This window comes from Ranitomeya imitator, chromosome 2 (assembly GCF_032444005.1).
Source record: "Ranitomeya imitator isolate aRanImi1 chromosome 2, aRanImi1.pri, whole genome shotgun sequence".
In the NCBI taxonomy this organism is placed as follows: Eukaryota; Metazoa; Chordata; class Amphibia; order Anura; family Dendrobatidae; genus Ranitomeya; species Ranitomeya imitator.
In genome coordinates, this window is record NC_091283.1 from 304,081,006 (window position 1) to 304,153,094 (window position 72,089).

A 72,089-nucleotide genomic window follows, 5' to 3' on the forward strand; every position below is an offset into this window, starting at 1 on the left:
GATGACCAGCCAACACCGAACAATGAAGTTCAGAGATAAGTTTATTAGTCCACCTATCAGGGACGAACAGTTTCTCCGCTGGACAACGATCAGGTTTATTCGCCTGAAATTTTTGCAGCACCCGCCGCAAATCAGGGGAGATGGCAGACACAATGACTCCTTCCTTGAGGATACCCGCTGGCTCAGATAAACCCGGAGAGTCGGGCACAAAACTCCTAGACAGAGCATCCGCCTTCACATTTTTAGAGCCCGGAAGGTACGAAATCACAAAGTCGAAGCGGGCAAAAAATAACGACCAACGGGCCTGTCTAGGATTCAAGCGCTTGGCAGACTCGAGATAAGTCAAGTTCTTATGATCAGTCAATACCACCACGCGATGCTTGGCTCCTTCAAGCCAATGGCGCCATTCCTCGAATGCCCACTTCATGGCCAGCAACTCTCGGTTGCCCACATCATAATTACGCTCAGCGGGCGAAAACTTCCTTGAAAAGAAAGCACATGGTTTCATCACTGAGCAATCAGAACCTCTCTGTGACAAAACCGCCCCTGCTCCAATCTCAGAAGCATCAACCTCGACCTGGAACGGAAGAGAAACATCTGGCTGACACAACACAGGGGCAGAACAAAAACGACGCTTCAACTCCTGAAAAGCTTCCACAGCAGCAGAAGACCAATTAACCAAATCAGCACCCTTCTTGGTCAAATCGGTCAATGGTTTGGCAATGCTAGAAAAATTACAGATGAAGCGACGATAAAAATTAGCAAAGCCCAGGAACTTTTGCAGACTTTTCAGAGATGTCGGCTGAATCCAATCCTGGATGGCTTGGACCTTAACTGGATCCATCTCGATAGTAGAAGGGGTAAAGATGAACCCCAAAAATGAAACTTTCTGCACACCGAAGAGACACTTTGATCCCTTCACAAACAAAGAATTAGCACGCAGGACCTGAAAAACCATTCTGACCTGCTTCACATGAGACTCCCAATCATCTGAGAAGATCAAAATGTCATCCAAGTAAACAATCAGGAATTTATCCAGATACTCACGAAAGATGTCATGCATAAAAGACTGAAACACAGATGGAGCATTGGCAAGTCCGAACGGCATCACTAGATACTCAAAATGACCCTCGGGCGTATTGAATGCAGTTTTCCATTCATCTCCTTGCCTGATTCTCACCAGATTATACGCACCACGAAGATCTATCTTAGTGAACCAACTAGCCCCCTTAATCCGAGCAAACAAGTCAGATAACAATGGCAAGGGATACTGAAATTTAACAGTGATCTTATTAAGAAGGCGGTAATCAATACACGGTCTCAGCGAACCATCCTTCTTGGCTACAAAGAATAACCCTGCTCCCAGTGGTGATGATGATGGGCGAATATGTCCCTTCTCCAGGGATTCCTTCACATAACTGCGCATAGCGGCGTGTTCGGGCACGGATAAATTAAATAATCGACCTTTAGGGAATTTACTACCAGGAATCAAATTGATAGCACAATCACAATCCCTATGCGGAGGTAGGGCATCGGACTTGGGCTCTTCAAATACATCCTGATAATCAGACAAGAACTCTGGGACCTCAGAAGGGGTGGATGACGAAATCGACAAAAATGGAACATCACCATGTACCCCCTGACAACCCCAGCTGGACACCGACATGGAATTCCAATCCAATACTGGATTATGGGTTTGTAGCCATGGCAACCCCAACACGACCACATCATGCAGATTATGCAACACCAGAAAGCGAATAACTTCCTGATGTGCAGGAGCCATGCACATGGTCAGCTGGGCCCAGTACTGAGGTTTATTCTTGGCCAAAGGTGTAGCATCAATTCCTCTCAATGGAATAGGACACCGCAAAGGCTCCAAGAAAAACCCACAACGTTTAGCATAATCCAAATCCATCAGATTCAGGGCAGCGCCTGAATCCACAAACGCCATGACAGAAAACGACGACAAAGAGCATATCAGGGTAATGGACAGAAGGAATTTGGACTGTACAGTACCAATGACGGCAGACCTAGCGGACCGCTTAGTGCGCTTAGGACAATCAGAAATAGCATGAGTGGAATCACCACAGTAGAAACACAGCCCATTCAGACGTCTGTATTCTTGCCGTTCAACTCTGGTCATAGTCCTATTGCACTGCATAGGCTCAGGTTTAACCTCAGGCAATACCGCCAAATGGTGCACAGATTTACGCTCGCGCAAGCGTCGACCGATCTGAATGGCCAAAGACAAAGACTCATTCAAACCAGCAGGCATAGGAAATCCCACCATGACATCCTTAAGAGCCTCAGAGAGACCCTTTCTGAACAAAGCTGCCAGCGCAGATTCATTCCACTGAGTGAGTACTGACCATTTCCTAAATTTCTGACAATATACTTCTATATCATCCTGACCCTGGCACAAAGCCAGCAAATTTTTCTCAGCCTGATCCACTGAATTAGGCTCATCGTACAGTAATCCGAGCGCCAGGAAAAACGCATCGACACTACTCAATGCAGGGTCTCCTGGCGCAAGAGAAAATGCCCAGTCTTGAGGGTCGCCGCGCAAAAAAGAAATAATAATCAAAACCTGTTGAATAGGATTACCAGAAGAATGAGGTTTCAAGGCCAGAAATAGCTTACAATTATTTTTAAAACTTAGAAACTTAGTTCTATCTCCAAAAAACAAATCACGAATAGGAATTCTTGGTTCTAACATAGATTTCTGATCAATAGTATCTTGAATCTTTTGTACATTTATAACGAGATTATCCATTGAAGAGCACAGACTCTGAATATCCATGTCCACACCTGTGTCCAGAATCACCCAAATGTCTAGGGGAAAAAAAAAAAAGTGAACACAGAGCAGAGAAAAAAAAATGGTGTCAGAACTTTTTCTTTCCCTCTATTGAGAATCATTAGTTAGGCTCCTTGTACTGTTATGTCTGCTAATGAAAGGTGTAATGAAGGCAATCCAGAAACACAGTGTGCCTAGCGATCCGAGCGCACACAGTGATCTGACAAATACCAAAAAACAAAAGAACGAGCTCTGAGACGTGGAAACTCTGTAGACTGCACACCTGATCCTATCCTAAACACAACTAATAGCGGCTGTGGATTGCGCCTAGCAACTACCTATGCAACTCGGCACAGCCTAAGAAACTAGCTAGCCTGAAGATAGAAAAATAGGCCTGACTTGCCCCCAGAGAAATACCCCAAAGGAAAAGGCAGCCCCCCACATATAATGACTGTGAGTAAGATGAAAAGACAAAACGTAGGGATGAAATAGATTCAGCAAAGTGGGGCCCGATAATCTTAGACAGAGCGAGGATAGTAAAGCGAACTTTGCAGTCTACAAAAAACCCTAAAGCAAAAACCACGCAAAGGGGGCAAAAAAGACCCACCGTGCCGAACTAACGGCACGGCGGTACACCCTTTGCTTCTCAGAGCTACCAGCAAAACAAAAGACAAGCTGGACAGAAAAAAAGCAACAAAATAGCAAAAAAGCACTTAGCTATACAGAGCAGCAGGTCACAGGAACAATCAGGAGAAGCTCAGATCCAACACTGGAACATTGACAAGGAGCAGGGATAGCAGCATCAGGCGGAGTTAAGTAACGAAGCAGTTAACGAGCTCACCAGAACACCTGAGGAAGGAAGCTCAGAAGCTGCAGTACCACTTGTGACCACAGGAGTGAATTCAGCCACAGAATTCACAACAGTAATGCTGCATTTGTACAAGGTGGCTAACTTTTTCTCTTTGCCCACGTGGAATGCAACACTTACAAAATGTGTATCATTACAGACCATTACATTGTCCCTGAGGTGTGACTTTCCTTTTTAATGACACGCAGCACCCCACTTGGTAGCGGTGCCAGTCTTCTGACATCATTGGTTGGCTGGCTGTGCCTGTGCGTCCGCCCTGCCCGACACAACGACCCTCGTTGTCTGATATATTTTGACTGCGAGGGTGTGATTGATGGGCATGTGCAGTGCATATGTTCACCTGACTTGACTCATCTCCTTGCGCTTTCTTCAGACTGTGCGGCCTCATGGCCGCGGCATGCAATAAGGGATCAGCGGAGGCCACCCAGTCTGAAGCAGGTGTAAGGACATGTGCGAGCGGCGAACATATTTACTGCACAAGGCCATGAATCCAAGGCCCGCAGTGTGACTTTATGAAAAGACACTGCGGGTCTGGGATTCATGGCCATCGCTAACCGCACTGGCCGACATGAAATGAGGTGAGAAGACAGGCAGCACTCACAGCGCATGGCCAAGGGATAACAAGAGCGCAGACTCCTGTACAGCAAATAACAACGCTCAGGAGGCTGCACCCAGCACCAAGGCGTTATTTTTGGACACTTGTGCTGCGTCTCCTTAAAAAGACAAGTCACGCCTCCAATACAGTTTTACTATATAATGGGCAAAATTGTGTACGTCTTTCATTCAGCGTGTGCAATGAGCAAAATTTAAAGAGCAACCTTTCACTTGTGGAGCATTACTGCTGCACAAGGTGTGGCTCTTCTACATTGCAACACCTGAGGGTGGGTTAAAGGTTACCTTTGAAATTGGTTCAATTAGGCTTCGGCCTACACTCTGCTCCTCTCCTCCTCCTGCTGACCCTGGGCTCTAACACTGCCAGTTTTTCCCCGGAAGTGCTAGCTGCACAGAGAAAAACACCAGCCAATGTGTCAGTGGGGTTCAGCAACACCAGCTGTTCCCCTGCTGTGTAGTCGGCAACGTGTCCAGCACAAGCCACGCTGGCACAACAGAACAAAAGCTGCCACCAGTGAAGGCTTCGGCCTACACTCTGCTCCTCTCCTCCTCCTGCTGACCCTGGGCTCTAACACCGCCAGTTTTTGCCCGGAAGTGCTAGCTGCACAGAGAAAAACACCAGCCAATGTGTCAGTGGGGTTCAGCACCGCCAGCTGTTCCTCTGCTGTGTAGCCGGCAACGTGTCCTGCAAACGCCACGCAGGCACCTGAACTGACATTAAAGGGACCCTGCCCCCCCCCAGGTGTTTCTATGTATAACAGCCACCTTGTACAGCAGTAATGCTGCATTTGTACAAGGTGGCTAACTTTTTCTCCTTGCCCACGTGGAACGCAACACTTACAAAATGTAGACAAAAAGAGAAATGATCCAGCTGGAGGTGGAGGCAGTTCAGACTTTGTGAAACTTTATTAGACAACTAAAGTGATAAAAAGTTCTTCAACAAGAAAAATCTTTACATAGCAAACACCTGGCATACCAGTGAGGAGGATCAACGCGTTTCAACTATGAAGTCTTACTCATGATCTACCTAATAGTGCAATAAGAGCATATATATATATATAGTGTGCACAAGGCATTGATTGGACAAACAATTAAAAATGCAAAAAAAAAAAAAAAAAAAAAGGGGAAAGAAAAAGGGGAATCACCAGTTAAAATAATCATAAAAATAACAGATTGATATATGAAATACCCTAGAGAGACATTGCTAGAACATTACTTGAACATTAATTAATATTGCTTTATTAAATCATGTCTAGCGTTGAGGCCATAGGGAATACGTGTATCTAACATAAACATCCAATACGTTTCCCGATTAAAAAGTTTCTGCTGTAAATTCCCTCCTCTCGGAGGTTTGTAAACCTTTTCTATTCCACAGAATCTGAGACTAGTTAAGTTACCTTTGTGCACGTTGTAAAAGTGTCTGGACACAGCTGAGGCAGAGAGGGCTTTAGAATTCACTGCATCTGATAGATGCCGTCTCACTCGTACTTTAAGTGGACATGTAGTGCAGCCTATGTACTGAACTTTACATGTAATACATTCCACTACATACACTACATTTTCGGTGTTACAATTAATGTAGTCATGTATATCAAATTGTTTATGGTTGTGAAAAGATGAGAATTTGTTAGTTTTATGCACATAGTTACATGTTTTGCAACGAGTGGCTCCACATCTAAAAAACCCTGTGGCGTTGAGCCATGTAGCTCTGTTAGTGTCCCGTAGAGAGCTGGAGAATAGGCTTGGAGATAGGATCGAGCCCAAGGTGGGAGCTCGTTTAGCAACGAATTTGATATCGCTCTGTATTAAAATTCGTTTTAATTTGTCATCTTGTTTTAGCATGGGTAAATGATTCTTGACAATATCCACGATCTGCCTGTATTGTGAGCTATATGGAGTACTGAATACTACATTATTGTTGTTTTTCTGGGGATTATTATAAGTAGATTTATAATTTTTCGTTGTTAATAAATTTTTGCGATCTACTTTAGAGATTTTTCTACGTGCTTTGTCCAGATTCCATTTAGGATACCCTCTATGAGAAAGACGCTCACAGGTTTTCTCTGTCTCTGCCAAAAAGATCGAAACGCGTAGCTCATTTCCTATTGTGCTGTGGAGAGTTATTCAGCTTACGCTTTTATCATGTATCAATAAAGGACTTAATTTTAAACTTTGGAGCTGGAACAAACCCCCTTTTTTCGTCTTCCTAACTTAACTAGTCTCAGATTCTGTGGAATAGAAAAGGTTTACAAACCTTCGAGAGGAGGGAATTTACAGCAGAAACTTTTTAATCGGGAAACGTATTGGATGTTTATGTTAGATACACGTATTCCCTATGGCCTCAATGCTAGACATGATTTAACAAAGCAATATTAATTAATGTTCAAGTAATGTTCTAGCAATGTCACTCTAGGGTATTTCATATATCAATCTGTTATTTTTATGATTATTTTAACTGGTGATTCCCCTTTTTCTTTCCCCTTTTTTTTTTTTTTTTGCATTTTTAATTGTTTGTCCAATCAATGCCTTGTGCACACTATGTATATATGCTCTTATTGCACTATTAGGTAGATCATGAGTAAGACTTCATAGTTGAAACGCGTTGATCCTCCTCACTGGTGTGCCAGGTGTTTGCTATGTAAAGATTTTTCTTGTTGAAGAACTTTTTATCGCTTTAGTTGTCTAATAAAGTCTCACAAAGTCTGAACTGCCTCCACCTCCAGCTGGATCATTTCTCTTTTTGTCTTCATTTGCTGTGGGCGCTCACCCCGAACCGTGCTAGGCGTTGGCAGGTCTGGGGATTTCGTCTAAGACCGGTAAGCTGACTACATTCCTTTTTTCTTTACTTACAAAATGTGTCTCATTACAGACCATTACATTGTCCCTGAGGTGTGACTTTCCTTTTTAATGACACGCAGCACCCCCATTGGTAACGCTGGCCGTCTTCTGACATCGTTGGTTGTCTGCCTGTGCCTGTGCGTCCGCCCTGCCCGACACAACGCCCCTCGTTGTCTTACTTATTTTGACGGCGAGGGTGTGATTGATGGGCACGAGCAGTGCATATCTTCGCCTGTCTTCACTCCCCTCCTTCCGCCTTCTTCAGACTGTGCGGCCTCATGGCCGTGGCATGCGATAAGGGATAAGCCTATTCCGCCCAGTCTGAAGCAGGTGTAAGGACATGAGTGAGCGGCAAACATATTTACTGCGCAAGGCCATGAATCCCAGCCCTGCAGTGTGACTTTATGAAAAGACACTGCGGGTCTGGGATTCATGGCCATCGCTAACCGCACCGGCCGACATGAAATGAGGTGAGAAGACAGGCAGCGCTCACAGCGCATGGCCAAGGGATAACAAGAGCACAGACTCCTGTACAGCAAATAACAACGCTCAGGAGGTTGCACCCAGCACCAAGGCGTTATTTTTGGACACCTGTGCTGCGTCTCCTTAAAAAGACAAGTCATGCCTCCAATACAGTTTTACTATATAATGGGCAAAATTGTGTACGTCTTTCATTCAGCGTGTGCAATGAGCAAAATTTAAAGAGCAACCTTTCACTTGTGGAGCATTACTGCTGCACAAGGTGTGGCTCTTCTACATTTTAACACCTGAGAGAGGGTTAAAGGTTACCTTTGAAATTGGTTCTACTAGGCTTCAGCCTACACTCTGCTCCTCCTGCAGACCCTGGGCTCTAACACCACCAGTTGGTGCCTGGAAGTGCAGGCTGCACAGAGAAAAACACCCTCCATTGTGTCAGTGGGGTTCAGCAACGCCAGCTGTTCCCCCGCTGTGTAGCCGGCAACGTGTCCTGCAAACGCAACGCAGACACAAAGCTGCCTCCAGTGCAGGCTTCGGCCTACACTCTGCTCCCCTTGCTTACCCTTTACTCCAACACCGCTGGTTGGGGCTCTAGGAAGACAATCTTGAATAGGCAACGCATCCGGGTTCCAGCACCGTCAGCTGGTTCTCGGCAGTGTCTTTGTCACGGGTACTCCCTCGTGCCCAGCCTGGTTGCAGCACCGTCAGCTGGTTCCGGGTAGTGTCAAGGTCACTTAGACGCCTATACGTTGCCCCGTCGTGTTGCGGTCGGGTTAGCCAACTCCATGGTGCCTCCAGTTTAGGAGCGTCCTATGTGGGCTGCGGGAATTGGCAATCAAGGCTGGTTCTGTAGTGCCAGTAGGCCAAGCTCCCCCTGTAGGACTGTTGGTGTTTGGTAACTGCGGCAGCCTCGCGGCCTAGCTGTTCTCTCCTCTCCTGTGGACCTTCTGGTCCACATCCTGGTTCCAGCACCGTCAGCTGGTTCCGGGCCGAGCCTTTGGCTTAGGTGCCTCCTTCTGGGTATCCGAGTTCCGCCAACGCCAGGCGGTCCTTGGTAGTGCTTTTAAGCGCGGGTACCTACAGCTTTGTAACCGGGTTCCAGCACTGTCAGCTGGTCCTCGGTCGTGCCATTGGCTCTTGCACACTTGGGCAAAGCATCCGGGTTCCAGCACCATCAGCTGGTTCTCGGCAGTGTCTTTGTCACGGGTACTCCCTCGTGCCCAGCCTGGGTCCAGCACCGTCAGCTGGTTCCGGGTAGTGTCAAGGTCACTTAGACGCCTATACGTTGCCCCGTCGTGTTGCGGTCGGGTTAGCCAACTCCATGGTGCCTCCAGTTTAGGAGCTTCTTATGTGGGCTGCGGGAATTGGCAATCATCAAGGCTGGTTCTGTAGTGCCAGTAGGCAAAGCTCCCCCTGTAGGACTGTTGGTGTTCGGTAACTGCGGCAGCCTCGTGGCCTAGCTGTTCTCTCCTCTCCTGTGGACCTTCTGGTCCACATCCTGGTTCCAGCACCGTCAGCTGGTTCCGGGCCGAGCCTTTGGCTTAGGTGCCTCCTTCTGGGTATCCGGGTTCCGCCAACGCCAGGCGGTCCTTGGTAGTGCTTTTAAGCGCGGGTACCTACAGCTTTGTAACCGGGTTCCAGCACCATCAGCTGGTCCTTGGTCGTGCCATTGGCTCTTGCACACTTGGGCAACGCATCCGGGTTCCAGTACCGTCAGCTGGTTCTCGGCAGTGTCTTTGTCACGGGTACTCCCTCGTGCCCAGCCTGGTTGCAGCACCGTCAGCTGGTTCCGGGTAGTGTCAAGGTCACTTAGACGCCTATACGTTGCCCCGTCGTGTTGCGGTCGGGTTAGCCAACTCCATGGTGCCTCCAGTTTAGGAGCGTCCTATGTGGGCTGCGGGAATTGGCAATCAAGGCTGGTTCTGTAGTGCCAGTAGGCCAAGCTCCCCCTGTAGGACTGTTGGTGTTCGGTAACTGCGGCAGCCTCGCGGCCTAGCTGTTCTCTCCTCTCCTGTGGACCTTCTGGTCCACATCCTGGTTCCAGCACCGTCAGCTGGTTCCGGGCCGAGCCTTTGGCTTAGGTGCCTCCTTCTGGGTATCCGAGTTCCGCCAACGCCAGGCGGTCCTTGGTAGTGCTTTTAAGCGCGGGTACCTACAGCTTTGTAACCGGGTTCCAGCACCGTCAGCTGGTCCTCGGTCGTGCCATTGGCTCCTGCACAGTTGGCCAACGCATCCGGGTTCCAGTACCGTCAGCTGGTTCTCGGCAGTGTCTTTTGCTCTTGTACCTTCTGCTCCCCATCCTGGTTCCAGTACCGTCAGCTGGTTCCGGGCAGAGCCTTTGGCTTAGGTGCCTCCTTCTGGGTATCCGAGTTCCACCAACGTCAAGTGGTCCTTGGTAGTGCTTTCAGGCACGGGTACCTCCTGCTTAGTAACCGGGTTCCAGTAACGTCAGCTGGTCCTCGGTAGTTCCATTGGCTCTTGGACCTTCGGCTACCCATCCGGGTTCCAGTACCGTCAGCTGGTTCTCGGCAGTGTCTTTTGCTCTTGTACCTTCTGCTCCCCATCCTGGTTCCAGTAACGTCAGCTGGTTCCGGGCAGAGCCTTTGGCTTAGGTGCCTCCTTCTGGGTATCCAAGTTCCGCCAACGTCAGGCGGTCCTTGGTAGTGCTTTTTAGCACGGGTACCTCCTGCTTAGTAACCGGGTTCCAGTAACGTCAGCTGGTCCTCGGTAGTTCCATTGGCTCTTTGACCTTCGGGTAGCCATCCGAGTTCCAGTTCCATCAGCTGGTTCTCGGCATTTTCTCAGCCTTCTTGTACCTTCTGCTACATTTCCAAGTTCAAGACCCTAAAGACGACGACCCGGAAGACCACCCCTAAGATGATGACGACACCAGAGACGACAACCACTGAGATGACGACGACCCTGGAGATGACGACCCTGAAGACCACCCCGATGACGATGACGGCGGAGACAACAACGGCGGAGACGGCGACGACCCTGGAGACGACGACCCTGGAGACGACGACCCTGGAGACGACGACATTGAAGACCGAGAAGCAGAAGAACAAGAGGCTGCAGAACAAAGAGCAGAAGAACATTAAGCATAACACTTAATATCAGAGCAAAATATATTATCTAAATTATATGCAGAAGAAGACTAAGCAGTGTATGGGGGTGAGTCCGTTCCTCCTCGTGGTGCCCCTGGATAAAGCCTGATGCTGCAGGCCAAACTGAACGTGGACAAATGTAACTTTTGTGACAGGCAGAACGGAAGGTGTAATCTTCAAACTTTTATAGATAACAACTACGGTAATGCCTGTCACAAATGAGAATATGATGAAAAAGTAGAATAGGAAGAATTATAATAGTTGAAGAAAATGAATATGAAAAATGTAATAAAAAAAAATGTAGAAGATGAAGAAGAAGATGAATAAGAAGAAGTTGATGTCAAAGATGCTGATGATGATGAAGATGAAAGTGTGGGAAAAGTAAAAAAAAAGAAGGGGAAGGGCGTGGAATAGTGAAACATCAATATCTGACAAAATAAAAAAAATCTTAACATAGTCAATATCTTTGTAACTCCGAACGTCTTTAAAAAAAATTAAAATTCCTGCTATTCTATTTGATTGGACTAAACCTCTATGCCTTTAATGTCTCCGCCACCTCCCCAAATACATCCTGCATTATTCTTAGTTGTTTTCCTTCATGTAGAATGAACCTACAAGGAAAGAAAGGGTTTATTTTAATTCCGATATTTTGGTCCCATTGACTTGTATTGGGATCGGATATCGGTATCGGCGATAGCCGATATTTTTTGAATATCGGCCGATCCAAACCGATACCGATACTTTCCGATATCGGAAGGTATCGCTCAACACTAGGTGTAACTAATTATGAATGGGTGTGGTCTGGGGAGTGGCCTAAAATTTGTATGGAGCATCATGTGCAGTCATTATACAGTATGGAGCATCATGTGCGGCCATTATACAGTATGGAGCTTCATGTGCGGTCATTATACAGTATGGAGCATCATGTGCGGTCATTATACAGTATGGAGCATCATGTGTGGCCATTATACAGTATGGAGCATCATGTGTGGCCATTATACAGTATTGAGCATCATGTGGGGTTATTATACAGTATGGAGCTTCATGTGCGGTCATTATACACTATGGAGCATCATGTGCGGTCATTATACAGTATGGAGCATCATGTGCGGCCATTATACAGTATGGAGCATCATGTGCGGCCATTATACAGTATGGAGCATCATGTGGGGTTATTATACAGTATGGAGCTTCATGTGCGGTCATTATACAGTATGGAACATCATGTGCGGTCATTATACAGTATGGAGCATCATGTGCGGCCATTATACAGTATGGAGCATCATTTGTGGCCATTATACAGTATGGAGCACTGTGTGGCCATATTTTTTTGTTTATAATTATTGTATATGAAACAGTGTGATCAGCAGTGCTAAATGGGTGTGGTTGGGTCGTGGATATGGGTGTGACTAATTATGAATGGGTGTGGCCTGGGGCGTGGCCTAAAACTTGCTGCGGCGCGCGTTGCGCGCCACAAACTTTGTCCCTCTTTCGCATCTTCAAAAGTTGGGAGGTATGACTAGATGTGATTAAGAGTAGAGGGTAAATCTGCAGTAACCACTGATTCTGGCAGGTCCCTGATGGGTAGATTGTTTCAACTTCCGTGGTTCTCAAAGTCATCCAGTTGAGATTGATGATATGGGTAGAGTGGACGTGTATTGTGTCTTGGAGATCTGTAAAGGTGGCAGAGGTATTAGATATATTCTGCTCTGTAGTGTCCTTTCTCTTTGTCAGGGTAACCACATCAGATTGCAGTTTAGCGAATTCCTGCTTGCTGAATGTTGGCTAGAGTCACTGGACATGAGCTGGCGGCCCATGACAGTGCTGGTTGTGATGCAACTGAGGGTCCTGTGGAGGAAGGTTAGTGGTATCAACCGTGGATTGTTCAGTTTGTGTTCTTAGAAGCTGTGGAAACCCTGTGAGAGGTACTGAAGAGAGATCCATGAGTTTCTAATCAGGCTCCAAAGGGGTTAATATATGATCCTGAATGCCCTGTGAGCAGTGAATAAATGTTTTTGTAAGCCAGCTGTGTTTCCCTGTGTGGGTAGCTGACTCAAAGGGGCCCCTGTGGAGATATGTTGTCAGGAGGGTAATTAAGGTTAAGGGTTAATTAGTCTCCTTGGCCATGGAGCTGCCAGGTCCTGTGTTTGCTCTGTTTCAGATCCACTTTCATTTTCATTTTCCAGTGTGTCTTTGTGCAATGGCTGTGAGGGCTGGTTTGTACTCAATCCTCTGACTCCCTGAGCTTGCCTGCCTCCATGGTTGAACCTAGAGTGTATGGGCTCCTTCCAGGTCCTGACTTCAGCCCATACAGTGTAGCCGGCTCACTACTGAAGACACTAGACTGTATGGGCTCCTTCCAGGTATATATTCTTGAAGATAGCAGACTTTATGGGCTGCTGCCTGGCCCTGACTGCAGCCTATACATGACACTAGAATGTATGGGCTCCTTCAAGGTATAAATTATTAAAGCCAGCAGAATATATGGGCTCCTGCCAGGTCCTGACTGCAGCCCATACAGTCTAGTCAGCTCACTGGTGAAGACACTAAACTCTATGGGCTCCTGTAAGGTATATAGTATTGTAGATATAGACTGTACGGGCTCCTGTCAGGTACATATTATTGTAGATAGACTGTACGGGCTCCTGTCAGGTATATATTATTGTAGATACAGACTGTACGGGCTTCTGTCAGGTATATATTATTGTAGATATAGACTGCACGGGCTCCTGTCAGGTATATATTATTGTAGATACAGACTGTACGGGCTCCTGTCAGGTATATATTATTGTAGATACAGGCTGTACGGGCTCCTGTCAGGTGTATAGTATTGTAGATATAGACTGTACGGGCTCCTGTCAGGTATATATTATTGTAGATACAGACTGTACGGACTCCTGTCAGGTATATATTATTGTAGATATAAACTGTACGGGCTCCTGTCAGGTATATATTATTGTAGATATAAACTGTACGGGCTCCTGTCAGGTATATATTATTGTAGATATAGACTGTACGGGCTCCTGTCAGGTATATATAATTGTAGATACAGACTGTACAGGCTCCTGTCAGGTATATATTATTGTAGATACAGACTGTAAGGGCTCCTGTCAGGTATATATTATTGTAGATACAGACTGTACGGGCTCCTGTCAGGTATATAGTATGGTAGATACAGACTGTACGGGCTCCTGTCAGGTATATATTATTGTAGATATAGACTGTACGGGCTCCTGTCAGGTATATATTATTGTAGATATAGACTGTACGGGCACCTGTCAGGTATATATTATTGTAGATACAGACTGTAGGGGCTCCTGTCAGGTATATATTATTGTAGATACAGACTGTACGGGCTCCTGTCAGGTGTATAGTATTGTAGATATAGACTGTACGGGCTCCTGTCAGGTATATATTATTGTAGATACAGACTGTACGGGCTCCTGTCAGGTATATATTATTGTAGATACAGACTGTACGGGCTCCTGTCAGGTGTATATTATTGTAGATATAGACTGTATGGGCTCCTGTCAGGTGTATATTATTGTAGATATAGACTGTACGGGCTCCTGTCAGGTATATATTATTGTAGATATAGACTGTACGGGCTCCTGTCAGGTATATATTATTGTAGATACAGACTGTACGGGCTCCTGTCAGGTATATAGTATGGTAGATACAGACTGTACGGGCTCCTGTCAGGTATATATTATTGTAGATATAGACTGTACGGGCACCTGTCAGGTATATATTATTGTAGATACAGACTGTAGGGGCTCCTGTCAGGTATATATTATTGTAGATACAGACTGTACGGGCTCCTGTCAGGTGTATAGTATTGTAGATATAGACTGTACGGGCTCCTGTCAGGTATATATAATTGTAGATACAGACTGTACGGGCTCCTGTCAGTTATATAGTATGGTAGATACAGACTGTACGGGCTCCTGTCAGGTATATATAATTGTAGATACAGACTGTACGGGCTCCTGTCAGGTATATAGTATGGTAGATACAGACTGTACGGACTCCTGTCAGGTATATATTATTGTAGATACAGACTGTACGGGCTCCTGTCAGGTATATATTATTGTAGATACAGACTGTACAGGCTCGTGTCAGGTATAATTGTAGATACAGACTGTACGGTCTCCTGTCAGGTATATATAATTGTAAATACAGACTGTATGGGCCCCTGTCAGGTATATATTACTGCAGTGATGATATCAGAATGTACGGGCTCCTGTCAGGTATATATTAGTGATGATATCAGCATGTACGGGCCTCTGTCAGGTATATATTAGTGATAATATCAGAATGTACGGGCCTCTGTCAGGTATATATTAGTGATGATATCAGAATGTATGGGCCTCTGTCAGGTGTATATTAGTGATGATATCAGATTGTATGGGCCTCTGTCAGGTATATATATTAGTGATGATATCAGAATGTATGGGCCCCTGTCAGGTATATATTAGTGATAATATCAGAATGTACGGGCCCCTGTCAGGTGTATATTAGTGATAATATCAGAATGTATGGGCCCCTGTCAGGTATATATTAGTGATGATATCAGAATGTATGGGCCCCTGTCAGGTATATATTAGTGATAATATCAGAATGTATGGGCCCCTGTCAGGTGTATATTAGTGATAATATCAGAATGTATGGGCTCCTGTCAGGTATATACAGTGGGGCAAAAAAGTATTTAGTCAGTCAGCAATAGTGCAAGTTCCACCACTTAAAAAGATGAGAGGCGTCTGTAATTTACATCATAGGTAGACCTCAACTATGGGAGACAAACTGAGAAAAAAAAATCCAGAAAATCACATTGTCTGTTTTTTTATCATTTTATTTGCATATTATCGTGGAAAATAAGTATTTGGTCAGAAACAAAATTTCATCTCAATACTTTGTAATATATCCTTTGTTGGCAATGACAGAGGTCAAACGTTTTCTGTAAGTCTTCACAAGGTTGCCACACACTGTTGTTGGTACAGTTAGGGCCAGAAATATTTGGACAGTGACACAAGTTTTGTTATTTTAGCTGTTTACAAAAACATGTTCAGAAATACAATTATATATATAATATGGGCTGAAAGTGCACACTCCCAGCTGCAATATGATAGTTTACACATCCAAATCGGAGAAAGGGTTTAGGAATCATAGCTCTGTAATGCATAGCGTCCTCTTTTTCAAGGGACCGAAAGTAATTGGACAATGGACTCTAAGGGCTGCAATTAACTCTGAAGGCGTCTCCCTCGTTAACCTGTAATCAATGAAGTAGTTAAAAGGTCAGGGGTGGATTCCAGGTGTGTGGTTTTGCATTTGGAAGCTGTTGCTGTGAGCAGACAACATGCGGTCAAAGGAACTCTCAATTGAGGTGAAGCAGAACATCCTGAGGCTGAAAAAAAAGAAAAAATCCATCAGAGAGATAGCAGACATGCTTGGAGTAGCAAAATCAACAGTTGGGTACATTCTGAGAAAAAAGGAATTGACTGGTGAGCTTGGGAACTCAAAAAGGCCTGGGCGTCCACGGATGACAACAGTGGTGGATGATCGCCGCATACTTAATTTGGTGAAGAAGAACCCGTTCACAACATCAACTGAAGTCCAGAACACTCTCAGTGAAGTAGGTGTATCTGTCTCTAAGTCAACAGTAAGGGTATGTGCACACGTCCGGATTTTTAGCGTTTTTTTTGCAGAATTTCGCTATAAAAACGCTATAATTCCGCATCAAAAACGCTAAAAATATGCATCCTATCATTTAGAATGCATTCCGGATTTTTTGTTCAGATGGATGCGTTTTTTACCGCAAAAAAAACGCATTCCGCAAAAAAAATGGACATGCTCATTCTTTTTGCGGATTTCTAAGCCAAAATGACTTTCAGGAAATAAAAAAAAAAATGGCCGAAATTCCGCAAAAAATCAGCGCAAAAACCGCGAAAAATCCACGCGGAAAAAAACGCAAATTTCTGCCAGAAATCTCCGGATTTTGTCAGGAAAAAAACCTGACGTGTGCACATAGCCTGAAGAGAAGACTCCATGACAGTAAATACAAAGGGTTCACATCTAGATGCAAACCATTCATCAATACCAAAAATAGACAGGCCAGAGTTAAATTTGCAGAAAAATACCTCAAGAAGCCAGCTCAGTTCTGGAAAAGTATTCTATGGACAGATGAGACAAAGATCAACCTGTACCTGAATGATGGGAAGAAAAAAGTTTGGAGAAGAAAGGGAACGGCACATGATCCAAGGCACACCACATCCTCTGTAAAACATGGTGGAGGCAACGTGATGGCATGGGCATGCATGGCTTTCAATGGCACTGGGTCACTTGTGTTTATTGATGACATAAGAGCAGACAAGAGTAGCCGGATGAATTCTGAAGTGTACCGGGATATACTTTCAGCCCAGATTCAGCCAAATGCTGCAAAGTTGATTGGACGGCGCTTCATAGTACAGATGGACAATGACCCCAAGCATACAGCCAAAGCTACCCAGGAGTTCATGAGTGCCAAAAAGTGGAACATTCTGCAATGGCCAAGTCAATCTCCAGATCTAAACCCAATTGAGCATGCATTTCACTTGCTCAAATCCAGACTTAAGACGGAAAGACCCACAAACAAGCAAGACCTGAAGGCTGCGGCTGTAAAGGCCTGGCAAAGCATCAAGAAGGAGGAAACCCAGCGTTTGGTGATGTCCATGGGTTCCAGACTTAAGGCAGTGATTGCCTCCAAAGAATTTGCAACAAAATATTGAAAATAAAAATATTTTGTTTGGGTTATGTTTATTTGTCCAATTACTTTTGACCTCCTAAAATGTGGAGTGTTTGTAAAGAAATGTGTACAATTCCTACATTTTCTATCAGATATTTTTGTTCAACCCTTCAAATTAAACGTTACAATCTGCACTTGAATTCTGTTGTAGAGGTTTCATTTCAAATCCAATGTGGTGGCATGCAGAGCCCAAATCGCGAAAATTGTGTCACTGTCCAAATATTTCTGGCCCTAACTGTATGTTAGCCCATTCCTCCATGCAGATCTCCTCTAGAGCAGTGATGTTTTTGGCTTTTCGCTTGGCAACACGGACTTTCAACTCCCTCCAAAGGTTTTCTATAGGGTTGAGATCTGGAGACTGGCTAGGCCACTCCAGGACCTTGAAATGCTTCTTACAAAGCCACTCCTTCGTTGCCCTGGCGGTGTGCTTTGGATCATTGTCATGTTGAAAGACCCAGCCACGTTTCATCTTCAATGCCCTTGCTGATGGAAGGAGGTTTGCACTCAAAATCTCACGATACATGGCCCCATTCATTCTTTCATGTACCCGGATCAGTCGTCCTGGCCCCTTTGCAGAGAAACAGCCCCAAAGCATGATGTTTCCACCACCATGCTTTACAGTAGGTATGGTGTTTGATGGATGCAACTCAGTATTCTTTTTCCTCCAAACTTGACAAGTTGTGTTTCTACCAAACAGTTCCAGTTTGGTTTCATCAGACCATAGGACATTCTCCCAAAACTCCTCTGGATCATCCAAATGCTCTCTAGCAAACTTCAGACGGGCCCGGACATGTACTGGCTTAAGCAGTGGGACACGTCTGGCACTGCAGGATCTGAGTCCATGGTGGCGTAGTGTGTTACTTATGGTAGGCCTTGTTACATTGGTCCCAGCTCTCTGCAGTTCATTCACTAGGTCCCCCCGCGTGGTTCTGGGATTTTTGCTCACCGATCTTGTGATCATTCTGACCCCACGGGGTGGGATTTTGCGTGGAGCCCCAGATCGAGGGAGATTATCAGTGGTCTTGTATGTCTTCCATTTTCTAATTATTGCTCCCACTGTTGATTTCTTCACTCCAAGCTATTGGCTATTGCAGATTCAGTCTTCCCAGCCTGGTGCAGGGCTACAATTTTGTTTCTGGTGTCCTTTGACAGCTCTTTGGTCTTCACCATAGTGGAGTTTGGAGTCAGACTGTTTGAGGGTGTGCACAGGTGTCTTTTTATACTGATAACAAGTTTAAACAGGTGCAATTACTACAGGTAATGAGTGGAGGAAAGAGGAGACTCTTAAGAAGTTACAGGTCTGTGAGAGCCAGAAATCTTGATTGTTTGTTTCTGACCAAATACTTATTTTCCACGATAATATGCAAATAAAATGATAAAAAAACAGACAATGTGATTTTCTGGATTTTTTTTTCTCAGTTTGTCTCCCATAGTTGAGGTCTACCTATGATGTAAATTACAGACGCCTCTCATCTTTTTAAGTGGTGGAACTTGCACTATTGCTGACTGACTAAATACTTTTTTGCCCCACTGTATAGTAGTGATGATATCAGAATGTATGGGCCCCTGTCAGGTATATATTAGTGATGATATCAGAATGTATGGGCCCCTGTCAGGTATATATGCTGCGATTGTTCTCGTATGGGTCCCTGTCAGGTATATATTACTGTAGATATAGAATGTATGGGCCCCTGTCAGGTATATATTACTGATGATATCAGAATGTACAGGCTCCTGTCAGGTGTATATTAGTGATAATATCAGAATATACGGGCCCTGTCAGGTATATATTAGTGATGATATCAGAATTTATGAACCCCTGTCAGGTATATATTATTGATGGTATCAGAATGTATGGGCTTCTGTCAGGTGTATATTAGTGATAATATTAGAGTATATGGGCCCCTGTCAGGTATATATTACTGATGATATCAGAATGTATGGGCTCCTGTCAGGTATATATATTAGTGATGATATCAGAATGTATGGGCCCCTGTCAGGTATATATTAGTGATGATATCAGAATGTATGGGCCCCTGTCAGGTATATATTACTGTAGATATAGAATGTATGGGCCCCTGTCAGGTATATATTATTGATGGTATCAGAATGTATGGGCTTCTGTCAGGTGTATATTAGTGATAATATCAGAATGTATGGGCCCCTGTCAGGTATATATTACTGATGATATCAGAATGTATGGGCCCCTGTCAGGTATATATGCTGCGATTGTTCTCGTATGCCGATTCAGCATGAAAAAATAATCACAGATGTGATCTGCCCCATAGATTAACACTGGTCCGAGTGCCATGCGATGTTTTCTCACATAGCGCTTGTCCGTATTCTACGCTAGTGTGACCCCGGCCTTAAACTTATGAAGAGACACAGACCACCTGCAGTTCAGCCTTCATCAATATTTAATTTACAAGTTTTTCACCATCCAAAAAATGCTATTTTTTTACCTAGTTCCATAGGTTTCTTAAAGGGAACCTGTCACCAGGTTTTCCCCATATATAGTACCACCAGAACCTAGATGCCCTTATACACACCCTTCTAGAGTGCTGTACCGTACATACTCGAGTAGGCTTGACCGACTTTCACTTTTTTAGGGTCGAGTCGGGTTTCGCGAAACCCGACTATCTCAAAAGTCGAGTCGAGTGAAATCGGCCGATTATGGCGAAAAGTTGGGAATCGACCGAAACACGAAACCCAATGCAAAGTCAATGGGAAATCTTTCTTTTTTTTTTTTCCTCTCTCTCTCTCTCTATCTCTCTCTCAGTGGTGTTACACATTGCAAATCGCTACAGCGCACAAGCGAGAAGATGGCGAATGGGAAGAGAGTGGCCAAGTGCCAGAATAGGCGCATCTTCCAGATGTGCCTTTTCTGGGGTGGCTGGGGGCAGATGTTTTTAGCCAGGGGGGCCAATAACCACGGACCCTCTCCAGGCTATTAATATCTGCCCTCAGTCACTGGCTTTACTACTCTGGCGGAGAAAATTGTGCGGGAGCCCACGCCAATTTTTTCCGCCATTTAACCCTTTAATTTAATAGCTAGAACGGCCAAATTTTGCATATACAGACTACTAACATTAGTAGTGTGGAATATGCAAAAAAAATGGGGATATGAGATGGTTTACTGTATGCAAACCATGTCTCATATCATGTCGGGTTTTGGAAGGAGATAGCAAAAGACGGTAATTGAATTACCGGCTTTAAAGCTATCTAGCGCTGTATGAAGTAATAATATATATATACATATGTCTCACTGACATAGAATAGGTATATATATATATATATATATATATATGTACACATTTATTCTATCTATTCTATTGTAAGCTGTCAGTGTGATTTTACTGTACACCGCACTGAATTGCCGGCTTTTCTCTCTAACACCGCTGCGTATTTCTCGCAAGTCACACTGCTGGTCCGTGTGTAATCCGTATTTTTGGGGCTTCTATACACTTTCATTGGCGTTTGTTTTGCGCAATACGGTGACAAACGCAGCATGCTGCGATTTTCTACAGCCGTAGAAAGCCGTGTAATACTGATCAGTAAAATACGGTAGATAGGTGCAGGGCCTTAGAGAATAATTGGGACGTTTGTTAGGCGTGTTTTCCGGACGTATTTTATGCGCTCATACGTCCGTAAAACTCGCTAGTGTGACGCCGGCCTTATACTCAAGTCATTGTCGGCGCGGGAGGGGGAGCGGCGGCTGTCACATACTCACCTGCTCCCGGCGCGGTCCCTGCATGGCCGATGGTCTCCGGGCAGCTCTTCCTTTGTTCAGCGGTCACGTGGAACCGCTCATTAAAGTAATGAATATGGATGCATATTCATTACTTTAATGAGCTGTTCGTGACAGCTGAACATAGGAAGACGCTGCCGACTCCCGGAGACCATCTGACAGTGAGAAGCTGCCAGGGACCGCGTCGGGAGCAGGTGAGTATGACGGGGGAGGTGAGCATTGCGCGATATTCACCTCTCCCCTTTCCACCGCTGCGGGCCGCTCTGTCCTCTGGCTGTGACCTCTGACAGGTCAGGGGGCACGATGACGTAGTTAGGCTACGTTCAGATTAGCGTTGCGCGCCGCTGCGTCGGCGACGCAACGCACGACGCACGCAAAAACGCTGCGTTTTGCGATGCGTGCGTCGTATTTTGACGAAAATCGGACGCAAGAAAAATGCAACTTGTTGCATTTTCTTGCGTCCGACGCTAGCGTCAAAAACGCAACAAGAAAAACGCATGCGTCCCCCATGTTAAACATAGGGGCGCATGACGCGTGCGTCGCCGCTGCGTTTCCCAACGCAGCGTCGGGAAACGCTAATCTGAACGTAGCCTTAGTGTGCGTGCCGCCCTCTGCCTGAACAGTCAGTGTAGAGGATGGAAGACAGAGCAGCGCGCAGCAGTGGAAAGTGCCGGGGGCCTGAGCGAAGAGAGGCGAGTATGTGATTTTTTTTATTTTATTCGCAGCAAATGGGGCATAATGTGTGGAGCATCTCATGGGGCATAATCTATGGAGCATTTTATGGGGCAAAATCTATGGAGCATCTTATGGGGCCATCAACCTTTATGCAGCATTGTATGGGGCAAAAGTTTCTATGGAGCATCTCATGGGGCCATTATTAACATTTGTGCAGCATTATATGAGGCATATTTTAATATGGAGCATCTTATGGGGCCATCATAAACTTTATGGAGCATTATATGGGGCTCCTGATTCAATATGGATATTCAAAAACACTTAACCTACTGATGTCTCAATTAATTTTACTTTTATTGGTATCTATTTTTATTTTTGACATTTACCAGTAGCTGCTGCATTTTCCACCCTAGGTTTATACTCGAGTCAATAAGTTTTCCCAGTTTTTTGTGGCAAAATTAGGGGGTGGGGGTGGGGGGGTCGGCTTCTACTTGAGTATATACGGTATGTCCCTAAGCCAATGTGTAGAATGTAAATAACTTCTTATACTCACCTACGGGGCGGTTCGGTGTTATGTTTGGCGCTGGTCTTCATCCGGCACAGTCCTTCCCGTGGATGTTGTGTTCTACATCATCCACACAACCTCCCTCATCACGCTTCTGTGCAGGAACACTTCTCTGCCGAGCACAAAGCAAAGTACTGCAACGGGCAGAAAGAAGTGCAATGCACAGGAGCACGATGGAAGACACCGTGTGGATGACATTGAGTCGATGACACGTCCTAAGAAAGAAGGACGGTGATAGAAGAGGAGAAGGCATCAGATTAAGACTAGCGAAGCCCATTGGATGGGGCTAGGCAAGTCTAATATGCCACTGTCTTAAGGGCATACAGATAGTGGTTGTGCTTTATAAAATGCTGTATATAAGGGTATACAGGCAGTGGGCCTACTATATATATATACACAGCATTCTAGAATGCTGTATATAAAGGCATATAGATAGTGGTTGTACTTTATATGGGGCGGGGGGACAGAAACAATGATTGAATACCCTGTAGTAAGTAAACGGCTACAGTGCAAGAAAATAAAGGGTACTTAGTTAACACTTTTTTGGGGGCCTGAGAAAGGAGTCAGAAAAGAGCATCGGGGCGGACGCGCTGCTGTGAATGTCAGTGTCTATATCTAGCATGGTTCTCTTAAGGTAATTTTACCTGCATAGTTTATTCTGAGCATGTTCTCATAGAAGGGTATATTACCCTTAGTGGTAGGATGTAGCCGGGGGTGGGTGGAGAAACACAGGAGTGAACATGTCAGATATATATTGGGAGTTGGATTTTTGGCACAACTATGAGATATTTCGTAACTACATAGACTAACAGTTTGTTTTATTTTTCCTCCGGGGTATTATTTATGTATTTACTATTAGTCACAAAGTTGAGTTGTGTATATTAGCTTTGTGTCATCCATAGCGGCGCGTTGTTTATGGGTGACTGATGAGCGGGAGGTTTGTTTCTCTGTTTCACCTAGGTAATGTGGTTTTAAAATGATGCTTTTCCAAAGATATATATATTTTTTTTATTATCTAATAATTTGATGCGTTTTTGTAAATCCAGAGCGCTAAAGATATATATAAAAAAAAGAAAAAAAAAAAAGAATTGTGATGTATTTTCCTTATTCAACCTCTTCACGAGATACCCTCATTAATATTAACTGAAGACACACACATGTAGGAGCATTAACATAATTAACCTACATATGCTGTAAAAAAAAAGTCAACTAAGAAACCTGCGTGAAATGTAATGTTTATTTTTCAAAAAATAAAAAAACCTGCATGGACTCCCGCATAATTTTCATAACCAGCAGAGGGAAAGCTGACAGCTGATGTTAATATTCTGGAAAGGAGCCAATAACCATAAAGGTTCCCAGGCTATTAATATCAACTCACAGCTGTTTTCTTAGCCTTTACTGGCTATTTCACAGTGGGACACAAGATATTGACATGGGGTCCCCCTATAAAAGCTGTAGGCTGATATTAATAGCCTGTGAAGAGGCCATGGATAAAAACCATCAGCTCTCAGCCATCCCATAAATGGCGCATCTTATAGATGTGCCAATTCAGGCACTTAGCCTCGCTCTTCCCACTTGCCCTGTAGCAGTGGGGTTCATATTTGTGGGGTTGATGTCACCATTTTATTGTCAAGTAACATCAAGCCCACAGGTTAATAATGGAGAGGCATCTATCAGACACCTCTCCATTAGTAAGCTGACCTACTGTCACCTTACAATACAAAGGTGACATTAACCCCTTATTACCCCATATGCCACCGCTACAGGGCAGTGAGAAGAGAGACTGAGTGCCAGAATTGGCGCATCTTACAGATTCACCTTTTCTGGGGTGGCAATAACCATGGTCCCTCTCTAGGCTATAATATCTGTCCTCAGTCACTGGCTTTCCCTCTGTGGCACAGAAAATTGTGTGGGAGCCCACGCCAGTTTTTTCAGTGAAAACATTTTTATTAAATACATACAGGTCCCAAATTTTACACACACACATACTACTAACCGTATTAGTCACTGACCTATATAAATCTAACCGTTCTGCAATGGTTTACTGTATGTAAACCATGTCTCCTATCCTGCAATGATTTGACAGAAGCCGACAAATTAACTATTTGTAAGTATTGTAAGCTGTCAGTGTGATTTTACTGTACATTGCACCTGAATTGCCAGCCTTTCAAAGGACTATGTTGCGTATTTCTCGCAAGTCACACTGATGGCCCGTGTGGTGTGAGATTTTCTTGCACAAACAGACTTTCATTGGGGATTCTCGGCTGATATACGGTGCAAATCGCAGCATAGTGCAATTTGACTCGCACATATACGGTAATACGGCCGTGAAAAAAAAAAAAATGTGATGGGAGCTGCCCAACAGATTAACATTGGTCCGAGTGCTATGCAATTTTTTTTTCTCGCATAGCACTCATCTGTATTCCTCTCTAGTGTGACTCCGGCCTTAAAGGGAAAATCATTCAAAATTTGAAAATTTCTATTTTTTTTTTAAATTTCTGATATTTTTACAAAATATCTGAAATACATATTAGCCCAAGTTTACCATTATCATAAAGTCTAATATGTCAGGAAAAAAAAACAACCTCAAAATCAATGGAATATGTTGAAGCATTCCAGAGTTATTACTACATAAAGTGACACTGGTCAGATTTTAAAAAAATTGGCCCTGTCACTAAGGGGTTAAATGCTTGTACAAGTGAACATTGTTTCAAAAGTGGTTTACCTGTCTAGGACTGGTTTCACACCAGCGTTCGGCAGCCTTCTTCCTCCGTTAAGCCCCACCCACTGCTGCACCTCTTCTTTCAGCTCCGCCTACGTCTGCATGCATCCCCTATCTTTAACATTTGGTACACAGGCACGATGCGCTGAACTGCGTCAAACGCAACATGTTGCATTTTGTTCCGGTCGGCGCAGCGTTAAAACAACGCATGCGGAGGCATCCACTTGGCCTGCGTACCCAATGTTAAAGATAGGGTATACAGGATGCATGCAGACGTCGGCGGAACTGAAGGAAGAGGTGCGGCATTGGGCAGGGCTTAACGGAGGAAGAAGGTGCCATCCGCAGCCCTGCCGAATGCTGGTGTGAAACCAGCCCAAGGCTCTTATTATAGCACCTTACATGTCTTAGGCTAGGTTCACATTGCGTTAGTGCAATCCGTTAAGCGCATAGCGCTAGCGTATTGCGCTAACGCAATGTTTCTAGAGGGTCGGCGTTCACCCTCCCCGCTAGCGCAGATCCCCAAGCAGCGTCCGAGGTCCGTCACAAAAGAACGGCACATTGCTAGCGCGTGCCGAAAATGGCATGCGCTAGCGATGCGCTTCAGCTAAAGATAACATTGCTGTCAATGGGTGCGCTAACGGACCCGTTGCACGGCGTTAATTGCGACATTTTCGCCATGCAACGCAGTCCGTTAGCGTTAACCCATTAACGCAATGTGAACCTAGCTTTACACAGATACGTCATGGGCTTGTCCTGCCCTATGCATGAAATGAAAGACTAAAATACAATGTGGAGACTTAATCAGAGCAATGTTTTATTTACATTCAGAACTGGTTTAAGAGGTAAACAATTACCATTTCTCACAGAAATCTCAGACTTACTTATAGAAATACTGGATACATATCATTTTAACATTAGATATAGAAATATTTCTAATTTTATAAAACTGCATTTTTTTGCATTGAAAAACTTTATGCCTTTCCTTGTTTCATTGTATGCCTTTGCTTGTTTCATTTTATGCATTTCTAAAGTATTGTAAAAATGTAATTTGCTGTTGGTGCATGCGGGCAGGACTGTCGATAGGGTATGTGGCTCTGCCCCCCCCCACCGGACCTGCCTCCGGTGTCGGTTTCGGTGTCCCTGACCAGAGATCATAATACCGGCCTTGAATTGTGAAGGACACGGCAGCCGACCCTGAGAAACATCCAAGGTGGGAACGCCCCATCATGTCGAAGAGAGTCTGCTAGATTCAGGCCTAGCAGACCAGTGCTGGTGGGTTCATGGATGCCAGGAGAGAGCTGGCCTAAAGGAAGGTCTCGTCTTTTCCTGGCGGGTCGGAGAGTTGTCCCGTCGTTGTTTTTGGACAGAACATTTCCAAAACAACCAAATTTGAACAGATCTCTTGGGAGGCAGACTTTAGTCCTCTGTTGCAGAAGCGAAGTACTCTTAAACTGATAGGCTCAAAGTAGGACGCACTAGAAAGTCGGCATGCATGATTGTTCAGGGCGCTGGCGGTGTGGACCGGCCACCAGAGAAGGCCTAGACCAAAGCCTGGATATTTTAAGAGCAGGGTCACAGGAGCCTCTGGAAAACGTGGAGGCTGCATGAATAGGAAGGTTTCCTAAGGAGACGTCCACATTGCTCAGGGGAAAACTAGGACATATTTGTCCTGTGTTTTTTTTAATTTTTTTTTTTAAAGTAGCCCCCTCACTGCCTCGTAGGATATACCAGTCCTTAAGATCACAAATCCTTTTTCGCAGACTGATGATTAAGATGGGCATGGAATAACCTGGACGCAGAGAGGCGAGAGGGTAGGGGGATTCGTGGCATGAACGGTCCTCCGGGGAACCCCAAACACTCTTGATGTGTTAGGGCCTTGCCTCGTAGACCACAGATGATACGGTAGTGACAATTCTAGGTGGAAGATTAGAGTGACAATTCCACTGTCACCCTCAAAAGCCATATCTGGGAAGAAAAAAAAATCGTTAATAGAAAAAAAAACCAAAACCTAAGGCCTAAACTGGGCTGGGCGGTCCAGACCCATGTCTTCCTCCTACTGACATTAAGCTAAAACGGATTAGCTTCGTGCCAGTTGGTGGTGTACCCTCCTCTACAGGAAATACCTACATTTTTTTTTTGCATAGCATAAGCAGCATACACCCATTTTTTTGTGTGTACCCCAATGAAGCATTAGCCCCCCCACATCAACCAGAAGGCCACACAGAATAACCTCGCTCCCCCAGTCAGAAACATCCACCTCACATTAACCAGCGGACCCCACAGGATAAACCCAAAGCCCACCAGACATTCCCTCCCACAAGCGTAAATCCCCATATGACGCCCCCTGCCCCCAACCATAAATCCCATCAGACACCCCCCCCATCGGATGCCACCCCGGCTTAACCCCCCAGCATAAACCCCCATCGGACGTCCACCCCTCCAAGCATTACTCCCATCGTACACCACGCCCACCCAAGAATAAACCCCCATCGGACGGCCAAACCCCCACCGGACGTGGAACCCCCCCATCGGACGTCCACCACTGACCCAGCCCAAACCCCCCCATCGGACGTCCACCCCCGACCCAGCCCAAACCCTTGTTGTACGTCCACTCTACCCAGCCTAAGCCCTTAACAGCCCCCCAAACCCAACCCATAAGCAGGTCGCCCCCCAATAAAAGGGATCCCTCCGTAAGCAGCATGTCGCCTCCCCACGTCCCACCACGCAGGCAGGTCGCCTCCCCACGTCCCACCACACAGGCAGGTCGCCTCCCCACGTCCCACCACGCAGGCAGGTCGCCTCCCCACGTCCCACCACGCAGGCAGGTCGCCTCCCCACGTCCCACCACGCAGGCAGGTCGCCTCCCCACGTCCCACCATGCAGGCAGGTCGCCTCCCCACGTCCCACCACGCAGGCAGGTCGCCTCCCCACGTCCAACCACGCAGGCAGGTCGCCTCCCCACGTCCAACCACGCAGGCAGGTCGCCTCCCCACGTCCCACCACGCAGGCAGGTCGCCTCCCCACGTCCCACCACGCAGGCAGGTCACCACCACATCCCACCACAGGGGTCCCCCAATAGCCTGCAGCAGGTCTCCCCCCACATCCCACAAGCAGATAGCCCTCAAATTCCACCACAGGGGTCCCCCCCAATAGACAGGTCACGCCCCCCCAAACCGAACCACAAGCATGTCACCCTCAAACCCCACCACAGGTCTCCCCCACTAAAAGGGGTCCACCCCGTAGGCAGCAGGTCACCTTCAAACCCCACCACAGGGGTCCCCCCCAACAGCCAGCATGTGCCCCCCAAAATCCCACCACAGGGGTCCCCCCACAACAGCCCACCACAGGGGTCCCCCACAACAGCCCACCACAAGGGTACCCCACAACAGCCCACCACAGGGGTCCCCCACAACAGCCAGCAGCAGGTACCCCACCAAAATGTCACCACAGGGGTCCCCCACAACATCCCACCACAGGGGTCCCCCACAATAGCCAGCAGCAGCAGGTGCCCCCCAAAATCTCACCACAGGGGTCCCCCAAAATAGCCAGCAGCAGGTGCCCCCCAAAACCCCACCACAGGGGTCCCCCACAATAGCCATCAGCAGCAGGTGCCCCCCCCAAAAGCCCACCACGGGGGTCCCCAACAGCCAGCAGCAGCGGTTCCCCCCCCAAAACCCCACCACAGGGGTCCCCCACAATAGCCAGCAGCAGCAGGTGCCCCCCCAAAAAGCCCACCACGGGGGTCCCCAACAGCCAGCAGCAGCAGTGCCCCCCCAAAAAGCCCACCACGGGGGTCCCCAACAGCCAGCAGCAGCGGTGCCCCCCCAAAAAGCCCACCACGGGGGTCCCCCACAACAGCCAGCAGCAGCGGTGCCCCCCCAAAAAGCCCACCACGGGGGTCCCCCACAACAGCCAGCAGCAGCGGTCCCCCCAAAAAAAGCCCACAACAGCCAGCAGCAGCTGTGCCCCCCCAAAAGCCCAACACGGGGGTCCCCCACAACAGCCAGCAGCGGTGCCCCCCCCAAAAAGCCCCCACAACAGCCAGCAGCAGCGGTGCCCCCCCAAAAAGCCCACCACGGAGGTCCCCCACAACAGCCAGCAGCAGCGGTGCCCCCCTAAAAAGCCCACCACCGGGGTCCCCCACAACAGCCAGCAGCAGCGGTGCCCCCCAAAAAGCCCACCACAGGAGTCCCCCACAACAGCAGCGGTGCCCCCCACACAGACAAGCAGGTCGCCCACCACAGGGCCTCCCCCCAATAGCGAATAGCAAGTAGCATTTTTTCACCCTGAAACCACTAACCTCCATGTGGCATGGCGTCCACAAGCTATAATCATGCTGCTTTGCTTTGCTGCCTTTATGATGTGACTGAAAACACGCCCCCTCCCGATAAGACACGCCCCCAGAAATGACGTCACACCTGGAAGGAACCCATACACTCTAGCATTTACCCTGCCTCCATGTCCACACGGGGCCGGCACCATCTTGGACATAACGTGGTGCTTCAGGAATCAGGAGACCCAAAAGCAGTAGTGATTGCCTGGCAGGAGCCATGATCTCCAACAGAATTGATATAATGGCAGGAGTGAGTCTGTGAAGCAAGCATCTGGGCGGGGGAGGTTAGGATTGATTGCATATTACCTCCATTTGTCCTGGCCTCTGTTAGTATGTCTGGTGGTGATGGTCAAAGGTGCTGACAGGCTGCTGTGGAGAAGGTAGGATTGGATGTTTCCCTGTGCAGTGGATGATGTGTGGGCAGTGTGATAGATATGTATATATATATATATATATATATATATACATATACAGTATATCATGTAGATCTCACTTGCATGTATACTCATATACTCACAGCTAATATGTACACAGAGGCGTAGCTAAAGCTTTTGCCGCCGGGGCTGTTCCCGAGTTTGGCGCCAAAGGCTCAATACAAACAAAGGTTACCAAAAATGGTTTTCCTGTTTTGTAGAACTTAAACTGGGCCTAATGGTGTCACCCCCACATGCCAAACCTGTGACTTAATACCACCACACCATGACCAGACCACATAGTGACCGAATAATACTACATACAAGGGACAAATACCACAACACCATTTCCAGACCACATATTACCACCACATAGTGACTGAATACTACAATACTGATCAGTAATAAAAAAAAAAAACACAATACTATCACCATAAGTGCCAGTATTCACAGGAGATCTGTACTTAGTATGCAGTGTCTGTGTAGAGGTAATACAGAGATCACTGGTGGTATTATACACAGGAACTCTGTATATAATGTATAGATAATACAGTGATCACTGGTGACCATTGTACACAGGACCGCTGTATATAGTATACAGTGTATAGGTAACACTGACTCACCAGTGACGTCTCTAGGTGAAGTCCTTCATCTTTCATCCAGCACAGACCGCCATCATTCCTTCCAGCAGGACTCGTTTCTGCAGGAAATAACAGTTATCTCGAGCTCAGCTTGCAGAACACAATACTTAATTTTTCACAACTTCTACATTACACCACATGAAGAAAAAAAGGTGATATAGTGTCACTCTGCACAGTAACAGGACCGCCCCCCCATTTAAAACAGTATACTCAAAAAATAAAATAAATACATCACTGCAGTAATAATATCCCTTAATTAGCCCCTATGGTAATACTATTCCCCACCCTGGCCCCGTTTATCTCATTCCTGGCTCCAGCCATATGTTGTCGCATCCTGCCCTCATGAGTATCCATTCTACCTCATATGATCTCCCCATCCTGCCTCCATCGTATCCGTCCTGCCCCATGATCCAATCCTGCCCCATGATCCAATCCTGCCCCGTGTCTCCAATCATGCCCCGTATCTACATTCTGCCCATGCCTCAAGTCCTGCCCCCAGTGTGTCCAGCAATCTGCCCCAGTGTGTCCAGCATATTACCCCCATGTTGTCCAGCAATCTGTCCCAGTGTGCCCAGCATATTACCCCCATGTTGTCCAGCATTGCCCCAGTGTGTCCAGCAATCTACCCCAGTGTCCAGCATTGTCCCAGTGTGCACAGCAATCTGCCCCAGTGTGCACAGCAATCTGCCCCAGTGTGCCCAGCATATTACCCCCATGTTGTCCAGCATTGCCCCAGTGTGCCCAGCAATCTGCCCCAGTGTGCACAGCAATCTGCCCCAGTGTGCACAGCAATCTGCCCCAGTGTGCACAGCAATCTGCCCCAGTGTGCACAGCAATCTGCCCCAGTGTGCACAGCAATCTGCCCCAGTGTGCACAGCAATCTGCCCCAGTGTGCACAGCAATCTGCCCCAGTGTGCACAGCAATCTGCCCCAGTGTGCACAGCAATCTGCCACAGTGTCCAGCATTGCCCCAGCGTGTTCAGCAATCTGCCCCAGTGTCCAGCATTGCCCCAGTGTCCAGAAATCTGCCCCAGGGTCTCCAGCATTGCCCCAGTATATCCAGAAATCTGCCCCAGTGTGTTCAGAAATCTGCCCCAGGGTCTCCAGCATTGCCTCAATGTGACCAGAAATCTGCCCCAGGGTCTCCAGCATTGCCCCAGTGTGTCCAGCATTGCCCCCAGTGTGTCCAGCAATCTGCTCCAGTGTCCAGCATTGCCCCAGTGTGTCCAGCAATCTGCCCCAGTGTCCAGCATTGCCCCAGTATGTCCAGAAATCTGCCCCAGGGTCTCCAGCATTGCCCCCAGCGTGCACAGCAATCTTCCCCAGCGTGCACAGCAATCTTCCCCAGCGTGCACAGCATTGCCCCAGCGTGTCCAGAAATCTGCCCCAGGGTCTCCAGCATTGCCCCAGTATGTCCAGAAATCTGCCCCAGTGTGTCCAGAAGTCTGCCCCAGGGTCTCCAGCATTGCCTCAATGTGTCCAGCAATCTGCCCCATGGTCTCCTGTATTGCCCCAGTGTGTCCAGCATTCTGCCCCATGGTCTCCAGTATTGCCCCAGTGTGTCCAGCATTCTGCCTCATGGTCTCCAGTATTGCCCCAGTGTGTCCAACATTCTGCCCCATGGTCTCCAGTATTGCCCCAGTGTGTCTAGCAATCTGCCCCATGGTCTCCAGTATTGCCCCGGTGTGTCCAGTAATCTGCCCCATGGTCTCCAGTATTCCCCCAGTGTCTCCAGACAGAGTCAGACATAAAGAAAAAAAATCCTCACCTCTCCCGTTCCTAGCGTAGGTCCGGTGCAGCCAGTCAGCGTCTCTCCGGCTCTGCAACGCTCAGGACAGAGAGGCTGAGCGGCGCGCACAGTGATGACGCTATTGTGCCCTCTGCCCTGAGACGTCGCAGAGTCAGAGGGCGCTGAAGACGCTGCAGCTGCCGCAGGAACCAGGAGAGGTGAGTATTAGAGCGGGGGTGGGGGGGAACCTGGTCTTGACGGCGCCGCCCGAAGATTTAAAGGGCCCGCGTCTTTTTTTTTTTTTTTTCTTCCTCCTCCTGCAGCGCCGGCCGCCCCCCGCATTGTGCCGCCCGGGGCGGCCCGCCCCCCCCCCCGCACCTCCTTTCCTACGCCACTGTATATACATTATAATTAATGGCTTAAAATGGCTGACATAAACTGATATAAGCCAGAAAGACTGTATGGGGATTTTTCAGGCAAAAGCGGAAGAACGCAAGATGTATTAAGTGCTGATCAGATGTTTCAACTTTGTCCTAAATGCCGAGAGCTACATTTTAGTTGCTTAATCAGCATTCATAGGTGCATTAATCACAATATTCCATATATATTTAGATAACCAATAACAGAGGAGCTAGACAATATGGTAATTACCAAACCACCCCTAACCACTCCTTTCTATATGCAATTATAAATCCATGTATGTACAATAAATCAGCAGTATTGATGGAATGCTTTTCTGTCACAATGGTGTACAGTCTCATTTTTGAGCGCTCAAAATACTCAGTCTTATTGGGAACGGCCACAGCACACACAAAGATAAATTTATCCAAACCAAATTTCCATAACAACTGGCGCCTACCGTGAGGCGTGGACGAAACACACAGGTGACCCTGCTGACCAGAGAGACGGAGGTGTTGGCCACAGCCTTGGTTCATGGGATGGAGACTGCGCAGCTCCATAAGTAAGGTAAGAAAATGTTATCATCTTGCCTGAAAGTCTCCTGTTCCCAATCCGGGTATATACCTTTTGCCGGTCAGGTGTGGTCACCACCGCATTCCCAGGTAGTGTAAAAAGTCCAAGCTCGTATCCAAACCCTGGAATATAAGTCAAGGTGTTTGCTGTGTGCCGTGTATGTGTTCCATGTTTGTATGAGATCCGGGAGAAAAGCTGGAACGGTGACTGCTTTGCTTGTAGTTGCTGGGTAACAGACCGCAGGAGGTCAAATCGCTCGATAAGTTATTGCAGGATTCCCATGCATAGGAGGGACAGGTAGTCCCGGGGAAGGTAGTCCCATGTTCCAGGCTCGGGTAGTGATAACTTAGAGGGCTACTGCAGATTCCCGTAGTGTCGGCAAGCCAGTCAGGATGACTGGACCGGGGTGTTAGATTTCCCGCTTGTTGCGTTTCTCACCAAGGCGGCCCAGGCACAGGTGTGCCCAGTGCGATTGGCAGTAGTCTGTTCCCAGCGCAACCTGCACGTGTCACAAAATAATAAAAGGGCATCGGTTTCTCCCGGACGTCTGTTTCTGTTTGTGTCACGTATTGCTGCTTTAAGTGCATACTATTGTAAAGGAAAGTTTTTTTTCTCTTTTTCTGAACTTCCCTTTCTGCCATTGGCAAAGATATATCCATTGTAAATCACACTGTCACTTTTGTTTTTCTCCTTTTTTGCTGCCGTATATACTCGAGTATAAGCCGAGATTTTCAGCCCAAATTTTTGGGCTGAAAGTGCCCCTCTCGGCTTATACTCGAGTCACGGTCGGCGGTGGGGTCGGCGGGTGAGGGGGAGAGGGCGCTGAGGCATACTTACCTAGTCCTGGCACTCCCCCTGCCGTCCCACGGTCTTCGGTGCTGCAGTTCTTCCTCTATCAGCGGTCACGTGGGACCGCTCATTAGAAAAATGAATAGGCGGCTCCACCTCCCATAGGGGTGGAGCCGCCTATTCATTTCTCTAATCAGCGGTAACGGTGACCGCTGATAGAGGAAGAAGCTGCGGCACCGAAGACAGCTGTGCGGGAGAAGGAGCCGGACGCCAGGACCAGGTAAGTATGTAATATTCACCTGTCCGCGTTCCAGCCGCCGGGCGCTTGACTGTTCAGGTCAGAAGGCGCGATGACGCATATAGTGTGCGCGGCGCCCTCTGCCTGATCAGTCAGAGCGGAGACGCCGGGACGAGACGGCGGGAGCTGCAAGCAAGAGAGGTGAGTATGTGGTGTTTTTTTTTTTTTTTTACTGCAGCAGCAGCGACAATGGCAGAGCTTTCTATGGGGCAATATGAACGGTGCAAGAGCACTATATGGGGCAGAGCTTTCTATGGGGCAATATGAACGGTGCAAGAGCACTATATGGGGCAGAGCTATAGGGCAATAATGAACGGTGCAGAGCACTATATGGGGCAGAGCTATAGGGCAATAATGAACGGTGCAGAGCACTATATGGGGCACAGCTATAGGGCAATAATGAACGGTGCAGAGCACTATATGGGGCACAGCTATAGGGCAATAATGAATGGTGCAGAGCACTATATGGGGCAGAGTTTTCTATGGGGCAATATGAACGGTGCAAGAGCACTATATGGGGCAGAGCTTTCTATGGGGCAATATGAATGGTGCAAGAGCACTATATGGGGCAGAGCTTTCTATGGGGCAATATGAACGGTGCAGAGCACTATATGGGGCAGAGCTTTCTATGGGGCAATATGAACGGTGCAAGAGCACTATATGGGGCAGAACTATAGGGCAATAATGAACGGTGCAGAGCACTATATGGGGCACAGCTATAGGGCAATAATGAACGGTGCAGAGCACTATATGGGGCACAGCTATAGGGCAATAATGAACGGCGCAGAGCACTATATGGGGCAGAGCTATAGGGCAATAATGAACAGCGCAGAGCACTATATGGCACAGCTATGGGGAAATAATGATCTATTTTTATTATTGAAATTCACCGGTAGCTGCTGCATTTCCACCCTAGGCTTATACTCGAGTCAATAAGTTTTCCCAGTTTTTTGTGGCAAAATTACGGGGGTCGGCTTATACTCGGGTCGGCTTATACTCGAGTATATACGGTAAGTTTCCGGTTTCTGCAGTGCTGGCTATGGTGTAGCTATTTGTGAAGAAGTGAAACTAAATAGTAACTATCATTTTTGCTGTGACATACTTGTTTTTCAGATATGTGATTTTAGTAACATTGGATACAGCAGCATATGAAGAGGGGAAGTGTGTCTCTTACTGCATTTGAGAGCAGAGAGTTTAGGGGAAAAAAAAGAGAGAGAAGCCGTTTTAACTTTTTATTCTTTTGAAGGTTTTTCCTCTTTCCTTCTGTCTTTTTTACATTTTAAAGTTTTTTAAGTTTTCCAAAGTTTTTCCTTTCTGCCTCTTTACTTTTTGTTTAAAAAGTTTTTCCTTTTGTATAAAGATCCTGAGTTTTGGATCGTGTACCGAGTTTTTGATGGTTTTCTTTTGTTTTGGTTTCAACTTCTTGCATCAATTTTTTGAAAGCTTCCTTTTTCCTTTCATTTTTTGTGTTTTTATATACTTACCTCCTTGAGGTTTTTATTGTTGTGTTTTTGTTTTTTCTTTTTTGCCATGGGGTATAAAGTGGCCAAGCAACAGGAGAGCCTTTTACTTCCTGATGAGAAAACGGCCCCCCAGAGAGTGGCAAAACACGAAGTGTTAAGTATGTGAATAATTTTAGAAGGTATAAAGTATGTGAAATTCATCAGAATGGCAGACTTCAAGCTGCAGAATAGCATGACGTAGAAACGAAAATAAGGTAAGTTAGCTGATGTTAAATTGCTGAATGCTGATACATGGTATACAGTAGCAGCAGAGCTTACATCGTTTAGGTGGTACAGAAAGATATGTGAGCAAACCAGGAACTAATTTTTATGTGTATAAAATGGGGAAAGGTATTAAGCCATCAGCACCTCCCCAGATATTAGATCTGTGCAGTCTGCTCTTAGCAGAATCCATGTTATAGGGAGTATTTGCACAGTATGTGGTGCACCCCGCCCAACCTTTGTACAGGGAGATGGCACTGTGGCTCTGACCATGCCGTCTCAGGCTGCATCAAAGAAGAAGGAATTCTCTTCTTGTCTTTCTCCTCCATCTTTCTCCTCTCTATCCTCCTTTTTCCTGTCACTCTTTTTCTCCTCCTTCTTCATTCCCTCTCCCTCTCTCTATCTCTCCACACCCATCTCCACACCTATACTCCTCCTTCTCTTCCACACCTCTTTCCTCCTTCACTCACCCTTTTTCTCTCCTCCTTCTAAACTCCCCCACACCTATCTCCTCCTGCTCTTACTTCTCCACACCCATCTCCATGCCTCTCTTCTCCTCCTCTTCTCTCTCTCCTCCACACCTCCCATCTTCCCCTCCCTCTGTTCCTTTTTCCCCACTCCTCACCTCCTCCTCCTATACACCTTTCATCAACCCCTTCTTCTTCATCATCTCCTCCTTCTCTGCTGGATCTCTTCTCTGCCCCATATATCTCCTCCTGTTTCAGACACTTCTTCTGTAATCAACTACTTTTAGATCCCTATGATATCATTGTGTTATGCTATCAATTTAATAACCCCCCAAAAAACAAGTCCTAAATTGCCAACCAACGCAATCGGACTAAAAACACAATGTCCTGTAGTATTAAATTCAATAAATTTTATTAATAATTCACAAATAGTTAGCAACGGTATATAATATCCAAGAGAAAATCCTCCCAATGTGAAGGAGCGGATTTGTTCACATAACATCAGAAAAAACCTATATGATGAATAAATACCCAAATTGCCCACACATAATCAACTGCATAAATAAGGAGGAACCTACATATAGCTGAAAAAAACCCGCCAATCCACAAGAATGGAAACAAAGTGAACTACAGGAGATACAATGAGGGGGTTAAGTTAAATAATCATTACTGCAAAAAGTCATGTGTGTAGTGGCATTCACCGCCTCCTCAAAGACACCTATAAGGTCACATTAGTAGGTCACAAAGTGGAAAGCATGGGCACGCTAAGAATAACTTACATAAGGTATGATGTCCGTGTCTCCGTTCCTTTACCCCAACGCGCATTTCGTAACACTTCCTCAGGGGGTGTGTCGGGGTAGAGGGACGCCGGACATTTAAACGTTACCTCCTCCATTCAAAAAATGCTTCCGTACAGACGCCGCAAGCTGTGTAGTCAAGGAAACGAAGTGAGCGCTGACGTAGTCCTCTGCGCACCGGAAATGCCGGAAACTTCTTCTTCTGTGTTGCCGGCTGGGCCAACGCTCAATTCAAACAATGTGCTGCTTACAGCACAAGGCACCCCTTCTATGTCCCTGGCACAGTCCAGTCATTGCCAGTTGTGATATCAGGGGAAGGAGGTGTAAATCCCCCTACACGCCATGCAGTAGCCAGCCCCCAGACACATCAGACAGCAGACAGCTCAGCCCTGGGTGCAGAGGGGGGAGGAATTACATCATCATCTGCTGATAATGTATAACTTCAGCACAGGTCAGAGTTGCCTACATTCACACCAACATAGAACTAAAAACCTAATCCATCACAGCTTCAGCAAGGGGGGAGACATCATTACATATAAAGGCAACTTCTAAGTCCAAAAATCAGCCAGTGTATGGCCCCAGCACATGCTATCACAAGTATTCCTCTGATGAGGATGAGGAGGGAACATCATACATGCTGCCCAGTACTAAGAAAAGAAACCCACAGGCACCAAGAATGAAGGGGCAGATAGAGGCACCACCATCATACTATGTGCACTTCACCCCAAGTCAGATGACCAGCATTCTCAACAATCTTCCACACCCAGGGATGCATCCCATGCCATTTTACCGAAGAATGTAGCAGAACCAGCAAACGTATATAGCCACCTGGAATGATCTTTGGGCCATAAATGGAAATAAAAGGCGATGCACTCTGGCCAATCATGAAGGAACAATTCAAACTTCCAGCAGAATTAGATGTACACGCTTGGGAGTCAGGGCCACAGCTAATTGAAGAGCTCAGAGAGTGGGCCAAAGGCAGATTGGCAGGACAAGCTCTCAGCTTACATGACATGAGCCAAGAAAAGTCTGTGGAGAAGTTTCATGGCAGAGTAATGCAAGTATTCCAAGACTTGGGCTTCACCATTCATGACAGATACACACACAAATGTTGGCACAGGCCTTTGTGCATGGACTGAGACAGCCAATCAGGAAACCACTGGCAGTGGCTAGGCCCGAGAACAGGTCAATGGCAGTGGACTAACCCAGCAAAATGGGTTATGTGTGCCTAGGAGACTGTTTATTGCCAATTGTCGCCAAAACTGCCGCCACCATAGCGCCCCAAAGAGCGTGAAGAAGGAAATGGGTGCCATGCTGCTGAGAACGCCGGAAGGGGAGCCAGAGGTGAAGACGCTGCAAAGTGCCGGGCGACACACCGGAAGAACCGCTGCAGACTCCGGAAAGGAGACACCGACCTCAATAAGGTTAGCAAAGGGGAGAAGCTATGTCAAACCAGGGGGAAGAAGAGATGACAGATGTAGCCGCAGCCCCTGTATTGCCCCAAGACCTCGGGTTGGATGCAGTCACCAGTCTCATGGCACCCCCAGGCCTCACCACGGACGTACCTGCAGGCCCCATCTTACCACCAGGCCCCGCAGCTTCAATCAGCAGGCCGGACCCTGCTGCCGCTATAGTGCCCATCATGCCATTGTGCACAGTAGCCAAAGGGATTGAGTCCCAACCAGGAGTGCAGAAGACGGCCCCTCTCATGGTGACCACTGACCGGGAAGCGCAACCACTCTACAAAGACAGAAGAAGTGTCAAGTTTTGCAACTGTGGCAAGTTTGGCCATATCCGGAACCAGTGCAGAGCACCCATGCAGCCCAAGAGTTGGTCCAGAGAAACAGGTCAAGGAAGAAGTACAGAAGGTAGTGAAGTACCCCGTCCATAGGACAGGGGTAAGCAAGCCAGGTCTGCAAGACACTATGCTCCTGACATGTAAAACCCCGTCTGCAGGACCAATACCTCAAATTACCCTGAAAGTGGATGGCGTCAGATCTTTTCTTCTACACACCGGTGCAGCCAGAAGTGTGATGAGACCTGTGGAACTCCCCGATCCCACCTGCCTATCAGAATCCTCTGTGTCTCGCATGGGCATTGATGGTCAAGTCAGACATTCTCAGCTTACAAAATATCTGAGCGTATGCACTCAGCCAGGACACTCTATCCTGTCCCAGTTTGTGGTGTCAGGGACCTGCCACTCAACCTGCTGGGAGCGGACCTACTGCAGAAGCTGAAGGCAACCACAGTGTACCAGGAAGATGGGACAGTGACACTTTCTTCATCCCTGACCCAAGAAGAATCATGCTGGCGGCCCTACAAGAACCTCAAACAACTGACAGAGGCCTACCCAAGGAGGTACTGGACGAAGTACCAGAAATTCTATGGTCAAAGGGACCCAGCGTCGGACTGGAGCACATTGGGCCCACCAGAGAAAATCATTCTTGGGGCCCACTATGTAGCTACATAGAAATAAATACAAGACCACCAATTATGCGGTAAAAAGCGCTAATATCAGGGTATAATATAAGGTAGTTCACATCTTAACCCCTTCAAGACCCAGCCTATTTTGACCTTAAAGACCTTGCCGTTTTTTGCAATTCTGACCAGTGTCCCTTTATGAGGTAATAACTCAGGAACGCTTCAACGGATCCTAGCGGTTCTGAGATTGTTTTTTCGTGACATATTGGGCTTCATGTTAGTGGTAAATTTAGGTCAATAAATTCTGCATTTATTTGTGATAAACACGGAAATTTGGCGAAAATTTTGAAAATTTCGCAATTTTCACATTTTGAATTTTTATTCTGTTAAACCAGAGAGATATGTGACACAAAATAGTTAATAAATAACATTTCCCACATGTTTACTTTACATCAGCACAATTTTGGAAACAAAATTTTTTTTTGTTAGGAAGTTATAAGGGTTAAAATTCGACCAGCGATTTGTCATTTTTACAACGAAATTTACAAAACCATTTTTTTTAGGGACCACCTCACATTTGAAGTCAGTTTGAGGGGTCTATATGGCTGAAAATACCCAAAAGTGACACCATTCTAAAAACTGCACCCCTCAAGGTACTCAAAACCACATTCAAGAAGTTTATTAACCCTTCAGGTGCTTCACAGCAGCAGAAGCAACATGGAAGGAAAAAATGAACATTTAACTTTTTAGTCACAAAAATTATCTTTTAGCAACAATTTTTTTATTTTCCCAATGGTAAAAGGAGAAACTGAACCACGAAAGTTGTTGTCCAATTTGTCCTGAGTACGCTGATACCTCATATGTGGGGGTAAACCACTGTTTTGGCGCACGGCAGGGCTTGGAAGGGAAGGAGCGCCATTTGACTTTTTGAATCAAAAATTGGCTCCACTCTTTAGCGGACACCATGTCACGTTTGGAGAGCCCCCGTGTGCCTAAAAATTGGAGCTCCCCCACAAGTGACCCCATTTTGGAAACTAGACGCCCCAAGGAACTTATCTAGATGCATAGTGAGCACTTTGAACCCCCAGGTGCTTCACAAATTGATCCGTAAAAATGAAAAAGTACTTTTTTTTCACAAAAAAATTCTTTTAGCCTCAATTTTTTCATTTTCACATGGGCAACAGGATAAAATGGATCCTAAAATGTGTTGGGCAATTTCTCCCGAGTACGCCGATACCTCATATGTGGGGGTAAACCACTGTTTGGGCACATGGTAAGGCTCGGAAGGGAAGGAGCGCCATTTGACTTTTTGAATGAAAAATTATTTCCATCGTTAGCGGACACCATGTCGCGTTTGGATAGCTCCTGTGTGCCTAAACATTGGCGCTCCCCCACAAGTGACCCCATTTTGGAAACTAGACCCCCCAAGGAACTAATTTAGATGCCTAGTGAGCACTTTAAACCCTCAGGTGCTTCACAAATTGATCTGTAAAAATGAAAAAGTACTTTTTTTTCACAAAAAAATTCTTTTCGCCTCAATTTTTTCATTTTCACATGGGCAGTAGGATAAAATGGATCATAAAATTTGTTGGGCAATTTCTCCCGAGTACGCCGATACCTCATATGTGGGGGTAAACCACTGTTTGGGCACTCGGCAGGGCTCGGAAGAGAAGGCGCGCCATTTGACTTTTTGAATGGAAAATTAGCTCCAATTGTTAGCGGACACCATGTCGCGTTTGGAGAGCCCCTGTGTGCCTAAACATTGGAGCTCCCGCACAAGTGACCCCATTTTGGAAACTAGACCCCCCAAGGAACTTATCTAGATGCATATTGAGCACTTTAAACCCCCAGGTGCTTCACAGAAGTTTATAACGCAGAGCCATGAAAATAAAAAATAATTTTTCTTTCCTCAAAAATGATTTTTTAGCCTGGAATTTCCTATTTTGCCAAGGATAATAGGAGAAATTGGACCCCAAATATTGTTGTCCAGTTTGTCCTGAGTACGCTGATACCCCATATGTGGGGGTAAACCACTGTTTGGGCGCACGGCAGGGCTCGGAAGGGATGGCACGCCATTTGGCTTTTTAAATGGAAAATTAGCTCCAATCATTAGCGGACACCATGTCACGTTTGGAGAGCCCCTGTGTGCCTAAACATTGGAGATCCCCCAGAAATGACACCATTTTAGAAACTAGACCCCCAAAGGAACTAATCTAGATGTGTGGTGAGGACTTTGAACCCCCAAGTGCTTCACAGAAGTTTATAACGCAGAGCCATGAAAAAAAAAAAAAAAATTATTTTCTCAAAAATGATCTTTTAGCCTGCAATTTTTTATTTTCCCAAGGGTAACAGGAGAAATTTGACCCCAAAAGTTGTTGTCCAGTTTCTCCTGAGTACGCTGATACCCCATATGTGGGGGTAAATCACTGTTTGGGCACATGCCGGGGCTCGGAAGTGAAGTAGTGACGTTTTGAAATGCAGACTTTGATGGAATGCTCTGTGGGCGTCACGTTGCGTTTGCAGAGCCCCTGATGTGGCTTAACAGTAGAAACCCCCCACAAGTGACCCCATTTTGGAAACTAGACCCCCAAAGGAACTTATCTAGATGTGTGGTGAGCACTTTGAACCCCCAAGTGCTTCATAGAAGTTTATAATGCAGAGCCGTGAAAATAATAAATACGTTTTCTTTCCTCAAAAATAATTATTTAGCCCAGAGTTTTTTATTTTTCCCAAGGGTAACAGGAGAAATTTGACCCCAATATTTGTTGTCCAGTTTCTCCTGAGTACGGTGATACCCCATATGTGGGGGTAAACTACTGTTTGGGCACATGCCGGGGCTTGGAATTGAAGTAGTGACGTTTTGAAATGCAGACTTTGATGGAATGCTCTGCGGGCGTCACGTTGCGTTTGCAGAGCCCCTGATGTGCCTAAACAGTAGAAACCCCCCACAAGTGACCCCATTTTGGAAACTAGACCCTGAAAGGAACTTATCTAGATGTGTGGTGAGCACTTTGAACCCCCAAGTGCTTCATAGAAGTTTATAATGCAGAGCCGTGAAAATAATAAATACGTTTTCTTTCCTCAAAAATAATTATTTAGCCCAGAATTTTTTATTTTCCCAAGGGTTACAGGAGAAATTGGACCCCAAAAGTTGTTGTCCAGTTTCTCCTGAGTACGCTGATACCCCATATGTGGGGGTAAACCACTGTTTGGGCACACGTCGGGGCTCAGAAGGGAAGTAGTGACTTTTGAAATGCAGACTTTGATGGAATGGTCTGCGGGTGTCACGTTGCGTTTGCAGAGCCCCTGGTGTGCCTAAACAGTAGAAACCCCCCACAAGTGACCCCATTTTAGAAACTAGACCCCCCAAGGAACTTATCTAGATATGTGGTGAGCACTTTGAACCCCCAAGTGCTTCACAGACGTTTACAACACAGATCCGTGAAAATAAAAAATCATTTTTCTTTCCTCAAAAATTATGTTTTAGCAAGCATTTTTTTAGATTCACAAGGGTAACAGGAGAAATTGGACCCCAGTAATTGTTGCGCAGTTTGTCCTGAGTATGCTGGTACCCCATATGTGGGGGTAAACCACTGTTTGGGCACACGTCAGGGCTCGGAAGTGAGGGAGCACCATTTGACTTTTTGAATACGAGATTGGCTGGAATCAATGGTGGCGCCATGTTGCGTTTGGAGACCCCTGATGTGCCTAAACAGTGGTAACCCCTCAATTCTAACTCCAACACTAACCCCAACACACCCCTAACCCTAATCCCAACTGTAGCCATAATCCTAATCACAACCCTAACCCCAACACACCCCTAACCACAACACTAATTCCAACCCTAACCCTAAGGCTATGTGCCCACGTTGCGGATTCGTGTGAGATATTTCCGCACCATTTTTGAAAAATCTGCGGGTAAAAGGCACTGTGTTTTACCTGCGGATTTTCCGCGGATTTCCAGTGTTTTTTGTGCGGATTTCACCTGCGGATTCCTATTGAGGAACAGGTGTAAAACGCTGCGGAATCCGCACAAAGAATTCACATGCTGCGGAAAATACAACGCAGCGTTCCCGCGCGGTATTTTCCGCATCACGGGCACAGCGGATTTGGTTTTTCATATGTTTACATGGTACTGTAAACCTGATGGAACACTGCTGCGAATCCGCAGCCAAATCCGCACCGTGTGCACATAGCCTAATTCTAAAGGTATGTGCACACGCTGCGGAAAACGCTGCGGATCCGCAGCAGTTTCCCATGAGTGTACAGTTCAATGTAAACCTATGGGAAACAAAAATCGCTGTACACATGCTGCGGAAAAACTGCACGGAAACGCAGCGGTTTACATTCCGCAGCATGTCACTTCTTTGTGCGGATTCCGCAGCGGTTTTACAACTGCTCCAATAGAAAATCGCAATTGTAAAACCGCAGTGAAATGCGCAGAAAAAAACGCGGTAAATCCGCCATAAATCCGCAGCGGTTTAGCACTGCGGATTTATCAAATCCGCAGCGGAAAAATCCGCAGAGGACCAGAATACGTGTGCACATTCCTAACCCTAACCCTACCCCTAACCCTACCCCTAACCCTAGCCCTAACCCTAACCCTACCCCTAACCCTACCCCTACCCCTAACCCTACCCCTACCCCTAACCCTAACCCTACCCCTAACCCTACCCCTAACCCTAACCCTATTCTAACATTAGTGGAAAAAAAAAAATTTCTTTATTTTTTTATTGTCCCTACCTATGGGGGTGACAAAGGGGGGGGGTCATTTATTATTTTTTTTATTTTGATCACTGAGATAGATTATATCTCAGTGATCAAAATGCACTTTGGAACGAATCTGCCGGCCGGCAGATTCGGCGGGCGCACTGCACATGCGCCCGCCATTTTGGAAGATGGCGGCGCCCGGGAGAAGACGGACGGGACCACGGCTGGATCGGTAAGTATGATAGGGTGGGGGGGGACCACGGGGGGGGGGGATCGGAGCACGGGGGGGGGGATCGGAGCACGGGGGGGGGGAATCGGAGCGCGGGAGGGGTGGAACGGAGCGCGGGGGGCGTGGAACGGAGCACGGGGGGGCTGGAACGGAGCACGGGGGGGTGGAACGGAGCACGGGGGGGGGGTGGATCGGAGTGCAGGGGGGGTGATTGGAGCACGGGGGGGTGATTGGAGCACGGGGGGAGCGGACACGAGCACGGGGGGGAGCGGAGCACAGGGCGGAGGGGAGCCGGAGCAGTGTACCGGCCAGATCGGGGGGGTGGGGGGGCGATCGGAGGGGTGGGGTGGGGGCACACTAGTATTTCCAGCCATGGCCGATGATATTTCAGCATCGGCCATGGCTGGATTGTAATATTTCACCCGTTATAATGGGTGAAATATTACAAATCGCTCTGATTGGCAGTTTCACTTTCAACAGCCAATCAGAGCGATCGTAGCCACGAGGGGGTGAAGCCACCCCCCCTGGGCTAAACTACCACTCCCCCTGTCCCTGCAGATCGGGTGAAATGGGAGTTAACCCTTTCACCCGATCTGCAGGGACGCGATCTTTCCATGACGCCGCATAGGCGTCATGGGTCGGATTGGCACCGACTTTCATGACGCCTACGTGGCGTCAAAGGTCGGGAAGGGGTTAATAATGTAGCAAGGGTTGGGGTAGCCCCCTCACAGAATATAATGTAGCCCCCTCATAAAATATAATGCAGTCCCCTCTCATAGAATATAATGCAGCACCCCACAAAATATAATGCAGGGGTCCCCAACTCCAGGCCTCGAGGGCCGCCAACCGTGCAGGTTTTCAGGATTTCTTTAGTATTGCATCGGTGGTAATGTGATCATCTGCACAGGTGATGATTCCAACCCCTGTGCAATACTAAGGAAATCCTGAAAACCTGCACTGTTGGCGGCCCTCGAGGCCTGGAGTTGGGGACCACTGATATAATGCAACCCTCTCAGGTATGACGCAGTCCCCACCATAGAATATAATGTAGCACCCCATAGGGTATATTGCAGCCCCCCCTCATATAGTATAATGCCACCCACCACAGAATATAATGTAGTCCCCTGAGAGAATGCAGTTCCACCACAGAATATAATGCAGTCCCCCATAGAGTATACTGTAGCCTCCTCATATAGTATGATGTAGCCCCCATAATATTATGTAGTCCCCTGAAAGAATAATGCAGCCCCACCACAGAATATAATGCAGCCCCCCATAGAGTATACTGTAACCCCTCATATAGTATGATGTAGCCCCCCATAATATAATGCAGTCCCCCCACAGAATATAATGTAGCCCCCCAGGGCCGTATTTAGAGTTTCTGCTGCCCTAGGCACTTTTAGCGCTGCCTCCCCTTTTGGTGAGTATGACACTATCGGCAGTGACTTTGGCAAGAATCGTTGATGTGAAAGTCGCCTTTTGCAACAGATCGGGGCAGTTTTTCTGCATCTGCCGCGTAACGGATCACTTATGGCAACACTGCGTTCGGCCTCATTCATTCCCTATGGGATTTGCGGCACTTGCCGTGATTTGGCAAATGTGGTACCATACCTCCCAACTTTTGAAGAAGGGAAGGAGGCATAAAGTTTGCGGCGCGCGTAGTGCGCCGCGTCAAATTTTAGGCCACGCCTCTGACCACACCCATTTCACAACTAGTCACACCCATATCCACGTCCCAACCGCAGCCATTTAGCACTGCTGATCACACTGTTTTATATACAATAATTATAAGCAAACAAAAATATGGCCACACAATGCTCCATACTGTATAATGGCCACACATGATGCTCAATACTGTATAACGGCCACACACAGTTCTTCATACTGTATAATTATTATTATTTATTTATATAGCACCATTGATTCCATGGTGCTGTACATGAGAAGGGGTTACATACAAGTTACACATATCACATACAGTAAACAAACTAACAATGACGGACTGATACAGAGGGGCGAGGACCCTGCCCTTGCGGGCTTACATTCTACAGGATTATGGGGAAGGAGACAGTAGGTTGAGGGTTGCAGGAGCTCCGGTGTTGGTGATGCGGTAGCTCCGGTGTTGGTGAGGCGGTAGCTCCGGTGTTGGTGAGGCGGTAGCTCCGGTGTTGGTGAGGCAGTAGCTCCGGTGTTAGTGAGGCGGTAGCTCCGGTGTTGGTGGGGCAGCAGCGGTGTCAGTGCAGGCTGTAGGCTTTCCTGAAGAGATGAGTTTTCAGGTTCCGTCTGAAGGATCCGACTGTGGTTGATAGTCGGACGTGTTGGGGCAGAGAGTTCCAGAGGATGGGGGATATTCGGGAGAAGTCTTGGAGGCGATTGGATGAGGAGCGAATAAGTGTGGAGGAGAGAAGGAGGTCTTGGGAGGACCGGAGATCACGTGAGGGAAGATATCGAGAGATTAGTTCAGAGATATATGGAGGAGACAGGTTGTGGATGGCTTTGTAGGTCAGTATTAGCAATTTGAACTGGATACGCTGAGGGAATGGGAGCCAGTGAAGAGATTTGCAGAGGAGTAGCGAGGAGAGAGATGGATTAGTCGGGCAGCAGAGTTAAGGATGGACTGGAGAGGTGCAAGGGTGTTAGCAGGGAGGCCACAGAAAAGGATGTTGCAGTAGTCAAGGCGGGAAATGATGAGGGCGTGCACAAGCATTTTAGTAGATTGGGGGTTGAGGAAAGGACGGATCCTGGAGATATTTTTGAGCTGGAGGCGACAGGAGGTGGAAAGAGCTTGGATGTGTGGTTTGAAGGACAGGGCAGAGTCGAAGGTTACTCCGAGGCAGCGGACTTCGGGTACAGGGGAAAGCATGATGTCATTGACTGCGATAGATAGGTCAAGTAAGGAAGATTTGTGGGATGGAGGAAAGATGATGAGTTCAGATTTGTCCACATTGAGTTTGAGGAAACAGGAGGAGAAGAAGGAGGATATGGCTGATAGGCACTCTGGGATTCTGGACAGCAGAGCGGTGACGTCTGGGCCAGAGAGGTAGATCTGAGTGTCGTCAGCATAGAGGTGGTACTGGAATCCATGGGACTTTATGAGTTGTCCCAAGCCAATTGTATAGATTGAGAAGAGTAGGGGTCCTAGAACAGAGCCTTGGGGGACTTCAACAGAGAGAGGGTGGGATGAGGAGGTAGTATGGGAGTGGGAGACGCTGAATGTGCGGTTGGAAAGGTACGAGGCGATCCAGGATAGGGCGAGGTCTTTGATGCCAAAGGAGGAGAGCATCTGCAGTAGGAGGCAGTGGTCAACTGTGTCTAAAGCAGAGGACAGGTCTAGAAGGAGGAGTACAGAATATTGTCCAGTAGCTTTGGCGGTAAGTAGGTCGTTACTGATTTTGGTCAGGGCAGTCTCAGTTGAGTGATGGGGGCGGAAACCAGATTGTAGATTGTCGTACAACAAGTTAGATGAGAGGTGGGAGGAGAGTTCAGCATGGACGTGCTGCTCCAGGAGTTTGGAAGCAAATGGGAGCAGCGATATTGGGCGATAGCTGGACATAGCAGTTGGATCGAGGGTTGGCTTTTTAAGGATAGGCGTGATTGTGGCATGTTTGAACGCAGAGGGGAAGGTGCCAGAAGTTAGTGATAGGTTGAAGAGGTGGGTTAGGGATGGGATAAGTGTGGTGGTGAGGTTGGGGAGGAGGTGGGATGGGATGGGGTCGAGCGCACAGGTGGTGAGGTGGGATTTGGAGAGGAGACAATTAAGTCCCCCTTCAGTGATGTTGGATAGGGAGGTTATGGGGTTTGGGCATTGGTCTGGTATACAAAGGGGTTGTGGTGGTTGAACAATAAAGTCTTGCCTTGTCTGGTCGATCTTATTTTTAAAGTGTGTGGCAAAGTCCTCAGCAGAGATGAGGGAGGCTGGAGGGGGCAGTGGGGGGCGGAGGAGGGAGTTAAATGTTTTGAATAACTGTTTGGGGTTGTGGGATAGGGAAGATACGAGGGTTGTGAAGTAGGCCTGTTTAGCAGAGGTGAGTGCAGATTTAAAAGCGAGTGTTGCTTGTTTGAATACAGTGAAGTCGTCTTGCGAGTGTGTTCTCTTCCAACGCCGCTCCGCAACCCTGGACACTTGCCTTAGCTTTTTGGTGGTGTTATTATGCCAAGGTTGTCTATTGATACGTCGCGCTCTGCCATGGACGAGAGGGGCAACCGTGTCAATAGCTGATGCGAGAGTGGCATTGTAGAAAGCAGCTGCACTGTCTGTGTCGTGGAGTGAGGATATGGATGCCAGTGGTAGGATGGTATAATGGCCACACATGATGCTCCATAGTGTATAATGGCCACACATGATGCTCCATACTGTATAATGGCCACACATTGCTCCATACTGTATAATGGCCAGACACACATAGTGCTCCATACTGTATAACGGCCACACAGTTCTCCATACTGTATAATGATCCCACATAATGCTCAATACTGTATAATGGCCACAAATGATGCTCCATACTGTATAATGGCCACACATGATGCTCCATACTGTATAATGGCCACACATGATGCTCCATACTGTATAATGGCCACACACAGTTCTTCATACTGTATAATGGCCACACATGATGCTCCATAGTGTATAATGGCCACAATGCTCCATACTGTATAATGGCCAGACACACATAGTGCTCCATACTGTATAACGGCCACACAGTTCTCCATACTGTATAATGATCCCACATAATGCTCAATACTAGGGTTGAGCGACTTTTACTTTTATAGGATCGGGTCGGGTTTCACGAAACCCAACTTTCTCAAAAGTCGGGTCGAGTGAAATCGGCCGATCCTATAGAAAAGTCGGGGTCGGGGTCGGCCGAAACACGAAACCCAATGCAGTGCAATGGGATACTATGGCTCCCAGGGTCTGAAGGAGAGGAAACTCTCCTTCAGGCCCTGGGATCCATATTTAAGTGTAAAATAAAGAATTAAAATAAAAAATATTGCTGTACTTACCCTCTGACGCGCCCTGGTACTAACCGGCAGCCTTCCTTCCTTAGAATCAGCGCGTGAAGGACCTTAGATCACGTCGCGGCTTGTGATTGGTCGCGCGACCGCCCATGTGACCGCTCACGCGACCAATCACAAGCCGCGACATCACCGAAGGTCTTTCAAGCGCTGATTCTTAGGAAGGAAGGCTGCCGGAAAGAAGCAGGGCGCGTCCGAGGGTGAGTATATTCCTATTAGGTATATACTCACCCTCGGACTCGCCCTGCTTCTTTCCGGCAGCCTTCCTTCCTAAGAATCAGCGCTTGAAAGACCTTCGGTGATGTCGCGGCTTGTGATTGGTCGCGTGAGCGGTCACATGGGCGGTCGCGCGACCAATCACAAGACGCGACGTCATCTAAGGTCCTTCACGCGCTGATTCTAAGAAAGGAAGGCTGCCGGTTAGTACCAGGGCGCGTCAGCGGGTAAGTATAGCAATATTTTTTATTTTAATTCTTTATTTTACACTTAAATATGGATTCCGATACCGATTTCCGATATTGCAAACATATCGGAACTCGGTATCGGAATTCCGATACCAGATTCAGAAGATCGGCGACCTCATGGCCGACCCCCACACAGGGGTCGGGTTTCATGAAACCCGACTTTGCCAAAAGTCGGCGACTTCTGAAAATGGCTGACCCGTTTCGCTCAACCCTACTCAATACTGTATAATGGCCACAAATGATGCTCCATACTGTATAACGGCCACACATGATGCTCCATACTGTATAATGGCCACACATGATGCTCCATACTGTATAATGACCCCCCTCCTGTATGCATGGCTCATCTCCCTCCCATCCCATATACATAGCTCATATTACCCCTCCTGTATGCATGACTCATATCTCCCCATGTATGCATGGCTCATATTCCCCCCCCTATGCATGGCTCATATCCCCCCCCTGTATGCATGGCTCATATTCCGCCCCTGTATGCATGGCTTATATTCCCCCCTGTACGCATGACTCATATTCCGCCCCTGTATGCATGGCTTATATTCCCCCCTGTATGCATGGCTCATAGTCCGCCCCTGTATGCATGGCTTATATTCCCCCCTGTATGCATGGCTCATAGTCCACCCCTGTATGCATGGCTTATATTCCCCCCTGTATGCATGGCTTACATTCCTCCCTGTATGCATGGCTTATATTCCCCCTGTATGCATGGCTCATATTCCGCCCCTGTATGCATGGCTTATATTCCCCCCTGTATGCATGGCTCATAGTCTGCCCCTGTATACATGGCTTACATTCCCGCCTGTATGCATGGCTTATATTCCCCCCTGTATGCATGGCTTATATTCCCCCCTGTATGCATGGCTTAAATTCCCCCCCTGTATGCATGGCTTATATTCCCCCCTGTATGCATGGCTTACATTCCCCCCTGTATGCATGGCTTATATTCCCCCCCTGTATGCATGGCTTATATTCCCCCCTGTATGCATGGCTTATATTCCCCCCTGTATGCATGGCTTATATTCCCCCCTGTATGCATGGCTTATCTCTCCGCACCCGAACCCACTCCTGCTCCTGCTCGGCGCGCCGGCTTATGTCCTCCTTCATCCCCCACGTCCCTCATACTCACCTGTCCCACTGCACGGCCGTGCCGACATCCCTCGCGCTCTGTCCTGACTCCAGGCGGCGGCGCCGGCGCAGCACCTTCTTCCTGCTTGAGCAGTCATGTGACACAGCTCATTTAAGGTCATGAATATGCGCATATTCAATGACCTTAATGAGCGGTGTCACGTGACCGCTCGTTCAGGACGAGCTGCAGTGCAGACGCCGAGACCATCGCTGGAGCAGGGTGAGTATTCAAGGCGGGCGGCAGGGGGGGCCCTGGAGCAGTGGGGGCCCTGCCAGCAGGTGTCAGTGCCAGGGCCCACCGGAGGATCCTCCGGTTCCCCGGTGGGCCAGTCCGAGCCTGAAGGGACCACAGGACGTGGGAAAACCTCAAGTTGCCCCAGTTCGGGTATCACTCAAGCCAGGCACTCCATATCCTCGTAAGGCCCAGTATCCCTTGCAAATTGCCCAGAGTCAAGCTGTCTCTGAACAACTGAAGGTCTACCTGGAAAGAGGAATAATTGTTCCTTGCACATCGCCTTGCAATACCCTGCTTTTCCCAGTCAAGAAAAAGACTAAAAGGAGAGCCAGCCAAGTTCAAAATGGTACAACACCTGAGAGATGTGAATGACACCACAGTGTTTGAAACTCCAATTGTGCTGAATCCGCACACTCTGCTTTCAAATGTGCCTTTCACAGCAAAAGTGTTCACAGTGACCGATGTGGCTAATGCTTTCTCCAGTATTCACTTCACCCGGATGACCAGTACCTGTTTGCCTTAACGCACCAGGGGGGACAGGACACATGGACAAGTGATGCCACAGCGGGCCCAGAACAGCCCTTCACAGCTCAGCAAAGCAATGACCACAGTCCTCACCAACTGGGTCACAGAACATGCAGAAGTAACCCTGCTACAATACGTGGATGATCTACTCCTTTGTGCAGTTGACATTAACATGTGTAAAGCCCGTTCCTTGTCTCTCCTACTCTACCTGGTGGAGCAGCACTGCAAGGTCTCAAAGAACAGAGTCCAGTGGTGTCTGAAGCGAGTTACGTTCCAGAGACACTGTATCGCTCACCAGACGAAACATCTGACAGATAACCGGAAGACCACAGTGGAGAAGACGGTTCCTCCAACAACTCCAAGGGCACTACAGGCCTTCCTTGGTCTAGTTTCGTATTGCAGAGCCTGGATACCTGATGCCTCAGTCCTAATGCAGCCTTCAGCTCGTTCAAGAAGTTAAGACTCTGTAGTCTCATTGCCAGCACTATGCTTACCTGACTACGAGAAGCCATTCCATCTCTACCTGATGGAAAAAGAAGGCCTTGCTACTGGAGTCCTGACGCAGCTTCATGGGGGAAAGCCAAGACCTTTGGGCTACTTTTCAGCTCGCCTGGATCCAGTTGCAAGGGAAGCCCCCTCCTGCATGAGAGCAGCATTTGCAGCATACGCCCTCCTGGAGAGGACTGCTGTCATCATTCTTGGGTATCCATTGGAAATCCTGACCGCTAGGCTCCACATGACATCTCAGCAATCCTCAACCAAACCATCTCTCCACCGCCAGGCATCTTCGCCTCCAGTGCTCTCTACTCCTGCCCAACAATGTCACCATCTCCAGATGCACAGTCCTCAACCCGTCCACTCTACTCCCACTCCCAAGGGGGGATACAGATATGGACCCTCAGATCAAAAGTCTGATCAAAATCTGCATGATAACTTCCACAGGGATCTGGATTTGCTCCGGACGGATGACCATAATTGCTTCAGCATCATGCAACAGGAAACAGCAGGACTACCCAAGGTGGCAGAAGAGCCACTGACTAACCAAGAGTTGATCCTCTACGTGGATGGCTCCAGATTTGCAGATGATGAAGGAAGATTCCAGACTGGATGTGTAGTGACCAGCAATCAAGAGATCCTGTGGTCCAGAAGTCTGTCGCCTAGTCTGTCAGCCCCGGAAGCAGAACTGATAACGCTGACGAAGGCCTGCCAGATTGCAGAAAGCAAAACCACGAACATATACACCGATTCAAGGTACTCGCACGGCATAGCACACGACTCTGGACCCATCTGGACTGCAAGAGACTTCATCACAGCAAGCGGAACAACCGTGAAGCATCATGGAGCCATCAAGGACCTGCTGGATGCACTCCAACTTCCAAAAATGGTGGCAGCACTAAAAGTCAAAGCATATGGAAAATTGAACACAGTAGAGGCACGGGGCAACAACATGGCGGATATAGCAGCCAAAGAAGCAGCCAAAGGAAGACAATATGGAGAAGTGGGAGAGGTCGCAGAAGCCGGACGGCTACTACATGACGACTGAAGACAAGAAATCTGACCAGATGACATCCTGGGATCTGCTCAAAAAGCTGCAAGAGCAAGCCCAAAAAAAGGACAAGAAGGAATGCTGGATGCGGAAGGGAGCAACTCATGAAGAAGGAAGGGTATACTCAATCGACTACAAACCCTGTTTACCCCGAAGCATGTACAATATGGTGGTCCAGTGGGCACATGGGCCCACACACAGATCAAAGACACAGATGAATGATCTGATTGGTGCTTACTGGTTTGCTCCAGGGATCTCCACCCTAACAGCCAAGGTCACTAGCAACTGTTTGACCTGCGGCAAATGCAACCCTGGAAGAATGGAGAAAGTTCCCACACATCATCTTGCCAGACCACTGTACCCCTTCCAGAGAGTCCAGATAGACCACATCCAGATGCCACCAAGTGGAGGATTCGAATATGCCCTTGTGGTTGTGGACATGTTCTTAGGATGGCCAGAAGCTTTCCTAGTGAGGAACCAGTCAGCAAAAACTAATGCAAAGAAGCTACTCTGAGATGAGATATGCAGATATGGGGACCCGCATTCAAAGCAAATCTCACACAAGAGATCTGGTCAGTAGTAGTGACCCTACTGCTGACCAGATCTGTTGTGTGAGACGTAGGCCTGCACACTCCCGACAATCCCCAGAGCAGCGAGAAAGTGGAAAGACTGAATGGGACACTTAAGAACAGGATGTTGAAAGTTGCCCAAGAGACACGCAAACCATGGCAGGACACACTCCCAATCACACTACTTAGTGTAAGGCACACTTCCAGAGACCCATAAAAACTGTCACCATATGAAATTTTGTTTTAGTCTAGCCCCAGGTTAGGGGTATTCTTTCCCTCAGCAACTGATTATGCAATATGATACTTTGTCTGCTTGTGTAATTGAACTCACTAAGAAACTTATACAAAAAAACCCTGTTTGGAAGAGAAGAACAGACAAATTGCGGTGCCCTAAATGCGTAAACACAATATTAGTCTTTAACCTCTTCCCGACCTTTGACGCCACTTAGGCGACATGAAAGTCGGTGCCAATCCGACCCATGACGCCTATGTGGCGTCATGGAAAGATCGCACCACTGCAGATCGGGTGAAAGGGTTAACTCCCATTTCACCCGATCTGCAGGGACAGGGGGAGTGGTAGTTTAGCCCAGGGGGCTTACCCCCCCCCCCAAGGCTACGATCGCTCTGATTGGCAGTTTCACTTTCAAGAGCCAATCAGAGCGATTTGTAATATTTCACCTATTATAACTGGTAAAATATTACAATCCAGCCATGGCCGATGCTGCAATATCATCGGCCATGGCTGGAAACACTAATGTGCCCCCACCTCACCCCACTGATCGCCCCCCTAGCCCTCCGATCTGTCTGGTACACTGCTCCGGCTCGCCTCCGTCCTGTGCTCCGCTCTCCCCGTGCTCTTGTCCGCTCCCCCCGTGCTCCAATCACCCCCCCGTGCTCCAATCACCCCCCCGGCACTCCGATCCACACCCCCCCGTGCTCCGTTCCACCACCCCCGTGCTCCGTTCCACCACCCCCGTGCTCCGTTCCACCCCCCCCGTGCTCCGTTCCACCCCTCCCGCGCTCCGATCCACCCCCCCATGCTCCGATCCCCCACCCCATCATACTTACCGATCCTGCCGGGGTCCGTCCGTCTTCTCCCTGGGCGCCGCCATCTTAAAAAAATGGCGGGCGCATGCGCAGTGCGCCCGCTGAATCTGCCGGCTGGCAGATTCGTTCCAAAGTGCATTTTGATCACTGAGATATAATCTATCACAGTGATCAAAATAAAAAAAATAATAAATTACCCCCCCCCCCTTTGTCACCCCCATAGGTAGGGACAATAAAAAAAATAAAGAATTTTTTTTTTTCCCACTAATGTTAGAATAGGGTTAGGGGTAGGGTAGGGTTAGGGTTAGGGCTAGGGTTAGGGCTAGGGTTAGGGTTAGGGTTTCGGTATGTGCACATGTATTCTGGTCCTTTGCGGATTTTTCCGCAGCGGATTTGATAAATCCTCAGTGCTAAACCGCTGCGGATTTACCGCGATTTTTCTGCGCATTTCACTGCGGTTTTACAACTGCGATTTTCTATTTGAGCAGTTGTAAAACCGCTGCGGAATCCGCACAAGGAAGTGACATGCTGCGGAATGTAAACCGCTGCGTTTCCGTGCAGTTTTTCCGCAGCATGTGTACAGCGATTTTTGTTTCCCATAAGTTTACATTGAACTGTAAACTCATGGGAAACTGCTGCGGATCCGCAGCGTTTTCCACAGCGTGTGCACATACCTTTAGAATTAGGCTATGTGCACACGGTGCGGATTTGGATGCGGATCCGCAGCGGATTGGCCGCTGCGGATTCGCAGCAGTGTTCCATCAGGTTTACAGTACCATGTAAACCTATGGAAAACCAAATCCGCTGTGCCCATGGTGCGGAAAATACCGCGCGGGAACGCTGCGTTGTATTTTCCGCAGCATGTCAATTCTTTGTGCGGATTCCGCAGCGTTTTACACCTGTTCCTCAATAGGAATCCGCAGGTGAAATCCGCACAAAAAACACTGGAAATCCGCGGAAAATCCGCAGGTAAAACGCAGTGCCTTTTACCCGCGAATTTTTCAAAAATGATGCTGAAAAATCTCACACGAATCCGCAACGTGGGCACATAGCCTTAGGGTTAGGGTTGGAATTAGGGTTGTGGTTAGGGTTGCGGTTAGGGGTGTGTTGCGGTTAGGGTTGTGATTAGGGTTATGGCTACAGTTGGGATTAGAGTTAGGGGTTTGTTGGGGTTAGTGTTGGAGGTAGAATTGAGGGGTTACCACTGTTTAGGCACTTCAGGGGTCTCCAAACGCAACATGGCGCCACCATTGATTCCAGCCAATCTCGTATTCAAAAAGTCAAATGGTGCTCCCTCAATTCCGAGCCCCGACGTGTGCCCAAACAGTGGTTTACCCCCACATATGGGGTACCAGCATACTCAGGATAAACTGCGCAACAATTACTGGGGTCCAATTTCTCCTGTTACCCTTGTGAAAATAAAAAAAATGCTTGCTAAAACATCATTTTTGAGGAAAGAAAAATGATTTTTTATTTTCACGGCTCTGCGTTGTAAACGTCTGTGAAGCACTTGAGGGTTCAAAGTGCTCACCACATATCTAGATAAGTTCCTTGGGGGGTCTAGTTTCTAAAATGGGGTCACTTCTGGAGGGTTTCTACTGTTTAGGCACACCAGGGGCTCTGCAAACGCAACGTGACGCCCGCAGACCATTCCATCAAAGTCTGCATTTCAAAAGTCACTACTTCCCTTCTGAGCCCCGACGTGTGCCCAAACAGTGGTTTACCTCCACACATGGGGTATCAGCATACTCACGAGAAACTGGACAACAACTTTTGGGGTCCAATTTCTCCTGTAACCCTTGGGAGAATAAAAAATTATGGGCTAAATAATTATTTTTGAGGAAAGAAAACGTATTTATTATTTTCACGGCTCTGCATTATAAACTTCTATGAAGCACTTGGGGGTTCAAAGTGCTCACCAAACATCTAGATAAGTTCCTTTCGGGGTCTAGTTTCCAAAATGGGGTCACTTGTGGGGGGTTTCTACTGTTTAGCCACATCAGGGGCTCTGCAAACGCAATGTGACGCCCGCAGAGCATTCCATCAAAGTCTGCATTTGAAAACGTCACTACTTCAATTCCGAGCCCGGCATGTGCCCAAACAGTAGTTTGCCCCCACATATGGGGTATCACCGTACTCAGGAGAAACTGGACAACAAATCTTGCGGTCAAATTTCTCCTGTTACCCTTGGGAAAATTAAAAAATTCTGGGCTAAATAATTATTTTTGAGGAAAGAAAACGTATTTATTATTTTCACGGCTCTGCATTATAAACTTCTGTGAAGCACTTGGGGGTTCAAAGTCCTCACCACACATCTGGATTAGTTCCTTTTGGGGTCTAGTTTCCAAAATGGGGTCATTTCTGGGGGATCTCCAATGTTTAGGCACACAGGGGCTCTCCAAACGTGACATGGTGTCTGCTAATGATTGGAGCTAATTTTCCATTTAAAAAGCCAAATGGCGTGCCTTCCCTTCTGAGCCCTGCCGTGCGCCCAATCAGTGTTTTACCCCCACATATGGGGTATTGGCGTACTCGGGAGAAATTGCCCAACAAATTTTATGATCCATTTTATCCTATTACCCATGTGAAAATGAAAAAATTGAGGCGAAAATTTTTTTTTGTGAAAAAAAAAGTACTTTTCATTTTTACGGATCAATTTGTGAAGCACCTGGGGGTTCAAAGTGCTCACTATGCATCTAGATACGTTCCTTGGGGCGTCTAGTTTCCAAAATGGGGTCACTTGTGGGGGAGCTCCAATTTTTAGGCACACGGGGGCTCTCCAAACATGACATGGTGTCCGCTAAAGAGTGGAGCCAATTTTTCATTCAAAAAGTCAAATGGCGCTCCTTCCCTTCCAAGCCCTGCCGTGCGCCCAAACAGTGGTTGACCCCCATATATGAGGTATCAGCATACTCAGGACAAATTGGACAACAACTTTCGTGGTTCAGTTTCTCCTTTTACCATTGGGAAAATAAAAAAATTGTTGCTAAATGATAATTTTTGTGACTAAAAAGTTAAATGTTCATTTTTTCATTCCATGTTGCTTCTGCTGCTGTGAAGCACCTGAAGGGTTAATAAACTTCTTGAATGTGGTTTTGAGTACCTTGAGGGGTGCAGTTTTTAGAATGGTGTAACTTTTGGGTATTTTCAGCCATATAGACCCCTCAAACTGACTTCAAATGTGAGGTGGTCCCTAAAAAAAATGGTTTTGTAAATTTAGTTGTAAAAATGAGAAATCGCTGGTCAAATTTTAACCCTTATAACTTCCTAGCAAAAATTTTTTTTTTCCAAAATTGTGCTGATGTAAAGTATACATGTGGGAAATGTTATTTATTAACTATTTTGTGTCACATAACTCTCTGGTTTAACAGAATAAAAATTCAAAATGTGAAAATTGCAAAATTTTCAAAATTTTCGCCAAATTTCCGTTTTTATCACAAATGAACGCAGAATTTATTGACCTAAATTTACCACTAACATGAAGCCCAATATGTCACGAAAAAACAATCTCAGAACCGCTAGGATCCTGAGTTATTACCTCATAAAGGGACACTGGTCAGAATTGCAAAAAATGGCAAGGTCTTTAAGGTCAAAATAGGCTGGGTCATGAAGGGGTTAAAGGGTGCACAATTTTATGCACTCACCTGATAAAAGACTAAAATGGCTTTAGATCGTGTATCCTCCAAATTCCCTCTGAGATACGAGGGGCGATCCAAAAGTAATGATAATCGGTTATTTCTATTGCACACAGAAATTAAAATAAAATGTTTTCTTCTCTCTTAGGTACCCACTAGTCCAGGAAAAAAAAATTACTTAAATAGACCACGATTCCCGGGAGCTACATTCATTTGAATATGAACTGCCGAGGAGTGTACATCAAAATGGAAAAAAAACGAGCTCAGAGCTGTCATCAAATACCTCTGCTTGAAAAAAATGACTACCAAAGACATACACATCGACTTGGTGGAAACATTGGGGGACTCTTCTCCTCCATATTCCACAGCTGCACGCTGGGCCAAGGAATTTAAGCTGGGAAGAACATCGACGGAAAATGAACATCGTGAAGGACGCCCATCCACGTCCCTCAATGAAGAAAAGTGAAAAAAGTTGAAGAAGTTGTATTGGCAGATCGAAGAGTGACTATCAGGCATGTAGCTGAGGTCACAGGGATCTCATATGGCAGTATTCAAAGAATCCTTGCAAAAGAATTGCATATGAGAAAGGTCTCCGCGCGTTGGGTGCCAAAAATGTTAACCGACGAACAAAAGAAGAAACGAGTTGACATTTCAATAGCAAATCTCGAAAAGTTCCAAGCAGACAAGGAAAATTTTTTGTCACGTTTTTTGACCATGGACGAGACCTGGATCCACCACTTTGATCCCGAAACTAAACAATCGATGACATGGAAACGAGCCGACGAACCGACGCCGAAGAAATTCAAAGTGTCAAGCTCAGCAGGGAAGGTTATAGCGTTCGTTTTTTTGGGACGCTGAAGGAATTATTATGGTGGACTATTTGGAGAAGGGAGCCACTATTACGGGCTCCTACTACGCAGAACAATTAAGAAGATTGCGGGAGGCTATCAAGGAGAAAAGGCGCGGCAAACTGCGGGCTGGAGTGTTGTTTCACCAAGATAACGCGCCGGCTCACAAAGCTGCTGTTGCCATGGCTACCATTCAAGAAGCGGGCTTTGAACTGGTGGAACACCCCCGCCCCCCTATTCACCAGATCTAGCCCCCAGTGACTTCTTTCTCTTTCCTCGGCTCAAGGAACACCTCCGGGGCAAGAAATTTGACGACAATAGTGATAACCGCTGTTGGGGATTTTTTTGAGGGTCAAGATCAAGAATTTTTTTCGAAGGGAATTCTAAGTTTAGAAAAGAGATGGACTAAATGTATAGACTTGTTAGAAGACTATGTAGAAAAATAAATTTATTTTTTGACTATATTCATTGTGTTTAGTATTGATTATCATTACTTTTGGATTGCCCCTCGTACTTTTCAATATACAGGGCTTGCAGGTTGCCTCGGGTGGATCCAAGTGAGAGAGCCAGAGTAAGGCTCACACAGGATGAGTAGTTCAAGAAAAGCACATCCAGCCCATGAATGGCAGCGCTTCCCAGGACTCACATTCAAAGATGATATTTCATATTTTTTTATTTCAGAACTTAAAATAGAAGAGATACAACGCATTTCGGATACAGTATATATCCTTCTTCAGGTATCATAAAAACACAGTACTGTGTGTTTATGATACCTGAAGAAGGATATATACTGTATCCGAAACGCGTTGTATCTCTTCTATTTTAAGTTATGAAATACAAAAATATGAAATATCTTTGAATGTGAGTCCTGGGAAGCGCTGTCATTCATGGGCTGGATGTGCTTTTCTTGAATCACTAAGAAACTTGCTAACATCCATTCTCGAGTTTTTTCTTCATTGCCAGATCCAGATTCAGTGTCCGGTACGCACTCCTTGAAGCCAGAAGACTGGGTGTTGGTGAAAAAAGTTTGTAAGGAGAACACCACTCGATCCCAGATCACTGTCGAAGTGCCGCTGATGACACCAACCTCTGTGAAGCTGGAGGGAAGACCCACTTGGATCCACGCATCACACTGCAAGAAAGCTCCCCTACCAGAGGATGACACCCAAGCCAGAATGATGTTGTGGATGCCCTGCCTGACCGAATAGATGACCTACCTGATAAAGAATGCACTACACATGCTATTGACTAAGAGACTGATTTCAATGAACCCCCGTTAGGTACAGATCTCCCGACCGCCCATTTGCGAAAAGTCTGTACGGAGTAGAGCGTAGGCGCTAGGCTTGCGTCAGTTCACCGGCAGCACAAAAGAGTTGCAGCGTTTTGGGACCGGAGGCTAGGATTAGGGCAAGTGATATCTAAGGGGGCTTGTGATAGAAATATATATATCATGTAGATCTCACTTGCATGTATACTCCTCTATGCTCATATATACTCACAGCTAATATATATACATTATAATTAATGGCTTAAAATGGCTGACATAAACTGATATAAGCCAGACAGACTGTATGGGGGTTTTCCAGGCAAAAGCAAAAGAACGCCAGATGTATTAAGTGCTGATCAGATGTCTCAACTTTGTCCTAAATGCCGAGAACTACATTTTAGTTGCTTAATCAGCATTCATATGTGCATTAATCACAATATTCCATATATATTTAGATAACCAATAACAGAGGAGCTAGACAATATGGTAATTAACAAACCACCCCTAACCACTCCTTTCTATATGCAATTATAAATCCATGTATGTACAATAAATCAGCAGTATTGATGGAATACTTTTCTGTCACAATGGTGTACAGTCTCATTCTTGAGCGCTCAAAATACTCAGTCTTATTGGGAACGGCCGCAGCACACTCAGGGATAAATTTATCGAAACCAAATTTCCATAACAGCAGTAAACACCCTTTTGGTCTTTCTCATGCTGTGGGGAGCCCCTTAGTCAGGTCTTTTTGCTACTGATGTAGAGGAGCTCTGGTATGTGTGTCTTCACAGATCCATAGCTGGCCACGCCCCTCTCATAGTAACATAGTAACATAGTTAGTAAGGCCGAAAAAAGACATTTGTCCATCCAGTTCAGCCTATATTCCATCATAATAAATACCCAGATCTACGTCCTTCTACAGAACCTAATAATTGTATGATACAATATTGTTCTGCTCCAGGAAGACATCCAGGCCTCTCTTGAACCCCTCGACTGAATTCGCCATCACCACCTCCTCAGGCAAGCAATTCCAGATTCTCACTGCCCTAACAGTAAAGAATCCTCTTCTATGTTGGTGGAAAAACCTTCTCTCCTCCAGACGCAAAGAATGCCCCCTTGTGCCCGTCACCTTCCTTGGTATAAACAGATCCTCAGCGAGATATTTGTATTGTCCCCTTATATACTTATACATGGTTATTAGATCGCCCCTCAGTCGTCTTTTTTCTAGACTAAATAATCCTAATTTCGCTAATCTATCTGGGTATTGTAGTTCTCTCATCCCCTTTATTAATTTTGTTGCCCTCCTTTGTACTCTCTCTAGTTCCATTATATCCTTCCTGAGCACCGGTGCCCAAAACTGGACACAGTACTCCATGTGCGGTCTAACTAGGGATTTGTACAGAGGCAGTATAATGCTCTCATCATGTGTATCCAGACCTCTTTTAATGCACCCCATGATCCTGTTTGCCTTGGCAGCTGCTGCCTGGCACTGGCTGCTCCAGGTAAGTTTATCATTAACTAGGATCCCCAAGTCCTTCTCCCTGTCAGATTTACCCAGTGGTTTCCCGTTCAGTGTGTAATGGTGATATTGATTCCCTCTTCCCATGTGTATAACCTTACATTTATCATTGTTAAACCTCATCTGCCACCTTTCAGCCCAAGTTTCCAACTTATCCAGATCCATCTGTAGCAGAATACTATCTTCTCTTGTATTAACTGCTTTACATAGTTTTGTATCATCTGCAAATATCGATATTTTACTGTGTAAACCTTCTACCAGATCATTAATGAATATGTTGAAGAGAACAGGTCCCAATACTGACCCTTGCGGTACCCCACTGGTCACAGCGACCCAGTTAGAGACTATACCATTTATAACCACCCTCTGCTTTCTATCACTAAGCCAGTTACTAACCCATTTACACACATTTTCCCCCAGACCAAGCATTCTCATTTTGTGTACCAACCTCTTGTGCGGCACGGTATCAAACGCTTTGGAAAAATCGAGATATACCACGTCCAATGACTCACCGTGGTCCAGCCTATAGCTTACCTCTTCATAGAAACTGATTAGATTGGTTTGACAGGAGCGATTTCTCATAAACCCATGCTGATATGGAGTTAAACAGTTATTCTCATTGAGATAATCCAGAATAACATCCCTCAGAAACCCTTCAAATATTTTACCAACAATAGAGGTTAGACTTACTGGCCTATAATTTCCAGGTTCACTTTTAGAGCCCTTTTTGAATATTGGCACCACATTTGCTATGCGCCAGTCCTGCGGAACAGACCCTGTCGCTATAGAGTCACTAAAAATAAGAAATAATGGTTTATCTATTACATTACTTAGTTCTCTTAGTACTCGTGGGTGTATGCCATCCGGACCCGGAGATTTATCTATTTTAATCTTATTTAGCCGGTTTCGCACCTCTTCTTGGGTTAGATTGGTGACCCTTAATATAGGGTTTTCATTGTTTCTTGGGATTTCACCTAGCATTTCATTTTCCACCGTGAATACCGTGGAGAAGAAGGTGTTTAATATGTTAGCTTTTTCCTCGTCATCTACAACCATTCTTTCCTCACTATTTTTTAACCCTGCTGTTCTGTTGGTCAAAAATGACCGACTTTGAACTTCAATATTCTTTAAAATATTCAAGATGCGGCTCTGAAACCCGTGGCCGACCGACCCATCCTCATTTAAGTCAATCAACCACAAGTTTCAGAACCGCATCTTGAACACCCCAAAAAATACCAAAGTTCAAAATAGGTCTCCCCAGACCGAACAGAACAGCAGGGTTAAGGGGCCTACATTTTCAGTTTTTATTCTTTTACTATTGATATAGTTGAAGAACAGTTTGGGATTAGTTTTACTCTCCTTAGCAATGTGCTTCTCTGTTTCCTTTTTGGCAGCTTTAATTAGTTTTTTAGATAAAGTATTTTTCTCCCTATAGTTTTTTAGAGCTTCAATGGTGCCATCCTGCTTTAGTAGTGCAAATGCTTTCTTTTTACTGTTAATTGCCTGTCTTACTTCTTTGTTTAGCCACATTGGGTTTTTCCTATTTCTAGTCCTTTTATTCCCACAAGGTATAAACCGCTTACACTGCCTATTTAGGATGTTCTTAAACATTTCCCATTTATTATCTGTATTCTCATTTCTGAGGATATTGTCCCAGTATACCAGATTAAGGGCATCTCTAAGCTGTTCAAACTTTGCCTTCCTAAAGTTCAATGTTTTTGTGACTCCCTGACAAGTCCCCCTAGTGAAAGACAGGTGAAACTGCACAATATTGTGGTCGCTATTTCCTAAATGCCCAACCACCTGCAGATTTGTTATTCTGTCAGGTCTATTAGATAGTATTAGGTCTAAAAGTGCTGCTCCTCTGGTTGGATTCTGCACCAATTGTGAAAGATAATTTTTCTTGGTTATTAGCAGAAACCTGTTGCCTTTATGCGTTTCACAGGTTTCTGTTTCCCAGTTAATATCCGGGTAGTTAAAGTCCCCCATAACCAGGACCTCATTATGGGTTGCAGCTTCATCTATCTGCTTTAGAAGTAGACTTTCCATGCTTTCTGTTATATTTGGGGGTTTGTAACAGACCCCAATGAGAATTTTGTTACCATTTTTCCCTCCATGAATTTCAACCCATATGGACTCGACATCCTCATTCCCTTCGCTAATATCCTCCCTTAAAGTGGACTTTAGACAAGACTTTACATAGAGACAAACCCCTCCTCCTCTCCGATTTTTACGATCCTTTCTAAACAGACTGTAACCCTGTAAGTTAACTGCCCAGTCATAGCTTTCATCTAACCATGTCTCGGTTATTCCCACTATGTCAAAGTTACCTGTAGATATTTCTGCTTCTAGTTCTTCCATCTTGTTTGTCAGGCTTCTGGCGTTTGCGAGCATGCAGTTTAGAGGATTTTGTTTTGTTCCAATCTCCTCGCTGTGGATTGTTTTAGAAATGTTCTTACCTCCCTTCTGAGTATGTTTTCCTGGGTCGTCTTTGTTCGAGTCTAATGTTTTTCTTCCCGTCCCCTCTTCTTCTAGTTTAACGCCCTCCTGATGAGTGTAGCGAGTCTTCTGGCGAATGTGTGTTTCCCAGGTTTGTTGAGGTGTAGTCCGTCTCTGGCGAGGAGTCCATCATACCAGTAATTCACACCGTGGTCCAGGAATCCAAATCCTTGTTGTCTGCACCATCGTCTTAGCCAGTTGTTTGCATCAAGGATCCTGTTCCATCTCCTGGTGCCATGCCCGTCTACTGGAAGGATAGAAGAAAAAACTACCTGTGCATCCAGTTCCTTTACTTTCTTCCCCAACTCTTCAAAGTCCTTGCAGATTGTCGGTAGGTCCTTCCTTGCCGTGTCATTGGTGCCAACATGTATCAGAAGAAATGGGTGGACGTCCTTGGAGCTGAAGAGCTTTGGTATCCTATCGGTCACATCCTTGATCATCGCACCTGGAAGGCAGCATACTTCTCTTGCAGTTATGTCCGGTCTGCAGATGGCTGCTTCGGTGCCTCTCAGTAGTGAGTCTCCCACCACCACCACTCTTCGTTGCTTCTTGGCTGTACTTTTTGCTGTCACTTGTTGCTGTGTGCCCTTTTCTTTTTTGCTTGCTGGTATTGCTTCATTCTTAGGTGTGCCATCTTCATCCTCTACAAAGATTTGATATCGGTTCTTCAGTTGTGTGGTTGCTCTCGCTGGTAAACTTTTAACCCTTATAACCTCCTAACAAAAAAAAGTTTCCAAAATTATGCTGATGTAAAGTTGACATGTGGGAAATGTTGTTTATTAACTATTTTGTGTGATACCACTCTCTGATTTAAGAGTGCAAAAATTAACCCCTTAACCCCCGAAGCTTTTTTCAGTTTTGCTTTTTAATTTTTCGCTCCCCTCCTTCCAGAGCTATAACTTTTTTATTTTTCCATCAATATGGCCATGTGGGGGCTAATTTTTTGCTGGACGAGTTGTACTTTTGAACAACACCATTGCTTTCATTATGTTGTGTACTAGAAAATGAGAAAAAAAATTCCAAGTGCGGCGAAATTGCAAAAAAACTGCAATCCCACACTTGTTTTTTGTTTGGCTTTTTTGCTAATTTCACTAAACTTAGGTTCACTGCCGAAGTCCGCATCAAAGCAGGGGTCTGCCATCTGACGGAATAGTAAAGGGGATAAAAGTTTGAAAATTGCACAATTTTTAAAATTGTTGCCAAATTTCTGTTTTTTTTTCATAAATAAATGCAAGTTATATAAAAAAAATTCCACTAACATGAAGTACAATATGTCACAAAAAAACAAACTCAGAATCAGTAGGGTACATTGCAGCGTTCTAGAGCTAAAATTTCATAAATTAACAGTGGTCAGAATTGTAAAAATTGGCCTGGTCATTAAGTAACAAATTGTCTGTCACTAAAGGGTTGACATTGGCGTGCTTAGCTATTCCTGATTTTTTTTTTGTGTGTGCTATTTTGAGTGGATTTCCTTGGACTTGCACATGGGGAAGAGAGAAGAGCTTTGCTATATGTCTGTTTTCCAAGTGTTAGGAATTCCACTTTTTCAAGTCACAAGGATCAGACAATCTACGAGTGAAGACTAAGAGGTGCCTGATGGATTCACCAGTACCAGACGTACTACAAGTGCCAGATGTGCTGAAGGTAGACCTGCTGATGACCAGAGCTCAGCATAGTCTAACAAAGGAAGTACAAGCTGAGATATTTCAAGGTAAGAAAAATGGATGTAATTCAATTTTTTTCTAAGCAAAGTAAATTGAGATTTATGTCTTTAGACGAGTCTAACTTAGAAGTTTTATGGCTCCGCTTAAATGCAGAATGTGAAATGGAAAATCTAAAGTTAGATTCTAAGCTGGTGTCCTGTCATAGAGAAAAGAGAAATTGAAAAATATTGTACAATTGGTTGACATATTTCACAAGTTTGTGCCAGAGAAATCCAAAAATGACTATGTAGAAATAGTGTCAAATGATACTAGTGATGTTATCGAGATTGACTGTAATGTGGAGATTGAACAAGATGTGAGACATGTCTGTAACTACCACTCAAGTTGACTTTGTGTCTGAAGGCATGGAAAAAGATGGAGGAAACATGGGAGGAGATGTAGAAACCGACGTGTGAAGATGTGATGTAGGAACAGATGTACAGGCCACTAAAAATAGAAGACAACTTAGATGCCTCAGAGGCCCAACTCCAAATTAAAGTTAGTAAAAATTAGTAAAAATTATGCAAAATCATTCCTGCATATGATAACAAAATCCATGTGTGTAGAAATTCAGAGATATGAGGAGAAGAATCAGTTGTTTAAAATGTGTCTTCCTGTAACTTTTTCCAGATGCTTAACCCTAAAAACATCTTGCGATAACAAGCCACATGAAGGGTCAAACAATACAGACAGACTGAGAAATCTGATCTGATGTGCAATGAAAGAATTGTGTAGATATTAACCCCTTTCTGACCTCGGACGGGATAGTACGTCCGAGGTCAGAAGCCCCTCTTTGATGCGGGCTCTGGCGGTGAGCCCGCATCAAAGCTGGGACATGTCAGCTGTTTTGAACAGCTGACGTGCCCGTAATAGGCGCGGGCAGAACCGCGATCTGCCCGCACCTATTAACTAGTTAAATTCCACTGTCAAACGCATACAGCGGCATTTAACTACCGCATCCGGCCGGGCGGCCGGAAATGACGGCATCGCCGACCCCCGTCACATGATCGTAGGTTGGCAATGCTTCTCCATTGTAACCATAGAGGTCCTTGAGACCTCTATGGTTACTGATCGCCGGTAGCCTGATTTTCTGCTACATAGCAGCGAACAGCAGATCGCTGCTATGTAGCAGAGGCGATCATGCTGTGCCTGCTTCTAGCCTCCCATGGAGGCTATTGAAGAATGGCAAAAGTAAAAAAAAAGAAGTTAAAAAAATGTGAAAAAAATAAAAAAATATAAAAGTTTAAATCGCCCCCCTTTCGCCCCAATCAAAATAAATCAATACAAAAAAATCAAATCTACACATATTTGGTATCGCCGCGTTCAGAATCGCCTGATCTATCAATTAAAAAAAAGCATTAACCTGATCGCTAAACAGCGTAGCGAGAAAAAAAATTAAAAACGCCAGAATTATGTTTTTTTGGTTGCCGCGACATTGCATTAAAATGCAATAACGGGCGATCAAAATAACGTATCTGCACCAAAATGCTATCATTAAAAACGTAATCTCGGCACGCAAAAAATAAGCCCTCACCCAACCCCAGACAACGAAAAATGGAGACGCTACGGGTACCGGAAAATGGCGCAATTTTTTTTTTTTTTTTTTTTTTTTTTAGCAAAGTTTGGAAATTTGTAAAAAATAACCTAGTCATGTTAGGTGTCTATGAACTCGTACTGACATGAAGAATCATAATGTCAGGTCAGTTTTAGCATTTAGTGAACCTAGCAAAAAAGCCAAACAAAAACAAGTGTGGGACTGCACTTTTTCTGCAATTTCACCACACTTGGAATTTTTTTCTCGTTTTCTAGTACCCGACATGCTAAAACCAATGATGTTGTCCAAAAGTACATCTCGTCCTGCAAAAAATAAGCCCTCACATGGCCAAATTGACGGAAAAATTAAAAAGTTATGGCTCTGGGAAGGAGGGGAGTGAAAAACGAACACGGAAAAATGAAAAATCCCAAAGGTCATGAAGGGGTTAAAGGGAACCTGTCACCCCCAAAATCGATGGTGAGATAAGCTCACTGTCATCAGGGGCTTATCTACAGCATTCTGTAATGCTGTAGATAAACCCCCAATGTATCCTAAAAGAGGAGAAAAAGAGGTTAAATTATACTCACCCAGGGGCGGTCCCGCTGCGGTGCGGGTCCGATGGGTGTCTCAGGTCCGGTCCGGTGCCTCCTATCTTCATTCCATGATGTCCTCTCCTGGTCTTCACGCTGTGGCTGCAGCGCAGGCGTACTTTCTCTGCCCTGTTGAGGGCAGAGCAAAGTACTGCAGTGCGCAGGCGCTGGGCCTCTCTGACTGAAAGATTGCGTCCCTGCAGATCGGGTGAAAGGGTTAACTCCCATTTCACCCGATCTGCAGGGACAGGGGGAGTGGTAGTTCAGCCCAGGGGGCGTGGCTTCACCCCCCGTGGCTATGATTGCTCTGATTGGCTGTTGAAAGTGAAACTGCCAATCAGAGCGATTTGTAATATTTGACCTATTAAAACTGGTGAAATATTACAATCCAGCCATGGCCGATGCTGCAATATCATCGGCCATGGCTGGAAACACTGATGTGCCCCCACCCCACCGATCGCCCCCCCCAAGCCACCGATCTGTCCGGTACACTGCTCTGGCTCCCCTCCGTCCTGTGCTCCGCTCCCCCGGTGCTCTTGTCAGCTGCAGCTCCCCCCGTGCTCCAATCAACCCCCCTGCACTCCGATCCACCCCCGTGCTCCGATACGACCCCCGTGCTCCGATCCACCCCCCATGCTCCGATCCACCCCCGTGCTCCGATCCACCCCCCCACGCTCCGATCCATCCCCCTGTGCTCCGATCCCCCCCGTGCTCCCCCCACCCCATCATACTTACCGATCTTCCCGGGGTCCGTCCGTCTTCTTCATGGGAGCCGCCATCTTCCAAAATGGCGGGCGCATGCGCAGTGCGCCCGCCGAATCTGCCGGCCGGAAGATTTGTTCCAAAGTGCATTTTGATCACTGTGATAGGTTATATCACAGTGATCAAAATAAAAAAAAATAGTAAATGACCCTCCCCCTTTTGTCACCCCCATAGGTAGGGACAATAATAAAATAAAGAATTTTTTTTTTTTCCCCACTAATGTTAGAATAGGGTTAGGGTTAGGGTTTTGGTATGTGCACACGTATTCTGGTCCTCTGTGGATTTTTCCACTGCGGATTTGATAAATCCACAGTGCTAAACCGCTGCGGATTTATGGCGGATTTACCGCGGTTTTTCTGCGCATTTCACTGCAGTTTTACAACTGCGATTTTCTATTGGAGCAGTTGTAAAACCGCTGCGGAATCCGCAGAAAGAAGCGACATGCTGCGGAATGTAAATCGCTGCGTTTCCGCATGTGTACAGCGACTTTTGTTTCCCATAGGTTTACATTGAACTGTAAACTCATGGGAAACTGCTGCGGATCCGCAGCGTTTTCCGCAGCGTGTGCACATACCTTTAGAATTAGGCCATGTGCACACGGTGCGGATTTGGCTGCGGATCCGCAGCGGATTGGCCGCTGTGGATTCGCTGCAGTGTTCCATCAGGTTTACAGTACCATGTAAACCTATGGAAAACCAAATCCGCTGTGCCCATGGTGCGGAAAATTCCGCGCGGGAACGCTGCATTGTATTTTCCGCAGCGTGTCAATTCTTTGTGTGGATTCTGCAGCGTTTTACACCTGTTCCTCAATAGGAATCCGCAGGTGAAATCCGCACAAAAAACACTGGAAATCCACGGTAAATCCGCAGGTAAAACGCAGTGCCTTTTACCCGTGGATTTTTCAAAAATGATGCTGAAAAATCTCACATGAATCCGCAACGTGGGCACATAGCCTTAGGGTTAGGGTTGGAATTAGGGTTGTGGTTAGGGTTGTGATTAGGGTTATGGCTACAGTTGGGATTAGGGTTAGGGGTGTGGGGGAGTTAGTGTTGGAGGTAGAATTGAGGGGTTTCCACTGTTTAGGCACATCAAGGGTCTCCAAACGCAACATGGCGCCACCATTGATTCCAGCCAATCTTGCATTCAAAAAGTCAAATGGTGCTCCCTCACTTCCGAGCCCCGACGTGTGCCCAAACAGTGGTTTACCCCCACATATGGGGTACCAGCATACTCAGGACAAACTGCGCAATAATGACTGGGGTCCAATTTCTCCTGTTACCCTTGTGAAAATAAAAAAATGCTTGCTAAAACATCATTTTTGAGGAAAGAAAAATGATTTTTTATTTTCAGGGCTCTGCGTTGGAAACGTCTGTGAAGCACTTGGGGGTTCAAAGTGCTCACCACATATCTAGATAAGTTCCTTGGGGGGTCTAGTTTCTAAAATGGGGTCACTTGTGGGGGGTTTCTACTGTTTAGGCACACCAGGGGCTCTGCAAACGCAATGTGACACCCGCAGACCATTCCATCAAAGTCTGCATTTCAAAAGTCACTACTTCCTTTCTGAGCCCCGACGTGTGCCCAAACAGTGGTTTACCTCCACACATGGGGTATCAGCGTACTCAGAAGAAACTGGACAACAACTTTTGGGGTCCAATTTTTCCTGTAACCCTTGGGAAAATAAAAATTTCAAGGCTAAATAATTATTTTTGAGAAAAGAAAACGTATTAATTATATTCACGGCTCTGCGTTATAAACTTCTGTGAAGCACTTGGGGGTTCAAAGTGCTCATCACACATCTAGATAAGTTCCTTTCGGGGTCTAGTTTCCAAAATGGGGTCACTTGTGGGGGGTTTCTACTGTTTAGCCACATGAGGGGCTCTGCAAACGCAACGTGACGTGTTGTGATCTGGTGGCTTTGGAGCAGCATGTGACGTACTCTGGAGAAGGTGGTACCTGTACTGACCGCAAACCCTGAACTTAGCAGCCCAACTAGAAATAACCGTGGGATGTACCTAACACTCCCTAGACACCTCGACACAGCCTAAGGACTAACTTCCCCTAAAGATAGAAACGGGAAAACTATCTTGCCTCAGAGAAAATCCCCAAAGGATAGACAGCCCCCCACAAATATTGACTGTGAGAGGAGAGGGAAATGACAAACGCAGACTGAATCAGGATTAGCAAAGGAGGCCTTACTAGCTAAAAAGAAAGAATAGGACAGAGAACTATGCGGTCAGTATTAAAACACTAGAAAATATCCACCACAGAAAATACAAAACTCCACATCTGACTAAAGACATGGAGGGTATATCTGCATCTCCAGAGATACCGCTTGGCTGCAAAAAAAATCCTTACACAGACAAGCTGGATAAGACAAAACATGAAAATGCACTGAACTATAAGGCCCACAGCATGTGGACAGCAAAAACAAAGCCAGGACTTATCTTTGATGAAAAGCACAGCAAACAGGAGAGACCAGA

At 46.4% G+C, this 72,089-nt stretch overlaps 1 long non-coding RNA gene across 1 annotated transcript; it reads right to left on the bottom strand.

Moving 5' to 3' along the window:
* Window positions 1-25,979: 25,979 nt before the first annotated feature.
* Window positions 25,980-29,913, bottom strand: LOC138666983 (uncharacterized). Its single transcript, XR_011318585.1, has 2 exons — window positions 29,488-29,913; window positions 25,980-27,152 (listed from the first exon to the last, which is right to left on the bottom strand). It is a non-coding gene; the product is annotated as an uncharacterized lncRNA (long non-coding RNA).
* Between the last annotated feature and the right edge of the window lie 42,176 nt (window positions 29,914-72,089).